The 72,089-nt window shown below is 39.4% G+C and overlaps 1 protein-coding gene across 4 annotated transcripts; it reads left to right on the forward strand.

Moving 5' to 3' along the window:
* The first annotated feature begins 5,793 nt into the window (after window positions 1-5,793).
* On the forward strand, window positions 5,794-36,119 carry BTBD3 (BTB domain containing 3). 4 transcript variants are annotated; one of them, XM_011370257.2, is made up of 6 exons: window positions 5,794-5,966; window positions 14,993-15,103; window positions 27,149-27,437; window positions 27,925-28,015; window positions 28,585-28,703; window positions 32,204-36,119. In XM_011370257.2, exons 2-6 carry the CDS (start codon window positions 15,061-15,063, stop codon window positions 33,234-33,236), a joined length of 1,575 nt encoding a protein of 524 aa, XP_011368559.1. In that variant the 5' UTR covers window positions 5,794-5,966; window positions 14,993-15,060; the 3' UTR covers window positions 33,237-36,119. The 4 variants fall into 4 exon arrangements, with proteins under 4 accessions (XP_011368559.1, XP_011368568.1, XP_011368550.1 ...); XM_011370266.2 differs by lacking the exon at window positions 14,993-15,103; XM_011370248.2 differs by lacking the exons at window positions 5,794-5,966; window positions 14,993-15,103 and having other exon boundaries at window positions 27,076-27,437.
* Window positions 36,120-72,089: the final 35,970 nt, after the last annotated feature.

Here is a 72,089-nt window from a genome sequence, read left to right on the forward strand (position 1 = left end):
TGGACAATGGACAAGCAGGAAATGAGTATTTATCGATATTGTATGCATATAAGCACTTACTTAATTTTTTTGAAATCAAAATTTAGAATTTTGACAAAACGTATAGCATTTAAAATCTTTTTGGAACTCAAGACAATGCTGTCTTTTAAACACATTGTATCTGTTTCCTGATCATTTAGTTGATCACAGATTATATTTTTATTATTTATCCATAAAATCAAAGCTAAAAAGAGGTTTTAAAAGTATAAAATGACTAAACCACGAAGAAAACAGGATACTAATAAAACTTAGATTCCCATTTATAACAGGAAGAAATATTCAACGCTAATAGTTAAGATATATAAAATCCATGGCAAAGTTAAAACAACTGGAAATGAACAGAATAAAACATGATAGGACCAGTCAAATAAAACACTGTGCATGACAGACTGAATGCACTCATGCCTACATCCATGCCCTCCTGCCCTGACTCTGGGCTTGCCTAAGTGGCTTGCTTTGGCCAATGAAACAGTGTCAACATGACGCACTCTAGAGACTTGAAAATGTGCTTTTGTATTTTTACACTGTTTCTGGGATGCCACTGCTGTTCTGAGAACAAACCTGGGCTAGCCTGCTAAAGGTTAAAAGACCACAAAGAGCAGAGCTGAGTTGTTCTTGTTGAAACCATCCTAAACCAACCAGCCTCCAGACGCCCCACCAGCTAGATGTGGATGCTTGACAGAGTTCAGGCAAGATTATCCAAGTCTGGCCCAGAAGCAAAACTACACAGCAGACTCATAGATTTGATGGAAGTAATAAAGGTTATTACTTTTAAAGCCACTAAATCTTAGAGTAGTTTGTTACTGAGCAATATTAGATATACCCAATATATTAGGTACAGATAATCAATGATCGCTGGAGTAGAAACGAGATGGGAACTATCTGTCATGAATGTAAGATACTGGACATTAGAATTAAACATACCAAATAATTGTATATATCACAGAAAGGTTTCATGACCCCATTGTTAGAGGTGATTTCTCTATTAGCAGATTTGCTAAACAAATATAAAGTAAAAAATCCAGAGACCATATACAGAAATGCCACTATTCAACAGTTCTCACCACATATCAAGATTAAATCGTCATTGTCCAAGTTACATTTGAACTCATGGCCAGATTAACTGAAGCTTTAGAATTTTATTAGCAATGATTGATTATATCAAACATACTAGTAACATAATATGCCATGTTATGCTATATATGCTACAACATTAGTATGTTTCAGCATGATTTTTAAATGCTATTGGTTTCGAGTAAAAAACAATTGACACTGATTTCATAATATTAAAGTTTTGAGAATGTTTTTCTAAAAAAATGTAAAAAAGTGAGACTAATGATTCTCAAACTTTGTTGCATATTTGAATCACCTAAAGAGTTTTTTGTTTGTTTGTTTGTTTAATCTCAATGCCCAGGTGACACCCTGAAGCAAATACACAAGAATCATAGACCATGACCCAGGCATCAAAATTTTTTCAAGTTTTTTAGATGATTCCAGTGTGCAGCCAAGTTTAAAAACCAATGACCAAGTCCGAGATCTCTACTGGCCAATATGATAGCCATTAGTCACATGTGACCACTAACTGTATTTGAAATTTGGCTAGTTCAAATTCAGATGAGCTGAAAAACACACACCAGAAGATATAGTATTAAAACAGTTGTAAAATATGTCATTAATTTTTTGTATTTACTATATGTTGCAATGATAATATTTTGGATATTTGGATTAAATAAAATCCATTATAATAATTATATGACTTTACAAAACCATGCTTAATGAAGTATGTGTTTACATTCTAGAAAACTGGATGTCATGTTCTGTAGGAGGTTCATTTTAAAAGAAAAAACTCTCTGTGACCCAACATTGGGTTTCTTGTACTATTTTCACCATTGTTTATGCAAAATAATTTATATGCATTTCTTTTTTATTATTATACTCTATTTACTATTTTAAATGTCATACCGATGTAAAGTTCATTTCGGATTCAAAAATACAGGTATAATTAAAATGTACAAAAGTCAGCTTATTGAAAAGTTGTGTCAATCAATCACATTTTATCAATGGGATTAAATATTAAAGAGAAGAGAGAAGTAGAACCTGTAAAGAATAACCAATATTGTGCCTGCTAACCATTTTATTAAATTTTCATTTTTCATTATCAAATAGTCTTATAGTAAGAAATACTTATATTGCCATTCTCTTTACTGAGTAGGCAACATTCTACTTGTGATACTGATCGTGTTGAATTCTTCAAAATAGCATTAATAATAAAAACAATGGAAAGGAGAGTGCTGTATATGAATAGTGTAGAGTAATTGTGTTGTAAATCTTATTTTAAACTATTTAATGCTAGCACATTGGTTAAATTTACAAGGCACTATTCCAAGGTTTGTAATTTAAAAAACAAACAAACCTGGTTTAAGATGTATTTTAACTTATTTCACATCTCCTATTATCATTATTATTCATCAGATGATAATTAACATCCATGGCTGGAGGCCATTCCTTTCGATTTTATTAAAACTCTTCCTTTTCCACTATAGGGTTTCCTTTAACCCCAGATTAATTTATTTCCTATTCACTGTGGCAAAGCTCCTGAAATGAATATCTTCACAAATTCTCATAATAAAAAAATATCCTGATTATTTAAAGATTACTAAAGAGCTGTGTATTTTCCCAAATCACTTGCTTTTGTCAATGCTGGAAATGTACTCCCAATCACGGTAAAATATTTCGTTCTCAGCCAAAAGATAAAAGGAAGTTACCTTATGACACAGATGGTTATAGAGCAAACATGATGGTCATCTTTGTTCGCCTGGTTAATGGTTTCCTACGCAATCATTCCTTGTCCTTTTATACACCTAACTCCCACCTTTTGTTATTTTCATGTTAGTTTTTATGTATTTTCCTCATAAACCTCCATTAGGTCAGGAAATTTTTCTTTAACTCTCAAGTTAAATTTTCATTAAAAAACAAAAATAAAAACAAAAACAAAAACAAAAAACAAAAAACAGCCAGGATAATAAAGAAAGAGAAAACAAAGAAAAAGAGCTTTTACATCTAAATAGGTTGTAAATGCCTCTCCTGCCCATCTCACTATAACCTCTGCAGCAAGTGAGTCAGTGGAATGAAAATGTTATTTTCTTTGATATTTATCAACTCTGCTCAAAACATTTTTAAAAGATGCTGCTCAGCCTCGCTGTCTTGTACTATATGAAACTGTGCAAAGCTGGAGTCACAATGGAGGCCGAATTAGGAGAGCGAGCCCCCAGCATCAACTTCCTGAACAACGTACAACTGGTCCAATCATTTATGTGCCTCCTAAGGCACTTGCCACATTCTGCCTTAAATTATAGTTATGGTTATTCATTTTTTTCCAAGCCATTTGATAAATTCCCAGAGGTCAGGGATTTTGCCTAGGACATAATAAATGGCAATATTTGAACATTAAATGGAATATTTTACCCATTTTTACATGCTCCCAATAGCTACATGCGTGCCCCAGAAGGAATTCAATAAACACACTGAGGGCTATACATGTACCTACTCTGAAAGTGGGAATTATTACAAAAGTAAGCTCTTCTTAGGTATTTCTTAGTAACAAGTAGAATGAATTGAATTGGAATCTGAATTGGAGTAAAATGCTCAGGTGTGAATACATATCTCTGCTTTGCATGTTTGTTGTTTTAAGAATACAGCTACAGCCTGTCTTTCTTTACTTAATAGCTAGCTCATTTGGCATTGATTTGTAAATACTTAAAATGTTAACACATATCACCTTTTTAGCATATCAGACCTAGGGATACCAAAATTTTCTGTTATCTCTTAAATCTGTCTTCTCAAATTTAATACTATTACCCACTGAACTGAGAAAATGCTCTCACAGTGCTAATGTCTACTTTCTCTCCTCTTCTGTTTTTGCCTCTGGTATTCATTCGCACATAATAGTAGTTGTCATTTATTCACACCCTAGTACATGCTGGGTTCTTTACCCACTTCTATTTAATTTTTCATAACCTCCCATATTAAAGATTATAATCCCCATTTTCAGATTCAGATGATAATTAACTTATATAATCTTCATAACCTTGCAAGGTATATTAGTCTGGGTTCTCCATAGAAATGGAACCAGCATTCAGCCACCTATCCATCCATCCATTTATCCAACCATCGGTATATAGAGAGAGACACTTATTTTAAGGAATTGACTCACATGATTATGGAAGCTGGCAAATCCAAAATATGCAAGATGGGCAGACAGGCTGGAAACTCTGGGAAGAGTTGCAGTTCAAGTGCAAAGAATTCCTTTTTACTCACAGTTAGTCAGACTTTTTATATTAGGGCCTTCAAATGACTGGATGAGACTCACCTACATTATGGAGGGCAATCTGCTTCACTCAAAGTCTACTGATTTAAATGTTAATTTCACCTTAAAAAAATACCTTCACAGTAACATCCAAAATATATTTGACCAAATATCTTGAGTACTATGGCTGGCCAAATTGACTCATAAAATTAACCATCAGCAAGGTAAATATGAGTCCATGTTACAGATGAACACAGTAAGATTCAGAGATATTAAGTAATTTGCACAATATCAAAGTTTGTTTTGGAGCATCTGGACTTTATAAAAGGGGTTTTCCAAAGCCCATGTGTCTTTTACTATATATACTGCCTTTCAAATTAAGTTTTTTTATTGAGAAGAAATAAGTTCCTCCAGGTCCAAATTCATGTTAAAAGGATCATTTAGTGACTATAGTTGTATATTTTAGAGGTCTAATTTATCCACAAATAAATATTTTCCAAGGATGATGATCTAATCTAATGAAGTAGGTGTCTGTTATAAAGCTAAGAAATTCTGTCCTTCACAACTACTGAAAAATTTTCCATGCTTTCCATTCCTAGTGCCAACACTTGAATTTAGGACCCTTCTACTTCTGATCTAGAGTATATACTACACATTTCATGTCTCTAGTCTTTATATTCATAAATTCTGCATTTAATCATACCGTCACCAGCCCCTCTCCACTCAACTTTAGTATTTCTAAAATTTGTAGGTTAAACAATAAAAAATAATTTCCAGATGAGCTTCAACTACACTGCTAGCCGTCATTTTGCCCTTCACTATGAACAATATACTCAGATTAAACTTGTCCCCAATAGGGTTCATAAGCTCACATATTATTTGATTTTTCTGCCACTTATGCTTTTGTATGCACCTTTCTCGTCGGGTTAACTCATTTTCTGACTGTAACTCTTATTCTTCCAGACTTCTCAAAGTTTTTTTCTTCACCCCCGCCAGCAGCAACGCCCCTTCTCTAAATTAAGAGTGTAGTTACGGTTTGTAGTTTTAGGTAATAGGCAATCTCTATTTATACACTCTCCTTATCGGTTCAGAGAGGGCTGGAATCAATTCCAGAAATGGGATCCGAAACCCAAATATCTGTTTCCTATTATCAGAGGATGTCCTGTATCTTGCACAGAGGCACTGCCAAAGTAGGTGCTCAGTAAATGTTTAACATGTTAATTTATAAATGAACCATACTAGAAAACTTCAGTTTGTTGGATAAGGGCAAACTTGCCTCTCAGCGAGGGAAACTCCTGGCTCTCTTCCACCTTCCTCCCTCTCACCCGTCCAGGGTCACCGCCCACTCTGCAAGCAGACTCTAGAAAGGGCCCGCAGTGCGCATGCCCTGTATCGGAGCCGCCTCGGGCGCACCGCCCGCTTGGCCCCGCCCCCCGGCGCCCGGCCGCGCGCGCGCGGCCCCGTGGAGCGTGCCCTGCGTGCGGGTGCCCGCCGAGCCCGCCGGGCACAAGATCCCGGAGTGCCCGGGCTGGGGCCTCAGGAGTGGGCACCGGGCCGTGTGGTGAGCAGCGAGCAGAGCAGGCGGCGGCGGCGGCGCCGGAGGCGACGAGGAGCGCGGGCGGTGAGTGAGGGCGCCGCGAGCGAGAGAGCGAGCACCTCCGCGCGTGCGCAGCGCCGGACCGCCCTGGCCAGGGGCGCGCTCCCGGCCGCGGGTCGAAGGGATCGAGCGTTACTGGGCCAGCATGGGGCCGCGGGCGGGCATCGGGTCCAAGGATGCAGAGGGTTCTCGGGACCCTGGCCCGAGCTTGATAGGTGCTGGCCGCGCGGGCGGGATCCCGAGGGCTTCCAGGCGGGACAGTACCGGGCCCGCGGGAGAGTCCTGGTGCCCAACCCCAGGGGCCGCGCCAGCTCAGCCGAGGGACCCCGGGGAGGGAAGAGGCGAGCCCCCCGCCCCCCGCCCCCCGCCCCGCCGTCCAGCCGGCCGTACCGGGACCCGCGGAGTGCACGATCTCCAGAGATGGCGGAGGTCCAGCGAGGGGGCGCGGCCGGGGAGCCTTGGCGCGGAGCAGGTGGGGGGCGGGGGGCGCTCTCCTCCCCTGGGGAGGCGCACGGTTGGAAACCGGAGCAAACTTCCCTCAAGTAACTTTATTGAGGAGGCTCCAGAGACTGACAAGCCGGCCTTGCTCATCCCTGGTTGCTTCAAGACCCCAGCGAATGGTGGACTCCTGGGGGCTTCAGTTTCCTTCTGGTTTTGGAGCTCGTCTGCCAGGTTCTCAGTGGCATTCGTTGCCCAGTAGCTGTTGAAATAGATATATAAGTTTGACATTTTGGTAAGAAGGACGTTTGCTGTCTTGAGAAGAAAAGACTTAAGTGCCTGTTCTTTTAATCTCAAAGAAAGTATTGTTAGGGTATGCTGGGGATTCCTATTTATGAATCAACCTATTGTCCTGTGTGTGCTTGGAAAAAGCTAGTTAATTCTATTATTAGCCTTAAAAAGACAACGGGGTAATTGTGCATTTTTTTTCTTTTTTAAAATACTCTCCGACACCTCTCCAAGTCGTGGAATACAGTAGTTGCAATACTGGCTGCACAGGAGAATCACTAGGGAGTTTTAAAACACTGCTCAAATCACACACCCCGGATTTAAAACTCAATGTGTATTTTGAACAGTCCAAAGTGATTCCAATGTGCTGTAGAATTTGGGAACCACTGGTTTAATATAAGAAAGTCAAAATTATAGTTTTTCGAATTATCATTCAGTTTATAATTGATGAGATGAAACTGTAGCTTCATTTTTCCATACACAGGAACTCACAAAGGGTGGTTTGTTTCCTACCAGGGACAGAGGGAAGAGTCCCTAATGATTCAAACTTTAGCGGAACTATAACGTGACCCCAGAGTCCCGAACATTGTTCTAACTGGTGTTTTGAATTTCTCTTGGAGTTACTAAACCCACTTCCTCTGACCCCTACCAAAGCCCAGGGATTGCATCCTCTTTTAACCCGCTCCCCAACCCCTTTGTCTCTTCACATTCCCCTCACTCCCCTCTTAACCGTCCCCCAGCCTCTGGGTGGATCCTCCTGGCCCTGATAGTACTGGTTAAAGGGTTACTATCGGTTCCCATAGCAACCGGCCCTCCAGGGGCAGTGGGTGGGTCCGTACGTTTGAGTTTCTGAATAGTACGTTCCTTTCTGAAGATTTTGAATCGTACTTTTCAGTTCTTGGCTTCAGCGCAGGTAAGGGTGAGCTCTTACCATACAATTCTAGTTTAGTGCTAAGTAATTACAAAACTATTTATTACTACTGTTGTATGGGGATGATACTGCTAGCGGCTGTGTTGTTCCCTAAATATTTATTCTTTCTCATTCTTTGCTCTGAAAACTTGTTTAACAAAGTTCCAAAATGTGGAAGCAATTTTTCTTTAAGAGCACTTTTCCTTCCGGGCACACAAACTTAAGATTATATGCATTATTTCTCTAAAGTCCTAAGACCTTATATTTAAGAAATTTTAAAAGTGAAATATAATCCTATAGCCATGCAAAAAGCCTTTGATAACTCGTGGCCAAAAAGAAAAAAAATAAAGTCATCAGCTTTCAAGTTGTTTTGTTCCTAGAAAGTACTTTGCCATGATTCTTCACAAAAAGTTAAACCGGTTGTAATGTTCCATTTTAAAGTAACAAAAGGAAGGGCACAGTTTGTCTACAAATTCGCCCACTCCTTCCCTTCCCCAACACACACATTCAAACAAAGATACTTTTTTAAAATGTTAATTCTTTTATGCTCAAAACATTCAGTGGCTATCTAATTCCAGTTTGCCTTGCAAGGAATTGTTAAAACTGTTCTGAACAAAATAGTACAGAAATAAATTGTCTCAGACTTGTTTTTTGAAACCTTTCAAACTTTGCTGGGTAAATAATAATAGGAATTCAATCAGTTAATTCCAAAATGCTTTTTAGTAGTCCAGTGATTAAGAGCATGTATTGCGTGTTAAAGGTTTTCTCTTGCTAATTTTACCCATTTCACTCTGTGAAAAGAATAATAATGGGAAACCCTCTAATTTGATAGACCCTCTAGTAGTTCAGCAGTAATGCCATGTTGCTAAAATAGTAACCTCTCACCTAATCTTTCCTGTTTTGTTGTATAAAAATTGAGGCCTTCTAAGTGACTACAGCTTAGAAGAATTCCTATTGTTTCTATGGTTTTTAAACATTTTAAAATAAAAAGCAATTATTACTATTGTAGGCATTTTCAAAATTACCCCCAAAAAAAGAAAAAAGAAAGAAAAATCACAGTCACATCAATCATCCAGAAATAAACAACTGTTCATGTAATGAAGTTCTTCCATTTGTCCCTTTTTGTCTGCATAGACTTGTTTTTAAACAAAATTGGCATTTTCATCTGTAGTTTTAAATACTGCCTTTTCACTTAATATATCACGGACATTTCCTATGCCCTTAAGTATTCCTTGGAAATAAGATCTTTAATGTTGGATATGCCCAAGTTTAATAGTTTTCTATTTGACATATTTCTGTTTTTAGTGGTTGAGAATATGGTTTTAAATGCTGGTTGGAAATCCTGGTTTCGCAACTTCTCCATCTAAGTAATCTTAATTTTTTCAGTGTGTTTCCTTATGATAGTGTAGAATAAGGATAATAATGGTGGCTGCAAGGTAGAGTTTTGGAGATATAGAATGGACCAAGTAAAGGAAGGTCCTCAACAGAGTATGTCAAAAAAGTCAGAAAGTAATGGGCATGCAGGCAGAGCTGGGGTGAATGCCCTTGTCCGAAAGTCGCAGTATCTGACTGACTTGGGCTAGCTTTATAGAAGAATTCCTGGAGCAGAGGTGAACTCTTTTATGACTCTTGAGGCATATTGTCAGATTGCTTATACCAAGACATTCCTTTAAGCACTGAATGGTCTCTGCATGGTGTCAGCACTCCAGTGTTTAATCTTTCCTAAACTATAAAAATGTGTCCTTAATTTGTTTTGTTTTGTTTTTTTGGTAGCTAGCGAAATTAGTAACCAGCTTTTTGTTTACCTTTTGTTAGTTTATTCAGGTATTTTGCTCACTTTACTCTTAATTGATAGTTTAAAAAGAATGATTTTAAATACTTGTGTTATATAAAGAATATTGTGCCTGTAGTGATATTCCTGCCACAGCTCATTATTTGTCTTTTAATTTACTTTATGATGTTTTCCAAACAAAATATTTTCACTTTTATATAGTCAGCTCTCTCTATCTCTTGTTATTTATGATTTTTCCTTGTAAGCATTTATATTTAGAAAGCCTAGAGGTGAAGTAAATGAAACAAAAACTGAAAATATGTTAGATTTTTACATTTAATTATATATTAGTGTATAGATATGAATTGTCTTACACTACCTTCTCCTTCCCAACTAGCCAATTCTGCTAGCCCCATTTGTTAAATAGTCCATCCTGTCCTCATTGGTTAGTGGTTTTTCCTTTATTGTATTTTAAGATCTTAACTAGTTTTGGGGTCTATTAACTAGTTTTGGTTCTATTTTAGGTCTCACTCATCTATGAATTGATCTCTAATCTTAATCAATGCCACATCTTTTTAATTGTAGATTTAGAGAAAATAGAAATAACCTGGTAGAGCAAGTCACACTGTTCTCTTAAAAAATCGTAATTACATACATCTGTCCTTTCAGATAAAGATTATCTTTAATACATGCACATAATTTAATAGTACTGAAAAGCTTATTGTAAAATATGTGGTCCCCTACTCTCCCCGTCCTCCACCCACCCCAGTCCTCTTAGTCTCCCTCCCCAGTGGCAGCCTTATGATTGTTACTGTTTGTTCTGAGTTTTTCACTGGGGCCATTTGTAGGATCTTTCCTCTTGGGCTGGTCAGAGAGTGGCCTTCCAGAGCCCTCCAGAGAGCACAAGGTATAGCTGCCAGTGTTGGAGGAGGCATCTGGCTGGAGTCTTAGTATCTTCTTTTGTATGGTCACCTTGGTGAAGGTCCCTTTGCCCTTACAGTTAAAGACTTTCTCTCCCAAGAATCAGTCTCCAATCTTGCTGGGCTCTGGGGATTGTCAGAGCTCTACGTGAGGAGGTGGGAAGGACATTCAGGGGTGTAGGGCTTCTCAAACAGCTTTTACTGACTATATTAGGGCGCTACGCTTTCACCTCCAAGTTTTTATTAAACGGGAGTGCTTCTCTCTGCTTTCCTCACTGACAGTGTAGCATCTCACTCTTTTAGCTCTGCTAAGTTTCTGCTTGTCTTTCTTCTTTCTAATTACATGATTTTGTTGTAGTTCCCACTCTAGTTCTTTAAGTCCTTGTGTCTGTGTCTTCTAGAAAGATCTCTTTACTGCCATTTTAGTGGAGTTTAGAGATGGGATGTACTTGAATTTTTTGTCAAACTTGTCATCTTCATCTGGAATACTCTGCAGATGGATCCTTGGAAGTAAGAAATATCCAATTATGTTGCATTTTATTCTTTGGCAAGGATTGTCATCTACATGTAGTCGATGTTTAAGGGAAATGAAAAGTTTTTTCAGACCTCTCCTAGCAGAGGTTTGTCTTTTTTGTTTGTTTTTAATCTTCATGTAAGTCCTAATATTTCTCATTAAGGTTCTTAGGTATTTATGTTTTTGTTGTTGGTGTTATGGGTTCTTCAAATTGGCTCTTGCTGGTGTAAGATGGTTGTTGATTGTTGTAGATTTATTATATTGCTGGTTCTCATTCTAAGAGCTTTTCAGTTTATTCTCTTGGGTTTCCTAGTTATATCATCAATTGCAGATAATGACTCTTCGTGTCTACTTCTCTTAATTATACCTTTTGTTTTGGTTTTATGGCAGGCTGTACTAGTGTTAGCATTTTGGAACCTTATCAAATAATAATGGCAATAATGTGCAAAATTGTGTTCTTTATTTTTATAGGAGAAACAGTGGTATGATATTGGCATTTGGTTTACCATAATTCCTCATGAGGATAAAAGAAATCTACCCTTTTGTTTCCAATTTACCTAGAAGTCTTTTTCCTTTTTTAAGGGATAGGAATCGAATATTAGCAAATTACTGTTGGCATCTGAAGTTTATCACTGGTATTTCTTAACAAACTGCTGATTTGTATCCCAGATATTAAACTGGACTAAATCCTTCCTTTTGGATAGGAAACAGGCTTCAAAAGAAAACATTCCAAGTTGCTAAATCCAATAGTCAGTTCTTTATCGGTACCTGTTAGCGGCATTGGGTATAATTCATCATTCCCTCTTTTTTTGACAGGCTTTCTTGATTTAATTTTGAGGACACCATGCTCCTGCTTTTCCTCCTATACCACTGGCCCACTGGTTTCTTCTTTTTAGTCGTTTTTTAAAATTTGTACTGTTTTTTTTTCTCACCAGCCTATTAATTGGGAATGCTTCAGGGGTTCAATTTTTGTAGGGCTCTTGTCACTATTGTAATACTTTCATAAAATGCACATAGCTGCTTAAGACTCCCAAATGTATATTTCCAGCTGGGGTAGCTCTCTTAAAAACTGCACACATACCCAGCTACTTTTATTTTCGACTTCTGCGCTTGAGTATGTAAAAGATACCTCAATTTTAACAAGACTAAAACTGAATTTCTTATCTTCCTATGCAAATCTGCTCTCCCTGCAACCTGCTCTGTTCTGGCTCCATTTTTTTTCAGTTTATTCAGCCCAAAACCTTAGGATCATCCTGATTCTTTGCTTTCTCTTCTACTCTACATCCAGGCTGTCAGCAAATCCTGTTTCTTTATCTAGAATCCTGTCTTCCAAATAAATCCAAGAGTTTCACCCCTTTTCCCACCTCTTCTGCTACCACCTTTGTCCAGGTCTCCAGGACCTCTTATCTGGATTACTGCAGTGGCTTCTCCTTTCTTCTTCCCTGACTTTCCTTTAATTTCTTATCAACATAACAACCAGAGTGGTCTTTTTTTCTTTTCTTTTCTTTTTCTTTTTTTTTTTTAACATAAGTCAGATCACTTACATTCCTCTACTGGCTTTCCCTCTCACTCAGACTAAAAGTCAGATTCCTTCTAAAGGTTCACAAAGCCCTACACAATCTGGTTACCATTAACTGACCTCTTTCCCACTTTTAGGTCTTTGTGCTGTGTTTTTCCTTTGCCTGTAATATTTTCTCCTCAGATACATTCATGGCCAACTCCCTCACCTGCTTTGAGCATTCACTAAAATGTCACATTGTCATTGAGGTATATCCTGTTTAAAATTGCAAGCTTTACCCTGTATCCCTCTTACAATACTGTACTTTTCCCATAGCATCTATTACCTTCTTAATGACTGTATGAGTTGTTTGTTTGCTTTTGGTAAAGTATCTCTTTCTCACACTTCTCCTAGATTGTAAATTCCATGTTGTCAAGTATTTTATGTCTGCTCATTAAAGTGTCCCAAGTGTCTGGTATATAGAATGTTCTCAATAAGTACTTTTTGAATAAATAAATGTAGTCTGCCTTCTTCCCCCACCTCCAGTGCATAGGCCTTTGGTATCTGTGGATCCACCATTGATTATTTATCATCCCACCAGCAAGGGAAAAGTTCCAGAACATGTAAAATTTAAAATTTATAATGAATACAATACATAGAGTGGTTATAAGGATTAAATAAGATACTGTCTATAAAGTGCTAAACTGTGCCAATGTGTACTTAACTATCAAAAAAGCCTAACCAGTTGCCTTCATTCACATCTAAATGCTGTGAATTGTGTTCTAGAACTTGCTCTCTTTGGATTCCAGTTTTTTAACCAAGGGTGGTCAGTGGCCTCACCTTGGGAAATTTTCTGATTCATGCCTGAGCTTCCTGGTAAATATCAGTGATGTACTGTTACTGTATTTATTTAACCAATCTGTTAAAGAATATAATTTGTTTTCTCTTGTGCTTTCTTGATGTTCAGGACATCTCTCCATTTCTAATGTCCCCTATAAACCTTTTTTCCCTGAGGTTCTAGCTGAAATAAGTTTTTTTATAAAGTGATTTTCAAACCCTTCAGAGCCACACAGAAGCGTATAATTGAACATGATACTAAATCCACAAAATTAAAAGCTCCCATTCCTTTACCTTCAGTTTCACAGACAGGAGTACATTGCATGATCCCTATAGCAATCGTTTATAGCAGTCATTTTACAGTTTTGCTTACAATGTTTCTAGAGTCTCCTTTTGTGTCCTTCAAATCTGAGAATATCTTAAAAACATCAGACTTTCTTTTCTTCTCTATTATATTTGTATGGTTTGTTTTGTTGCAGTTGCTGTGCAAATAAGTGGTGGCACATGCAAGGAAAAGATGATTATTAGAAATCGTGTAAGCAAAGAATAGACAATAAACCAAAAGCTTGATGTATCTATCTCTAGAAATGCATAAACCCAACAGCTGTTACCTAAGCACAACAATGTGAAAATTTCCTCAATTTCTACTTTTTTTCCTCAAGTCATATCTAGTTTCTTATTTTTTAAATCTACTTAATTTTTGTGTAATAGTGTATGAGCAAGAGCAGTCTCCACATTCATTTAGTCATGATTACCATACATGTTAGAAATAAAATTTTCACAAGCACCACTGTTCTGAATGCATTTACACCGTGAGTTTGCCTTGCCTTTGAAACTGATGAGCATTATATCTGGGTTTTGTTATTGTTGAGACAAATTCTTTAGCAAATATCACTGTTACAATCTATTTTATTTTGAATGCTAAACAGTACTATTGGCCAAGGCTGAATGGAAAGCACTGACCTAACCTTTCCACAGCACTTAATTTGGCAAATTGTGTATTTGTTTTCTGTGTAGATTAATTTTTTTTAATTGCCACCTTTTCTCATGTTCATCTTGGTTTTTGGTAATGGTGATCTTGCCAATCCAGCACCAGTGAACATACTCTATAATGAAGGACTAATTTTGGCCTTCATATTATACCTTAGGTCTCTGGATAGACCAGGGTTACATATAGATTGCCACATATTTTCATACCTTCGTTCATGGGAAATGTAGTAAGCAGTCAAGTGTAATAGTCAAATGACATTTAGACATGTTATTGGGAGGCTTATTCAGGAATGATCTACATTCTTCAGACATCTAGAAAATGATAAAATTCTTAACTAAGATTACAGCAGGCATCTCTTCCTAAATAATATTTTTATTATCAACATTAAAAATGGTGAGAAGCTACTCAGACGTACCTTCTGCTCAAGATGCAGTTCAGGCTCCAAACTGCTGTTGATAGCTGCATACACCCCCCTTTCTCTTGCACAGTCTTCCATCCATCCTCTATGTAAGACACCCATTCTAGCAGGGGTACATCCCATAGTGCTCCCTCCCTCACCCTCTCCTATGGGCTTAGGAGATAGAGTAAGTGCTGTAAGCTGGCACACATCTGTTGGAGAGGGGCAGCAGCAGTGGAGACAGAGTGTTTCAAGTACAGTCAGTTCTGATGTCTGCATAGTCTCTCATGGCAGACTTCCCACCCCTCCTTCAAATGCTTTAAGCACATTTTAATAATATTGTAGAACTTCTTTATGTGAATTAGTAGATTTAATAGTATAATAGTAGTTTTAATACTATTAACGAGTATTCTTGGGGGACCTATGGGATTAGTGTATGCTTACCTGAAATTCTGGGTTACTTTACTATTTACTTTCTCTTGTCAGTGCCTATGAAAGACTCCTCAAGGTGCCAAAATTAATCCTGAACTCTTGGCTAGCACATAGCTCCTGGCATGTATTCAGAATCATCATCAGGAAGTGATATACTCTTACCAGGTGGGTGTTGGTTAGGCATGTCAGTATATAATGGTGTTTGGGTTGGGTTATAGGAAAATCAGATGCTCGAGATCAGAACTACCTATATTTTTATTTTACAGTCTTTCTATAATTTACAATTATCGAGTGTAAAGTAATGTTGAGGATGATGATCCTACTAACATGCCCAGCCTCTAAATTCTTTTTTAAAATGAAACGGAATGTGTTTGGACACCAGCTCTTTAGTAACAGGCTATTTTTAAAAAGTTACTGCTGGTAAATTAAATATTTATTTTGTCTGGACTTCAGCAAAGTCCTAATCTGAACTTTATTTCCACCAAACTGTTTTCTACTAGTAAGATTTAATATCAGATGCTGTACTGTATAGAAATAATATATAAGGAGGTATTAAAATGGTGCAGAGGAAGGCAGGCTCTACCTAATGTATCTCTTAAATGAAGGAAAAAAGTGAACAACAAATTCTCTTAGATGTTGGCAGCCATGTTTGGAGGAATAGCAGAAGTTGCTATGGGAATGTGATACAAGAAAAAGTAAACTATCAGAGAGAGATTTACTTCTTTTTTGCTGGTTTTTTGAAGTTTCTAGGAACAATTGTCTACTCAAAAAGCCCATTTAAATTTTTCTTTTAAGGTCTTTAAAGAAGGTGTCATCAATTGATATATCTTATGCCTTGCATTCTGTGAATTTTCTGAGGTTAGGGCAAAGCTAAGATATTAATGTCATAGAACAAATAAAATTAAATTTTTGAGGCAGAGATTATCATATTTTTCTTGTGTTCTCCATTCTGTCTACATAGTGTACAAAAAGTGTTTTCTGAAGTGAATGAAAATTATGAGAATTATGCTTTGAGAATTAGTGTTTTCTAGATGAATAAAACCAAAAAGCCAGGTATGTGTAGAAACTTGACCCTGATTACACACTTTTTTTAAAGGCTCTTTGTCGAAAACCTTTCATGGCTTACCACCAATCACACAATAAAGTTCAAACTTAAGTCCGTAGTTCTCATACTTTTTGGTCTCAGGGCTCTTAAATATTTTGAGAAGTCTAGAGAGCTTTTGTTTATATGGATTATATCTATTAATATTTACTGGATTGGAAATGAAAACAGAAAAACTCTAAATATTTATATATTGTTTAAAAATAAATAAATATTTTGGTTGAAGCATATGAAGAAAATCCAGCCTCAGACAGATATGTAGCTGGAAAAGGAAGGAGTATTTTGTAGCTTTTTCAGTTAATTGTGGATATTATTTGATACCTTATCAAAACTTGAAAGGTGGTTTCTTAAAGGTTAATCGCCATGTGGATTCTAAAACCATCAGTGAACTTTTGGTGCTCATGTTTACTAAAATCCATTGGTCTGTCTTGAACTTTGAATGGACTTTTTACCCATGCATGATTCTGTAATGTAATTGCATTGTTATTAGAAAACATTGGTTCATTGAGTTATGCAACTCTTTCAAATGTTGATATGTTTCATTATACAATATCAAAGAATTACATTTACTTCACATCATCACCAGTCTCACCAGAAACAGTCTATTGGGGAGCCGTCAAGCTCATTGTGGCATAATCAAGATTTTCAGCGTTCTGATTTTTACTTGAAGGTTTGAATGTTATCATTGGCAATAGTTTTCCTTGAACTGACAGGCTTACTTCATTCATTTTTTAAGAAAATGCCTGCTAAATACCTGAGTGTGAAAAAGCACACTTTGTATGTTTTTCTCAAGTACAATGATATTCCATGAAAAAAATGACTGGTTCATCTCTAACACAAACAATTGCACAAATATATTTTCTCAAGGCAATCATTCTATTTCACTTTCACCAGATGTGCTTTAAGTATACATACCATTTCATCACACAGAATGTTAACAAGATTTGTACTCAAGGGTCAAGGTTTAATAAAATCCACAATTTTTACTGCTGCATGACCCAGAGATTCTTCAAGAAACAGTACATTGATTATGGCAGAGGAATGCACAGTAGCTATTCTGCATTTACCCATGCTATTTCACTACTGTTCCTAAACCCCCAACCCCTCAGGTATGGGGAAGGAAAGGCAACTTGACCAGCCCCTTCATTGCCTATTCCATTTGGCTGCTCAGGGTCCACTGGAGTGACTGTCAAGTGGCTTAGGAACCAGTAGTATCAATAGTGAAAAGAAAACACAGACATATAGCCAGGCTATGGACCAGTCCTTAGATTTTGGGGCTCCTGAAGAAAACCCATCCTTTTCTGTTTGGAGTGGATGGCTCCTCCCATGAGGCTTTTCGGTTATGCTTTACCACTACCAGATGTCACTGGGAGGTTTCAGAGGACTTTAGTTGCTTGTACCAGCTTCAAATACTTAACCAGTGCTATTCAAAACTGCTTAAAATGTCTAATACGTAAAAATCATTCACACTTTAAAAACACAAAGCAATGTATTTACCTCATCCCGCCTTCCAAAAAATACACTTTTATTAAAAAAAAAAAGTTGAAATTACTTGAAAGTTCAAGTTATCTTTTATTTTCTGCCACCACACAGTTGAAGCCATTACTTTACGACAGTTTGCTTACATTATCAACCGTACTAAAAATTTTTAAAGTCATTGCTCCTGGTACAAGTTTCCTTTCATAAGCATGCCAAGCCCAGCAAGAGACTTTTTAGCCATGGTTAGGGGTATTCAGCTCTTCCACTATTGATGTTACCATATCCACTTATTCTCACTCTAATATTGGAAGAGAATACATAGAAGTTGAGAATTCCTTGTTTAGGGAAAAAGCATACTTGATGACACTCTGATTCTTAGTAAAGTGGGACTCGGAGACGCACACGTGGAAGTGTGCTTTTCTACTTGTGCTCGTTCTTTGCAGTAATTCTGAAATGCGACATTGCCCATCCCTTCAGTGTGGTTTGTTTTGGGGTAGGCGTGAGTTTTCTAGACTGTTTATATACTCAGCACTGTACACACAAGCCTGTTTTATTACTTTGTTTGAAGATTGGGTGTGTCTAATGTAGTGGAAATTCATCCATTCAGTATTAAGTGCAGACGAAACACATTTCAAAGCCACATATAAAAGTCTCTTTAATTATCCATTTTTTAAAGATTATTCATATGACTACTTTCCTCCTTTTATGTGAATTGCTGAGAATTGATTATACTTTCCAGTTCATTAAATCACTAAAATTCTCTACTGGTATTATAAATAAATATGCCAGACCATGAATAGAGACTAGTTGATAAAAGCAGCTTTGTCCTGGTAACTGAATCTTGCTCCTCGTTAACCCACACTGCTCTTTGAGTATGTGAATGTATTACATTAAATTTTAGACTTAATAAAGCATAGCCTTGCTTTGAGCACATGTGGGGACTTGCTTTACGTCGAGCTTTAGTATTTTCAGTTAGCCTAGTAGCTGCAGAATGAGTGCAATATTATAAAACCACATTTGTGTTTAAACATGTTCAGGAGAGCCTCGGGACACATTTAATAGATGTCTGGGTTCTTTACCACTGTACCTTGTATAGACCTGCATCTCAGACAGCTGGAAACATCATAGACCTGATTGCACACCATTTTAGCCCAGGATCAGTTGCACTCCACAAATGAAATCTTTGGTTCTAGATGGACTTGGAGTTGTCAGAGTTGATCCTTTCTGTTATATAATTATTGAAAGCTAGGTGAGGGTGGTGCTGTTAGCTCTAGTTGGGAGATATGGAAATGCAGCCCTTAGAGAACTCTGAAATAATTAAGAACTAGGCAAGATGGATTGTGAGAAAGTGCTGCAGGAAGAGTGGGGTGTCTATGGGATGCATTGTGAAGGATGGTTAGGCTTCTGATAGGATCTGTAGGGAAGAAAGGGCAGTGAGGATGGCAGAAAGCAATGGACTCACTTTCACTACGGGAATACAGTTGACTCTTGAGGTTAGGGATGCCAACTCCTGTCCAGTGAATTTGCTGTATTTATTGAAAAAAATCCATGGGTAAGTGGACCGACACCATTCAAAGCTGTGTTGTTCAAAGGTCACTTCTTGTCTTGTTTGCACTGTGAGTGAATGAAGAGGGCTAGTTAAAGAGCTCAACGCCAGATCTTGGAGATCCAAAATGCATAGCTTCCTCTTACTGAGAAAGGTGAGGCAGAATTTCTTCTTCCTGGGTAGAAGCTTGATCTGCGGTTCTAACATGCTGTTGACACAATAAGAGAATGCCATCCTCACTTCACATGGTAACCTCTTCAGGAAGAGCAGCACAGAGTAGTTGGTTAAGGTTTGGCCACATGCCACTTTATAAATATCCTTTTTGATGTGATATTTTAAATTTTATGAAAGAGTGTTACCTTAACGAATACTGATGTCAACCAGGTCACCTATATGAACTTTTTTAGTGGGTCGTGGCATCCCTATTGCTGGCTTGTAAAATGCTAATGGAGACCTGACTGGTGCACATTTTGATCACCGTTTTGAGAGACTCCCCTTCTTGTATGAGTCTACGTAGCTCTTATTTATGGTGAAATGGTTGTTTTTCTGTGATTAAAAAATAAAGTACTAACAGTTGAGTTGCCCCTTTTGGAGATATATTTTGACTTGGATGTTTTTAATCTCATTATAGTTAAAGTATACATGTAAATACTATAAACCTATTATGTGATGTAGAGGTTGGAGAAACCCAAATTTAAGGACATATTTCTATGAATAATCTTGACTTGCTAAGTGAGGCTTATTTGAGCATTATTTTATAAGCAATTAAATTATTCTATACCTCTGGGCAGTTCAATTGCTGACCTACTTATAATATAGTAGCTCTTAATTAAAAAATCTTGCCGGATATAGTATTAGAATTGACTTTTTGTTTGAAATACCTGATTTTCTTAGTTTGGACACATGAATGAAACTAGGTATAGAACCCTCCTCCCCCCCTCAACTTTTATTCTGATAACACCAGCAGGAGAGATGGAAGCCACAAGGGAGTACTTTATCAGTGCCAAATTATTTGCTGCAGCAAATGGAGGCAGTTTCTGAATGTTACTTGGTGTTGATATATTTAAGGTTATATCAACACGGGACAGTGTGCCTTTACATTGTGTCCTTCACGACAGTCATGAGGCTTATATACTTTAAAGCTAATTAAAAGTAGCATAAAACATAGTTTTTAATTTGGACTTAGAACAGATTTTGAGTTTTTGCCAGAAGCTGGTTTCTATAATAACCCTCTATCACAGGCTTTCAATTCTTGTTGAATTTTTTGGTAGACAATATATTTGTGACTCAGTTTAGAAATAAATGCATGTACCTATTTCATTTTCATTTGGTGGTCTCTATTCGAGAAAAAGATGTTAAAAATTGGGTGTAAAGGTGCCTTGTATAACTTCGTATGTGTTTGTGTTTTCCTATAGCACAATTTTTCTGAATGTAGCAGAGCTCTTTATTTTTAGATCTCGTATTGTTTGCTTAAAATAGCTATATTTTATTCTAGTCACATACATTATAAAAATGAAGGAAGGCTTTTCATTAAATAATAATTAATTAAGGCCCTGTGTGCATGTGTGTATTATGATGGTCAAATTGTAAAATATGTGGTTTTGCTAAATAAAAAATTTAAGTGTTTTTTTCCTGACCTTACCTTTTCCAAACCTATTCTGTTTTTCTACAGTGATAAAAAATTTTAATTGAAAATAATTTATATCAATTCTTCAGGTGTTTTAGGGTAGTGGTCCTCAACCTTTTTGGCACCAGGGACCGGTGCTCCTATGAGAATCTAATGCCTGATGATCTGAGGTGGAACTGAGGTGGTGATTCTGGCTCTGGGGAGCGGCTACAAATATAGAGGAAGCTTAGCTCTCTTGCCTGCTGCTCACCTCCTGCTGTGCGGCTCAGTTCCTAACATGCTGCAGACTGGTATCAGTCAGTGGCCCAGGAGTTGGGAACTCTGTTTTAGGGGGTGGTAGTAAATTAAATGATAAGAGAGTAGTAGTCATTTCTAAGGAGTGATTAAGGGCACAATACACATTTAGATGACATATTTAGGAATTGTTTTTTATCTTGTTGAGCTTTGTTCACTAAGGGTTGTAGATATTGGGCGAATTGGGCTGACATCCCATAAATAACCAGGATTGATATGGAATATCTGGTGGTTTGAGGGTTGTCTGAATTTTTTCTTCCCATTCTGTGTGCTCATTGGAGAAGGGTGACTTTCCCAAAGCTAAATATTTTTTGGGTAAGTATGTAAGTCAAGAGGGGCTTTGAATTTTAATGATCTGATTATGGAGATGTTTTTGGGTCTGATCTTACCATTATCAGAAAAAAATATCACTGGCTAAAGTAAAAGATACCTATGAAAAATTTTTTTTTTTGACTGAAACACATTATTTCCCTCTTGTCAGCTAAAACCAACAACGTGGAGAAACCCACAGTGGTAGGGTGAGGTTCCAGTCTAGCATTTCCAATAGGAAGAATGTCCCTTGTTGGATCAGAACAGTGTCCCTTCAGGCCTTCTCAAAACAGACCTCCTGAGGCCTGATTTTACTTTTCTTTGAATAGTTTTTAAGTATCTAGAAGAAAATCATGATTATAACGGGATCATTGTAACATGATGATAATGTTTCTCTCTTTTAAACTAACGTTTTAGTAATGATTCTGTTTGTTTGAAAATAATAATTTCTAAGGAGTCATTTAGCTCCAGGTTTAACTTATGTATAATGTTTTAAGTTAATACATCTTAGATTGGTTGATAAAATATCTTTAGCAAATATTACCTACAGAGTTAATAGGCTTCCATTAATCAGTTTTACTACGTGTGTATTGTATTTTTGCTAGAACTCTTTACCAGTCCTGGCAATGGAAATTCTCATTTTGGAATTTCCACCTAGATTTTCTACCGTATCATCTGTTGTCATAGTAGCAGTCTCAATTGAGAATTGTGATTATATACTTTATCAAATGACTACTTGATGAAAGCACAATTATTTTAATGGAGTTCATTCAGAATTCTGAGCCATCATTTTGCCTGGTTAGAGGAATAATTAACCAATCTATCTGTTGGATTATATATATTTTACTTTATTTCATTGACAACTGACTGTGAGGAGTCATCGGTTGTAAGACATGCCATTATTTTATGTACCAACAGGAAAGGAAAAAAGGCCTACTAGTTATAAGATGCCATCAATTGTAAGGTACAACCTAATTTCAGAGATGTTAAAATAGGGGGTGAGGGGGGTGGCAAGTCTTAAAATCAATAAAATATGGCACATATATACATATAAGAGTTTTAGTTGGGTATTGGTCATAATCATAATATTGAAGTGTAAAGAAAACCATTAGTTATTTCTGTCAAACATTATACAGCTTCATTAATCCTAGAGATCTAAAGTTGGAAAATATCAGGGATTATGTAGTCAGTTCTTTTACATATGAGGGAATTTACTATGAGAGCCTCTAGAACAGTGGTCCCCAACCTTTTTGGCACCAAAGACCAATGCTCCTATGAGAATCTAATGCCCAATGATCTGAGGTGGAGCTGAGGTGGTCATGCTAGCGCTGGAGAGTGGCTGCAAATACAGATGAAGCTTCACTTGCTAGCTTACTGCTCACCTCCTACTATGTGGCCCAGTTCTTAACAGGCCAGAGACCGATACTGGTCTGAGACCCGGGATTAGGGACCCCTGCTCTAGAGTATATAAAAGTTTGCAATTAATTACCTTGTTTATGAGTGTATATTAAACTTTACAAAAGAATTCATAGTAGCATTCCTTTAAATCTATATCTTTAGAGTTTCTCTGATAAATTTTATATATTCTTTTTCAAGATTACCTCATTTAACATATGATAGAGAATGATTTGGGATTTAGATGAGTTGCTTGGTATTCTAAACAAGGTACACACACAGCTGTGATAATCAAATATCACCTTAAATAGCATATAGAATTTTAAAAAGAATTGTTCCTGCTCTCAAAAAATTGTCACATTCTACCTTTGGGCATTTCTGCCCCCCAGATTTAAATTACAGTTGAAGGTTAACTGGAGCTCTGTATGGTAAAAAGGAAATGACCTAGTGGAACTGTCATGAGCGTCATCCAGCCAGCCAGCACTGGGGTATGCTTTGGCCAAATGCTTCTTAGTTATCAGTCTTGGTGCTAAAATTCAAACTGGTTCATCGTTGAGAGAGACCAAATTGAGTTGCTAGTGTAGACATTGCTGGGTGGCTAGATCAACTACTCAGAGCTTGGAGTTCCCTGAGGAGTTGGGTACAGGTACAGCAGAGCATCTGCCAACAGGTGATCTCATGGAGGTTTGAAGTCCAGTGGTCACCCAGCCTCTAGAGTGTGAGTTCAGGTGCAGATTCAGGCATTGGGTGGAGACTTGATTATGTACAACACGAATCTTGATTATTGAGCCTCACCTGCAAAATCCTAGCAACCTGGGACCTACTTGGCCCGTGGGTAGGGCTGGAACAAGCCTGCAAATGGGATGAAATGTCAGTAGCTGTGAAGCTTGGAAAGATTACAAGGGCAGGGAGCCAGATTAATCTTTGGGTTTTTGTGTTTTGGAAGATTGTATCACAAATGTTTCCTGCTGTGAGTACAATTGTTACTAATAGTGAATGATTACCTTTGTAGAGTGTTTTCAACTTTTATCAAAGTGTTTTCACAGACATGTAATCTTGCTTTCACAGTAAACCTGAGAGGAATGAACTGGGTACAGTTACCCCATTTGGCAGATGAGGAAAATGAGGCTCACAGATATTAAGTAACTAACCTTAAGGTCTCTTGTTATTGGTTCTTGCTTTTTTTCACTATACTTACTATGCTGCCAGTACTTAACTCCATGTTTATTTCCAAATTTAGAAAGCATATAGTCTGTTTTCCAGCAGCTGCTGCTATCTTTAGGGGCTGCCAACATTTCGTCGCTTATCTTTTTTATTTCCCAAGTCACAGGCATAACTTTCGCTCAGTACTGAAGGGCAAAATAAGCAAAAACAAAACATGATTCTATCATGACTTAGGTTAAATTACTTTCCTCTGTTATGTTCTGTTAATAATTTGTGGCTACTCATTTCTTCAGTCTACCTTATTTTGTTTAAATCTCAGTTAATGACACTGCTGTAGCTGTGTAGGTGTCTTGTACTAAACCAAATACAAGTCCAGACAAGGAGTCCCAAATTAAAGCAGTTTAAACAAGAGTTGCCAGCATTGTTACTTGTTGACATAGCATTTGTTGGTGTCAACCATGAATGGCTGGGTTTTTAACTTTCATTAGTACCTAGAGAGCCCCTTCTGTTTTGGGGCAGCTTCCTCATATGCCTTTATGTTCCTTCTTGTCATAGTTCTCCATTTCTTTACAGAAAATGTCTTTCTAGAATTCTTCCTATGGTATGCCTCCCGCAGGGTATGGATATGTATGTTCATGGTTTTCATGTCTGTAGATTTCGCACATATATTTTTCTTCTAAAGATAAAGCATTATATAAAGAAGTAGAGTAATTATTGTTAGTGAACATTAGAATGAGTGGAATGGATAAAATTAGGCAAGCAGTCAGGAAATCTGCATTCTAGTCCAGACATTGCCCCATTACTTAACTGTGGACTTTTCACAAATCTTTTAATCATTTGGACACCTACTTACCTTATCTGTGGGGCAGAGTTGGATTAAATGATTTCTAGAGTCCCTTTTAGTTCCAAACCTCATTCAAGTTCCCAAACTGAACATAAAAGATTCTGGATAAAGGTAGGATATCTGGTAAAGCTTCCAGTGGTGAAGAGGATGATCTAAGCTTAAATTCTGTTGATAATTTTGTTATTATTGGGAATCGAATGAAAAGAGGTAAAGGCGATTAAATTTTCTGACAATTATAAAAGTCATCTGAAACCCACTCTTATTAGCTAATAACCTTTTAAGCTTGTTCCTAGTTTTGCTCACCATTGTATGCCCAACACTGAATACACTGCATGATCAGCATGCTGTATTTTGAGAATACTTTCATAAAACATTGATGGGCTTCTTGACCTATTTAGTTCATTAGGGCAGATTAACCATGTCTCATAACAACTTTAAAATTCAGGAAGTGGGAGTGGCTCTATAGTGTAGTGGTTAGCTCATCTGCTTTACACGCGGAAGGTCCTGGGTTTGCGCCCCAGGTGGAGCCACAGACCATACCCCAGGTGCGCCAGGCCCCCTGAGTGCGCAGGGAGAGGGAGGGCGGCAGGCCCGGGGATGAATGCCTGAGCGTGTGGGAGGAGATGCCCCCCCTTCAGAGATCCAGTTCTTAAGGTGAAATGGCGGCATCCATAGGTCAGGGGTGGGAGCAGGGGGGCGGAGGGATTAAAGAGGGAAAAAAATTTCAGGAGGTGTAGGAACAGAAAACAAGCTCATGTTTTTTGAGCCCACACTCCGCTGTGCACTCGTTATTCAGATGAATGTTGTACAACAAGCAGGGTTGTGGTCATGAAGGGTGCATTAGCTTGGGAGTAGCAATTGGCTGCTGCACTGGGAACAAATAGAGTAATCCAAATGGGGGTGAAATTAAATGTCCTCATTAGTCCCTCTTTAGAAGAAAAAAAAGCAAGTGTGGAAACCTTCAGCAGGTGTTTTTTTTTTATTTTTTTCTTACTAAAGCTAGAATTTGTTAGAGGATTCACATCTGTAAAAACCATATAGAGGTTTATATTCTGATTCAAAGCAGAGGGAACCTGTTTGCATTTTAATTAGGTAGCATAAGAACATTTATCATTTTAGATAGCATTATTATTGGTTTTGTGTTAGAAGTTGTGGATTATATTCTTTAAAATTATGACAAGGGTAAATGTAGCCCTAATTTTTAGGTTGGATTTTGATCCTAAACAAGGCCCCATCTGACGTATTTTTAGGGAATTAACAACCTTTAAACACTAATTACCAGGTTTAGATTTGTCTCATTTAAATCTTATTTTTACATTTAGAATTTGTCTTATGTTTCAGTGCATCTCAGCCTACTGGTATAATCTTAGTTAAATTAAACAGTATTTTGTGATCTGGGACTCCTGTCAAAAATCATTATAGGAGCTAGAAAACACTGGGAGGTAAAATGAGTACATGACCTCATCTCTTATTTTGCACTAGACTATAACTTGCATTCAAGGAGACTGAAAAAAGAAAAAGAACATTTTTTTTTCCATTAAGCTGTGATAAATGCGTTTAGTATGCTTTTGCTATTAATTCTTCTTAGCTGTTAGAATGGAGGATTTTGTTTGAAGTTTCTAAAACTAAATGCTGCCAGGATAAAGATTTCACTAGAAATATAGAGTAGAGACCAGTTTCTACCCTTTGTTATTTGATCCTGCTTGTTTAACCAGAGGAATAAAAAATGTACATCTACTGAAGAGAAATTTGTGGGCATAAATTCTTTTCTTCCTGTTTTCAAACGTATTTCATAGGTCGTTTATCTTATTTAAATATACAATAATACAGTAGACAGAATGCAACTGCTGTTCCTTTAATATGAGAACTGTGCACGTTACAATAGGTGTCACTGTTTTGCTTGGTCCAATCATGATTGGTGACTTCAGCTATTGGCTCTGAGCACTGGCTGTCTGACTCCATCTGCAGGGCTGTAATACCTACTCTCCTCCGATCCATTCACCACACACAACTTCAGCCGGCTGAACAGACTCGCGCGGCTCCAGCACATCTTGCTAACCTAATTCAGAAAACAAGTGCTGCGACTCTCTGCCTGTCATCTTTGCTCACTGTAGCATTTTCAGGTGATCTAGGAAACTGGGTTATTTTTACGAGCACGTCAGAGAAACAGGAATCATGATGGGGATGTATTTAACAGACCCAGTACTGGATAAAACTTAAAGCCAGTTTCTATTCAATATAGTGAAAAGGTCACCTTGCCTGACTGAGAAAAGAAGCAAAATATCAGCTTGTTCATTTCTGTTAACATCTTAGCTCGTGCTAGCGTCTTTTCTTTGATGTTTGTATCAATTTGGGAGCAATATCTAGCTCTAAAGAGAGACATACTGTACTCATGGTAGATGACAAGGAAAAGAACATGAAATGTCTCACCTTCTTCTTGATGCTTCCAGAGACAGTAAAGAACAGGTCCAAGAAAAACTCGAAGAAAACAAATACCAGCAGTAGCAGCAGCAGCAGTAGCAGCAGCAGCAACAGCAGCAAGTTGCCCCCAGTTTGTTATGAAATAATTACCTTGAAAACTAAAAAGAAGAAGAAGATGGCTGCTGATATATTCCCCCGCAAAAAACCAGCCAACTCCAGCAGCACCACTGTCCAGCAGTACCACCAGCAGAACCTCAGCAACAACAACCTTATTCCGGCCCCGAATTGGCAGGGTCTTTATCCTACCATCAGAGAAAGGTAAGTGCCCAGCCAGCATATTTACTTTAAAAGTTTTCCTGTGTTGAAGTTTCTGCTTTTATAAAATCCATACTGTATTTGAACATAAATCTGTGTTTCCTCTTTTCCCAGCAGCTTTATTGGTAATGGAAAACTGCCTTGTACCTTTTCCAAAACAGTACAGCTGTTTTCCTCTTAGATAAAAATGTTTTTGCAAGCTGTAACATTTAAGTGACAGGGGTGTGTCTATGGGCCATAGAAGATAGAAACCTTTTATTTGTCCTTAGTCTCATGAAAAGTTTGGATAACTTTTTTTAACTTTAATTACTTCTCATGTGTTTGTAATGATTACACACAGTTGTTTAGTTGGAACCTTTATTTGTAGTTTTACACTGAAGTTATTAAACTGTTGCTTAGCTTGAGAATCTTTTGTGGATTTTATATGTTGGTGGGGGTGCGTATTAAAAACGCTAGCTGATGTGAATTAATGAATTGCCTCTGTTTATAGAAATGCGGTGATGTTCAATAATGATTTGATGGCAGATGTACATTTTGTGGTTGGGCCACCAGGTGGGACTCAGCGGTTGCCAGGACACAAAGTAAGCAACAGCTGCAATACTGTTTTAGTCCTGAGGTTTACAAAGAGGGACCCTCTCCATAAGCCTGGAACTTTGGGTGGGCAGCTTGCTGATGGCAGACAGTGCATGTTTCACCCAGTCACGAAGAAGGCGTAGCCTCTCCAAAGGGCTTTGGCCACGCTTAATTTTTTTCTTTGTTCCTTCTGCCCTGCTTTATATCCCGCACAAAAACATGCCCTCTTAACTCTCCAGTCATGGGAAGTTGTTGTGACTGGTTGGGAAAGTCATAATGTTTACTTTTCTCCTAGAAATCAAGTAGATAAGCTTTTTTGTTGATTTATTTCATAATGAGGAAACTTGAGTGTTATTCCGTTAAATCCTTTAGATAATTGGCAGCATAGAGATTGATTTGCATGAACATCTATTTTATGCTTTCACAGCAAGATACATTGTACTCTGGCTTTGACAAAAAAGCTGGTATAGGTGCTCTGTGTCCACTAAAGCTTATTGTTTAGAGTTGTTTCTCTGGATTGTTTTGCTAAAAAATGCTTCAATTTAGAGCATGAAATAAGATTTCTCTTTCTCCACAGTATGTTTTAGCTGTTGGGAGCTCTGTGTTCCATGCAATGTTTTACGGAGAACTTGCCGAGGACAAAGATGAAATCCGTATACCAGATGTCGAACCTGCTGCTTTTCTCGCTATGCTGAAGTAAGCATCATTCGTATGTTTGGAAAGAGTTTGTTTATGCTGTATTTTTACTCTGCTGGTTTCACAGTTAAGTATAAGTTCTGTGTAACAGAAAAGGGAGACTGATGAAGAAAGAGAGTGCTGCTTACCTTGGAAATGTTTTTGGAGAAAACCGTCTTTCAGTGGAAAGCATATGGAATGATGCAGGCATTTATAATCATACCTTGACATGGGATTTTGGGGGCAAGTGGTATATATAGTGACTTGATTTTTAACAACTTAGAATTAAAGAAAAATAACTTTCTGGTGTAGGCATAGCTAATAGAGGATGTTCTTTCTGAAAGCGTTGTGTGGGAAGGAGTCTTTAAAGATATGTTATATTTTTGCTTCACAGTTCTGGAAATTATATACCTTGTTTAAGTACCACCAGTTAGGAGATTTCTAAGTTTTCTAGGAGTTGTTTTGTTTCCTGTCAGCAAATATAAAACTTATTATCTGTCGAAATAATCTGATTTTTGTGTACCCACGCATACACATAATTAATTAGAAACCGTCACTCAAGAATAAGAAGCATTTGCATTTGATAGTAGAGGAGAAATTTTTGAGAGCTGTGAAGTTTCCTATAACTTTATATGGATTTATACAGGAAAACTTTGGTAATATAGAAATGTAAAGCTGTAAGATACATATTTATCAAAAAATATTTTCTATCTCATGGTTCTTCCAGAATTAATACATGTTAACAAGGTAAATATAACCTATTTATTTGACATGTACTAGTACTAGACAGTGATAGTTTACCATGTGGTTAAAATCCGACGATTATTCCAAATCATTTATGTAATTTTTGTTAAATCCTTATTCTAGCACACCGCGTCTATCAGAGTTCAGGGTTATCTGCTGCTGTAAGAATTTTGGTTCACTATAATAAATACGATGTTTGTTGAAAAAAATCATTCATTGGGCCAGTAAGTTGTACAATAATCCCACAAATGGTTAATGTGTTGCTATATATTGTCTGCTGCCTAATGAAAAATAGGTGGTATGGTTAGTTCTGTAACCAGGTCTAAGCTCGTACCACTCACTACACAACAGCCAATGAGTTGAGTGACAAGGTATTGAGGCAAGGAAAGCCAGCAAGCCGAGAAGATGGTGGACTAGTGTCTTAAAGAACCATCTTAAAGTATGGAACTCAGGCTTCTTTTATGTCAAGGGAAGAGGGAAACGGGAGGGCCAAGAGGTGATTGATGACTACAGACATCTGGGCACCAGCAGGGGTTGGAGGAAGATTGTGAAACTTTTTTATTCTTGGTTGACTCCAGTTGGTGTGAGTCCAGTCACAAGGTTCCCGTAAATCTGTAATAAACAATCGTTATTTTGTACGTGCTCTTTATCTCCTCAGATGAGGTAGTTTCTAGTAAGGGGCTGTTTTTGTAAAACTCAAGTTGCAAGCAGAATTCCTCTAATGATTAGCCTGTCCATATGCAAGACTAAGCAGAAGCTATTAACCTAAAAGTAATGGGAATAAAGCAAGCTTGAACAAGATGGAGTCAGAGAGGCTGAGCATTTCACTGTTATAATTCTAGAACTTAAAAGTATATAATTCTTTGCTTGCATTACAATTTTGAAATCTAATTGCTGCTGAATTAAACTTTCACAGTGGAAAATAGAGAAATTAAAGGCAAGTGAGCGTGTGAAGTACCAAGATGTCAACTAATCCACCACTTTTTAACCAACCAATACGTCATGACCTTTGTCATCTTTTAGAAACCAATATAATGGCAAGGCTTTTTTTTTTTTAATCCCAGTCAAGCCAGCTTTGTATATTTCACATTATCTATTGAGGAGGAGAATGCTAACCCTAGTTCAGCATTTTGACTTCACTGCAGTCGAGTAGAATATTGTGTCATTCCAGATATTATTTAAGAGTCACAGAGTTACATTCACCTGAGTCATTTGATTGGTCATTTGACAACCATCTTTTCTCTCAAATGTATTGCCTAGAATATATATTGGTACAGCAAATTAGACGTGTCATCTATGTAAAGTGGTAAGAATCAAAAACGTACTAAAGTGCCATTTGCTGTCATGCTACAGTTGATCAGTACCTTGTTATAGCCAGGGATAGGCCAGGTTTTCCTCACACCTGCATTGTGTGTGAGTAGCCAGTATTCTGGATAGGGGGTTGTCAAGAAAAAGGAAAGACTGCCCATTTGACAGTTCCAGAGTAAGAGCTAGAGTGCTGACTGTGCTTCAGAATCCTCCCCACAGTCCTGGTTCTCTGGTTAGAGCATCACTAAGCTGCAAATGTTTTGTCAAGCAGTCTTGCCCCACTAGTAGATGGCTTAGAGAAGAGAAAGGGCTTCCTGGGAGCAAAAATGCAAGTTCCATTGTGATTGTGGACACTTTCCTACTGCCATCATTGTGAGTTTTTTAAAATTTTTACTTTCTTACAGAAACCATTACTAATTTCTTCTTATGTGTACTTCACTAAGTTGAAATTTAATAACTAAAGTTTCACCCAAGTAGCCAAATACCTTAGCTAGAAAGATTAAAAAATTAAATGTTATCAGCATGTATTTTTCACTATATGTAGTTCTCACTGACTCTTGGTGAACCATAGAGTGAACCATAAAAGAACCATAGAGTGAACCATAAAAGAAGCAGATGATTGCTACATTTACATATCATTCTGAAAGACTGCCAGCGTCCCCCAAAACACCAAGAAGTGTTTTATCTCCTGACAAAGGGTTGTTTTATAGAATCGTAGAAATAATGCATATTTAGGCTTTCTTATTTTGTCATTTAATTAAATAAACCTGAAAACAATATATTCTTCAATTCTGAAATGGAAAAAATGTGTGAAGGAGAAGAGAGAGTTTAGAGTTTTTTTAAAACCAGACACAAAGCCAATATTGGATTCTATGTAAAGGTAACTGGAAGGTAGCATTCTAGGCCATTTTTGATAACCCATTAAACTTGGAAGTACTTGAAAAATATCTTATTCAGTTTCAGATTTTATTCTGTGTTTAGGAGAAATTTAAATCCTACTTAGTTAAAAGTATCAAGATGCAATTATTGCTAACATTGTAGTATTAAAGACATTTGTTTCTAACTGTATGGAAAAATTTTAAAGTAACACATCTGTACATATATTGCATCTAAAACACAGGGGAGTTATTTTTTCATTAAATGTAAAATAGTACATGTGATAGAATTCTGATAGGCAGTTCTTAAAGAGTTCTAGTATCTTTTTTCTTTTGAGAAGGCATTATGCCCCTTGTAGAGGCTACAATGGTAACACAAAGTTAATGTCTTTAATTATACAAACTCACTGCTGAGTTGAAATATTAATTTATGATCATATTTCAGATGTTTCTTTAATCTCTAATCATTTTTGTAATAAGTGTCACCTAAGATGCTTTTCTTGGAACTAACTTGAAAAGTAGTTGCATCTTGCTGAACACACTTATTTTTCGTTTCGTGAAAATTCCTTTTACATGCTGTGTACTTTCTTTCAGATATATCTATTGTGATGAAATTGACTTGGCTGCTGACACAGTGCTGGCTACTCTTTATGCTGCCAAAAAGTACATTGTCCCTCACCTCGCTAGAGCCTGTGTTAATTTCCTGGAGACCAGCTTGAGTGCCAAGAACGCCTGTGTGCTCCTCTCCCAGAGCTGCCTGTTTGAGGAGCCAGACCTGACCCAGCGTTGCTGGGAGGTGATCGATGCCCAGGCTGAGTTAGCTCTCAAGTCTGAGGGATTCTGCGATATCGACTTCCAGACACTAGAAAGTATCCTCCGCAGGGAAACTCTGAATGCCAAAGAAATTGTGGTTTTTGAGGCAGCTCTCAACTGGGCTGAAGTAGAATGCCAGCGACAAGATTTAGCTCTGAGCATTGAAAATAAACGCAAGGTCCTCGGAAAGGCACTTTACTTGATCCGCATACCTACAATGGCCCTGGATGATTTTGCAAATGGTGCTGCACAGTCCGGAGTTCTAACTCTCAATGAGACCAACGACATCTTCCTCTGGTACACTGCGGCCAAAAAGCCTGAGCTGCAGTTTGTGAGTAAAGCCCGCAAGGGCCTTGTCCCCCAGCGCTGTCACCGTTTCCAGTCGTGTGCCTATCGGAGCAACCAGTGGCGCTATCGGGGCCGCTGTGACAGCATCCAGTTTGCAGTGGATAAAAGAGTGTTCATTGCTGGCTTTGGGCTGTATGGCTCCAGCTGTGGCTCTGCGGAGTACAGTGCCAAGATTGAACTCAAGCGGCAGGGCGTTGTCCTGGGGCAGAACTTGAGCAAATACTTCTCAGATGGTTCCAGCAATACCTTTCCTGTGTGGTTTGAGTACCCAGTGCAGATTGAGCCAGATACCTTCTACACAGCCAGCGTGATCCTGGACGGCAATGAACTCAGTTACTTTGGACAGGAAGGCATGACAGAGGTTCAGTGTGGCAAAGTGACCGTCCAGTTTCAGTGCTCCTCAGATAGCACCAATGGCACTGGGGTACAGGGAGGGCAGATCCCTGAACTTATATTCTATGCTTGAAAACATTTCCTGAAGCAGTGTGAGCTCTCAGATGCACATCTGGTTCCTACTTGCTTGATGCTTAGCTCATCTGCAGATATGTGATCAGCGCAGGTAATTTGTAATGAACGAAGCTGTAGGCAGTTTCTAATTTCTTTCAACCTTTTAATTATGTACAGGCAAAAACGCAGCATTCCGCTTTTAACTATATGCTTAAAAGAGCCAATTTCTTATTAGGGCTTTGTGGTTTTTAGAATTGCGTCTATCTATACAGCTGGGGAGGATTTGTGTTCTTTTCCAACTGCCCCATTGACTTCTCAGTTTTGTCCCTCTTAAGAAAATTTTTGGATCACCTCAAATTTCTTTTAGGGCTTTATTTTGACAAATAGAAATAAATAATTTAAAAGAATAATGACGAGTTATTTTTAAACAGAACCTTCCCCCCCCCCAAAAAAAATAACAGATAAATCTCAGTGTACAATTTTGAAAGAAGTTTTGCTTCATAATAAGTAATAATTTAGAAAGTAGGCAGTAGTCATGTTTAGCTCTTATTTCCTTTTAAATATTTTCTTCTGGGCATTGCTTTTTCTTAAATCCTCAATTCATAAGATTGTTAAATATCGAACACTGCAAAGTATCAGTGTAAAACGGGAAAATAAGAAATTGGATGTTGGTTTAGGCCATGACTTCTGCTACAAGCAGATTTATATTTTAGTTTAGGAGACAAAATATTACAGTACAGACACTTCTTTTAGAAGTAACTAAATTTAAAAATTTTATTGTCATTAGAAAAAAGTTTAGGCCTATTATTCAAACTAAAACAATTTTAAAAAGAAAACTGAAAAAAGTCCTATACTACAAATGGGTTAATTGATGGCACAATAGAATGCACAGTTTGAAAAAGCCCAAGTCTTTTTCTCCTCACTTAGCTTCTGATCCCCACCATTTGCTTGTTTTCATTAGTCATGTTGTATAGAATTTCTATGCCCTTTTTCCTATGAAAAGAGGACCAAACAGTTCTTTAGATGAATGGAAAAATAGTTTTTTAGCACTACATGTTAATGTAATATACTTTTATTCATTGATTTCTTTTTTAATCTGAAAAATACTTTACCTGTTCTACCTTGATCACATACTATTTTCTTAGTTATTTATAATTCTTTTTCCTGGGCTGCTAGAATCTGGCCTCTGGCTATCTTAAAGTGCCAACATATGCCTGCAGGGTTTTTTAAAAAATGATCTGAAGTGATATACACCTCATTATACCTAATATTTATTGCATCAGCACATCCAGCTCTCTTATTAATTTGTCCATGGATAATATAAACAAAGGAGGGAAAAGCTCATCAAAAAATTCTCCTTCACTGATGGCTGGTGATGGTTTAGTGCCTGTGACCCTGGTAGTGTCGAGTGTGTTCACTTCCAGTTGAAGTATCCATGTGTTTCTGGGCAGCTTTTCTGCTCAGTGTGATCCTGAGATGGCTTTCCTTGCCACCCAGAGTGTGGTCCCTGGCCGCCTCCTTCTCCTGCTCTGCAAGCCTGAAGCTGGCTTGTCTGGAGCCAGGGGTTAGTCCTGGGGTGGGTGTGTGTATGTGGGCACCCATGTGCACACAGGTGTGTTTGCCGACTCAGGAATTGTCTCCTCCCTGCCTGGCCAGTGAGATGTGGGACAGAAATGTATCCCCCACTGGCCCCAGTAAGGCCCCATGAGTGACTGCCCTTAATCATGTTCGCTGTGCTTCTGGGCCACTTCTTCCCTGGAGACAAGGGCTTGTTGCTTTTGGCTGGCTTCCTTGATAGAGGAGAACACTGGATTATGGGAAATGTTTTAATCATCTTTGCCATTACCTATGTCTATTAGCATAGATGATCAAAAGCTGTTACTGGTGATTATAAATGACTACTCCCAGGACAACTTTCCAAAATTATCTCACATTTATTTATTAGGGAGATGACAGATAGTAGTTTTGGCAAAGCATCTGTAAAATAAAAATACATTTCAATTTAAAAATTTCAACAAAGGGTTTTGTTTTTAAATTATGGTTAAGCATTTCAGTAATTCATAGCTACCATACAAATTGGTAGACTATATACCTGATTAGAAGGCACTCATTTTTAAGCCAGAGGAGAAGAAACTTTAGCGTGCTTCTGTTAGCCAGCTGCCCTCCATGTGGCCAGGGACCTGCTGGGTGAAAACTGCATGAGATCTTGTGCCCTGGTGTAGAAGAACTCAATTTTATGTTAATTACTATTACTTTAAAAAAAAAAAAAAGACATCTACCACCTGATTGGCTGGTGCCAAGAGCTGTGGGTTAAATTTGAAATTGTACTTAGAATAAGAAATTTTGGATTTTAAATCCTGTTCTCCCTTCTGTATTTTCAACATGGAATAAAGGCTAATGTGCTTGCTTTATTTTCTTTGGTAATCTCAAATTTTATAGCTTTTAAAACTAGAAACTACTGTTCTGACAAGGCAGGTATCTAGTGTATAAACACAACTTTATTAAACAATACTCTGTAGATGCTTTTCCCAATGTAGCTGGCAGTCTTTGTCGCCATTCATACTGGAACTAGGCTAGCAGTCCTAATGTTACATTCTTTAAGCATATCTTAATATAGTATTTAAATGATCTAATTTCTATATAATTATTGCACTGAACTGTCTTTTTTGTTCTTTAAGGTGTTGAAATAAGTCCAGCTAATTCAAGACACTAGCCACTTGTGCATCAGAGTGCTTGAATTTAGTAGCTTACAGCATTATTTATGAAGGAAAAATATATAAATATGAAGTACCTCATGTTGAATGTTATTGTACTGTATTTTTAATGTAACAGTGCAGATCTTGTTAGACACATGAATGTGTATAATCATGTTAAATGCCAATAAAAAGAAAATTGATTCATAGATTTGTTTTCCTTAGCATTTTCCGTAGGTCCTTGAAATAGTAAGAAACTCATTCTGGCACTTTTGGTGCCACACATTTTAGAGATGGTTTTGCAGGAGCATTTGTTTGCTAAGTATTCAGATATCTCTGATCCCTAAAGAAATAAAAATTTGAGGCAGAAGCATAAGAGAACAATGAATATGTTAATCAATTGCATTGTTCAAAACCCGACTGTTAAGTTAATGAGAGGGAATGAATAGATGCATTGATATTCCCTTTATGGAATTTGTAATTGGCTGGCATTCTGATGCTATAGTTTCTCAAATGTCTGAATCTGGCTATACTAAGGCGAGGTAATAGTGAATCACTTCTAGCTTTAGATGTAACCAGAGCTGCTTGTTCCTGCTGGGTTATAATAGTCTAAGTCTAGGAATAAAAAATAAATGTCATATGAGGATTTTCAGTATAATCGTTAATGCGCTCAACTAGTTTCCCATTATATTTCCCTATATCAAGTACATATATATACACACGTTTATACACGATATATACACACAAACATGTATTTCTCTGCAGCTCTCTGTTGCTTTTGTGGTAGAGTTTATTATGAAATCCTGTATAAATGCTTAACCATTTCATCTACTCAGGATTTATTTTATAGTATATTTCAAAAGATTTTTGGAATTTTTCCAAAGAGTAAGGCAACTAGAGGTTCACATTCTCATCAGCTTAATTACAGATACAACCCGAATTGCAAAAATCTTTAATCCAGGAAAGTCTTAGCCATTCTTTCTTTAATGTTGCTGTTTAAATTAAATCCACATATATTTGTTTTCAAAATCCCAAGACAATTGGAAATTCTCTTTCTCTTTTTTTGGCACTTAGGGTCAACCTGTCATTGAAATAACACTTTCTTCCCAGTTGACTCTATGGCTAACCTACAAAAGCTGTGGACTTAAACTTGGGGAAAAAATCAAAGGAGGGAAGGTATTCTTGGGGAACTAAACAGTTAAGAAACCCAAAGGCTGAAACAAGCAAGTAGCCCTGAAGTCCTATGGTTGTGAGTGTCTGTTAGAGTAGGCCCTTGTCTGCCTTTGAAATGCTTCAGTAGAAGATGACTACACTTTGGAATTCTAATTAATACACTTCAACATTTTTCGGAGTCATTTATATTTATTGACCTTTGCTCAACACTTCTTTTTTAGAATATATTTTTTCACAAAACTAAAACGGGCAAACTTTCAAAAATCGAATTTTCTCATTTAACCATAACCAACATAAGCAAAACAACTTTTTACAACCAAGACATTGTCAGGTCAATGAGATGAAAATATTTGTGAGGAAGAGATAAATATAATGGTTGACCCTGTCATATACCAAGCAGTCAATGTAAGTCACTAGCAACTGCAGACCCATCTCTGAAGAATCTTTGGGCACATTTTCCCAACTTGGGCACAGCATCTCTATTGTATCTTCTGAACCTTTTTTTTGAGGGAGGGCGGCGGGGACGGTATAATTCTATTTATGCAGACCTTAGCTATACTTAAAACCGTCATTTTCTATTTGCCTGTTTACTTGAATGTCCATTGGCCAGCAATTTCACTAGGAGATGATGACATTTCATATTCTGAGATCTAAAAAATTCCTAACCTCAAGATACATACTTCAACAAAACACCCACTCTTGACTTTGTCAAATCTGTACTTGAATCTGTGTACAGGATGTAATTAAAGTTACCTATTAGAGTACTAGTACTTAAACATTAGTTTATTCCTACTGCCTTCTCCTTAAGCTGTTCTTGTTCTTGGTAATAACCAGCCTAAGTGATAACGGAGGAAAGTGTGTGTTAGACCTCCAAGGATGATGTCCTTTTTTACTTCAGAATTAAGGCATACTTTTTTTTTGTTTTTATGACTTTGGTGACTAGTTTTACAGACTATCTCTTATATTAGTTTGTTTTAGAGGAGTGAAATACCTGAAGAAAAATTTAAATAGGCCATACTAGTGGCCTGGTTAATTTTAACTTGAAGTGCTGCAAAAAATTTTTATGAGCAGCATATAGCATAAAGACTTACGTGAGAAACCAGGAAAGTCTTTGAGATAATATTTTGATATGTAGCAGTCTTTACTGTGGCTATACAATTTGCATTTTCCTCCATAAACTACTATATTCAAAATATAGTCAAAAGAAAATGACTATTTTAAAGAAACTAAATAATCTTTCAAAGCCTGAAGCAAAGGTATCACTTTTTTCTGTATAGTAGAATACATAAAAATGTACTTTCGAGAGACATTCTGTGTATCTTAACGGAATGTTCATACATGTGCTTGTCTTATAAATATATCTAAACTTTATTCCAGCATTCCTTGTAATAGCACTGAAACAAACAGTATACCTGCGTCTTAACCAATTCAAAATGAAAATTCCAGTTATGAGAATATTTGGAGGCATTAATAACCTAAAGAATATTTAATTGTTTTTTGAGTAATTTAGCTCCCCAGAAAGGGGGGAAAAAAAAGTGGTCTACTGAATCATTCAAAGGCTTAACCTAATGTTTATTCATTGATCACTTATTGATCTTTGCTTCATCCAGGTCATAAGAGACATGCTCCAGGGAGTCAGACCAATAAGACATGGTGTGCGCTTCCAGAAGCTTCGGGTTCAGTGCAGTGCTGCTCTGCTTTTAGCATACAGGGTTATGGATTTCTAGCCTCCACCCCCAGAAATTCTGATTTGGTAGGTCTTGGATGATGCCTGAGAAATTATCTACCATATGAGCTTCCACGTGATGCTGATGCTGCCATCCACAGATTGTACTTTGAGTAGCGCCGATCTGAGTGGTGTGTAGGGGAGGAGCCTGTACAGAAATAGGTCAGTATTGCTAAGGGATAATAAGAAATGCCTTGGCTACTACAGGAGCTCGGATAAGGGACTTCTAGATCAGTCTTGGGGTGGAAGTCTTGAGCTGGGTTTCGAAGGATGCATTGGAATTATTGAGTGAAGATTGGTAATGCAAGTTGGAGGGAGGGGGCAGGGATGAAGGGAGTTCCAGAGGAGAGAGCAGTGGAGATAGAATGGCAAACAGCTTGATATGGCTCAAATAAAGGGTAAATGTGGAAGAACAAGGCCATCTACTGTGTGCCAGGTATGGAGTGAGATAATGAACTGGACAGGAACATGAAGTGCTTCATCTGTTAGGCTAAATTATCTGGCTTTTATCCATAGAATAAAACAGTGACATTAAAGAGATTTGAGATAGACAAGACAACAGTTTCATGTATTCGAATTATCTTTCCAAACTCCGAGAAGGATAGACTAGATCAGACTAGAGGCAGGAGGGGAGAGGTTAGGGCTGTGAGTAATGCAAACAAAGACCAAAGGGACCAGGGAATGGAGAATGATTCTAGAAACAAGGAGGAGAGATACCCAGGGTGCAATGGCTGTAGCATCCAGTTAAAAGGGGGCTTGGTAAAGTTGGAATGAAGCCTCTTGCCTTACATTTATCCTTATAGAGAGGGAAAGAAACAGTTTTTACTCTACATTTCTCTATAGATGATTATTGGTTTAGAGGTATCCACCCTTGATTCCAAGATTCTTTTAGGAAGAAGGAAAAGTGAGAGTTGACATAGTGTACTGGTTAATAACAGACTCTGGAGCAAGACTGCTCTTTGAAGCTCAGCGTAGCTACAGTGACTTCAGGCAAGTTACTTAATCTCTGAGCCTCAGTTCCCTCAAGAAAGCAGTAATAACTGCCTTCTTCACAGGGCTATTATGACAATTCAATGAATTAATATTTCTAAAGCACTCGTCTCAGCACCTGACAAACAGGAAGTGTCATATAAGTGTTGATTAAATGAAACAAAATATGAAAGGCCACAAATTAAATGCACTTTCCTCATATCTGTCCTCATGGAAAACCAGTTTACTTTTAGTTTACACATACTTTTAACAAGTTGTTAATGCGGACAATTAAAGAGGCGTTTTGTTGCTATTTTAAATCACTATGGTTGATAGCTAGGGAGGATATAAAGCTACTAAGAGCTGTATTGTTGAGAAATTCTCATATTTTAAACAAATTTCTAGGAAGTATTCAATACTGTCATGTTAATGAGAGACAAATGATGTAAATGGAGTCTAGCATATCAGTGCCTTCTATGCCAGGAAATTAATCTAGAACAGGGGTCCCCAATGTCCGGGCCACTGACCAATACCTGTCTGTGGCCCATTAGGAACTGGGCCGCATAGCAGGAGGTGAACAGCAGCAAGCCACAGAGCGAAGCTTCATCTTCATTAGCATTTGCAGCCTCTCCCCAGCGCTAGCTAGCATCGCTGCCTCAGCTCCACCTCAGATCATCAGGCTTTAGATTCTCATAGGAGCATGGGTCCCTAGTGCCAAAAAAGGATGGCAACTACCGATCTAGAATTCCTTAGAAAATTACTCTGTAAAAGCTGACCAAGAAAGCACCTAAGTGTTTGAGAGACAGTTTGAAGACATTTTCTAAGAAGAGTCTACTAGTTCTGCTGGTGTCAAAATAAACTTTTTCCCAGCCTATGGTCTTGGACTATTTTGAATATAACCCTCTCTCCAAAACATTTAGAGTTTAAAATCAGTTTGGGAATGAACAGTAAGTTTGACCTTTATTACAAGTGATTTGATTATTACGGAAAATATTTGAATAGCTAATTTTTTTTATTCAGGTAAACACAGGTGTGCCAAAAGTGTGGCAACTCTGTGAGTTCGTGTGCCCCCACTCTTTTTGGCACTTCACCTCCCCTCAACTGTCCTCCATCTGCAGACCTACCTTATCCTGAGGTCCTGAGCCAGTGCTGGGGCCTCCTTTGAGGAGGGCCCTGATTTCCTGGAAGTTAATTTCTATTTTGCAAAATAAGCTTTCAGAAGCCTTGTCCCCCGTAGATTCTCATTCAGGGACCTGTCGCCTTCACATGAAGCTCAAATAACACATAACAAACACATAAACATCAGTAGCACACAGCAGTACATTTAAGCTCTCAAGCTATGGGTTGTCTTGGCAGCTCTGTGAACTTGACTGAGCTCACTTGCATGGGGGTTGGTTGCTTTCAGCTGGGGTGACTGCTCTGATGGTCTCTCAATCTCCACCAAGCTAGCCTGGGCATGGTGTCATGGTGATGACCAAGACAAGAAAATCACCTGGAACAGGAAGAAATAAGTAAGTCCTGAGGTTTGGGCTTAGAAGTTACACACTACCACTCATGCTGTGTTCTGTTGGCCAAAACAGAAGTCACAGGCCACCCAGATGCAAGGAATCAGGAATTAGACTCAGCCTCTTTACTGAGAAGTACTGCAAAGCCGCATGGCAAGGGCTGTGGATAGGGTTGTCGTACTGGGCCACAGCGTTTAACCTGAGTTTGGAGGCATCTACATATAGACACTGTGCTCCTTCCAAACCTGGACCCCAGACTCAAGTTCCCCACAGGGATCTACTTGCCCCAAAAGCATAGTGAGCATGAAAATTTTACTGAAGATTTTATGGGGAGAGGAGGAGGAATCTCATACTCAAGAGCATTAACTACTCAAATATCCTTTAGGTGGGTCTCCTCCCCACGTAAGTAGTTGGTTCTGCTAACAAGAGTTGCTTTTTGGCCCCAAACCCCCAGGCACAGGGGTGTTTATCTTCTGAAAAGACCACGTATTATCCCTTAGCTCCAGCTCCTCAAACTGGAGCCTTCACCTGCAGTTAGTAAATACCTTGTTAGTGTAGTATTTGTCTTGTTATTTACATCACTTTCATTCTTGTGTACGTGTTAGCATTGCTGTACAGTTTTACTCAGGAAACTAGGCCCTAGTTAAGCAAGAAAAGATTGTGGATGTGGATAGAAAGGAGCCTTTCTCCTCTGTTTTTCTTCATCATCATTAAAGGCAACAGTCCTAGGAAACCTAAGGTGGTTCACGAGCTTCTTCCAGGTAAGGAAAGTAGGGAGAGAATAAGTGTTGGCCCTCAGAACATCAGGAGGGAAAAAGACAATTGGACTTTGATGTAACCGCTCAGCCAGCCTTTGAAGCCAGAGGGAACTGAAGAAATGGCCGAAGCAGTGAGAAACGATGGGGTCTCAGGTTAGCAGGAAACCTCACACAGCTGCTCTGTTGGGAGCTTCCCTCCCATGTTTTCATCTCTTCAGGAATTCCTAACCTGGGACCTGCCAATTAGTGTTGTTACCCCTTGACTTGAGGAAGCTCAGCAGGTGGAAAACTTTAGGGTGAGTCCACCAGCTGGTGGCCCAGGCACATCAGCTGCACTCCTAAGGTCCACTTGGCAAGGACGTGCTTCATCTGCTCTATATTTTGTGACCACGTCACCAAGGCTGCATCAACAGAACAGATTTCTCACGTGGCCTTTCCAGCACTGCTTTGTCGCCTCTCACATGCATTTGTAAGTCGGCTCTTTACCTTCTGGTCTTTTGGGAAATATGACAATCCCTTTGATCCCGCTTTTCTCTCTGTCCCTCTCCCACAGCACAGAAAGTTTTAATGGGTGAAGTGTCCCAAATTCCTGAATTCCTTACTGAGGAATCATACTTGCTTCCAGTTAGTAACCAGCCAGGATCCTGACTGCTGAAAGAGTTGCTTAATCACTCCATTCCTTCCCCAAATTTCAAGTTTATTTGCCACATGGGTTTATGAGAAATCAAGAGAGAAGCAGTTCAAGCCATTTCATATGTTTAGGCTTCCAAAATTTATTTTCCTTAAGTAAAGAAATTCCAAAATAGAACAACTGTGATATACTTTAAATATTTCCATATTCACCAATTAGTGTTGTTACCCCTTAGAAAAATTCCATGATGGTAAATATAGTTTGGGTTGGAGGTAACATCCAGGGCGAATGGGAGCCATGTGACATGGTGACTTTCCAGATATTGGCTCTGTCATCCACCCCAATCAGAAAACCGGGGTCGAATGTAAGTATCTCCCAGGCCAAACTTCTTATCAGCTGCAAAATGTTAAAGCTTCTCATCCCCCTTTCCCCCACCTCCCACTGCAGTCTGGAGGAAGGCACTTCCCTATAAATACGACTCCCCAGGAGAGCATAATCAAACACAGTGAATGGCATCTCTAATGAGAGTCCACTGTACAGAATGACTATATGTGCAAGAAAACTGTATTTGGTGTGTTGTTTGGATGTGTGTGGTGGGTGTTATTGCCATTCTTTAATGTTTTATTTATTCAGATACAGTTCCAAAGTCAGAAAGGAAATGAACTGAGTTCTTGCCTATAATTGCAAAGAAACACCCATGTTGTTTTCATGTTCAGTTATTAGACTGATAAAACCAAATTTCCATATATGCAAGTCACGTTGGCCTCAAATTCAAGAAGACTTCAGAAATGAGCATGGAGGTGACTAGAAACAGGACGATGCAGACAAAATAAATCAGAGAAGGAAAGGGGGAAAGAGAGAGTGAGCATGCAAGAGGGAGGATGGAGAGAGAGAGCGCACTCCTGCCTCACCATTTCCCCTGATGGGCAAAGTCTAAAAGAAGGACGAAGGAAAGGAGTAGACTTCCTTTGGGTAAGGAAGTGATGTTCAATAGTGACAAGCCATGGGAGGGGTGGTGGCTCTCTCAGACTTCCCTGGTCTGCCACCCACACTCTTTAAGGAGCCTTTGTAGGTTTGTCAAGCATTTTGCTTGAGTCCCATGAATGACCTCCTCAGGTCTCTTCCTTAAAGGTTTTTTAGCTGCTGAGCCTCTACATAGATCCCAGAGTGCAGGCCAGACCTACCAGCCATTCAGGGTTGAGAAGTGATGTGGGGAACCAGGCCATCCTAGACTCCTCTCTCTGAAGTACTGCCCTTAGGCCTTATAGCAACTGAAAAGATGAATGGGCTTTGTCCTTTGCCGGAAAGACAAGTCACACTCATGGTGGCCTCAGAAATACCTGGTGTCCTGAGAATGGTGTCGAAGTTCCCTTACTGCTCTGCTAGGTCACCTCTCAGGCTGAGTAAAGCCAGCTTCACATGGAGAGCCAGAAATTTTCTTGGCTTATACGCATCCCTCTTTATTCCATGGAGTCATTCCACTGCTGCTTGCTAGCCTCCAGGTATAGCCCGTGAACTTGGGCAATCCATTTATTTCCTGCCCAACATCCATCCCTACATTCATCAGCAAAGATGTTGAAAGCAAGAAGGCTTTCCTCTCACAGACTGCATTCACCTCACAACTCAAAGACCACTTCACAACAGGTGGGAAAATAGGGAGGGACAAAGCAGGTGGAAGAGCCTGTGGACACCATGTTGTCACAGTGATGAAAGTAGGTGGGAACAAACTGGTGAATATAACCAGGTACCTGATTCTTGACCTGTAGACAAGAAAAGAAAGTGGCTTCTTAAGCCTAAGTATATAAAATGAGCCATTTGAGGGCTTTTCCATGTGACTGCCACTTACGCAGGGGTCATGCAGTCTTTCCAAACTCCTGCTAAGACATCCTGGTTAGAAAAACAAATGACCGTGTGTGGCCAGAATGTAGTCTTTCCTAGGTCATTATCAGAGCTGGTCTCTCTTCAATACCATGTTTGATTGGGAGCAGCTCTCAGAATCACTTAGTTTCTCTTGTCAGGGAAGCTTTTTAACTGCTTCCCGCTGTCCTGTCATTTTGTGCTAACCCCAAAAGGCAGTGTTAAATGGATGTCATCTTTCCAATTTTTTCCCAGAAACATTTTCCTTTCTGGTTAACAATGGAAACATTTGCACGATAATTGAAGTAGAAGAGTGGCCAAATATTAATGCTGTGAAAACCCCTAACTGGGATGAATGCATTCATTTACCTGCAGGTCCCCATCATTCTGGATGACACAAGGAAGAAGGAGGAATCTCATTCTGGTATCAAGATAAATAAAAATAAAATAAAAGAATAAAAGCAAGCCCAAAACAAGAAGAAACCCATTGCCTTTAGTGAAGAAAAGGATTTGATTTGACACCATTGTAGAATTACCACCAAACACAAAATTGAGAATGTTGATAATTATTCAACAGGATGAGGAATACATGGGTCTCCTTGTACAACCCACATTTGTGTATATTTGATAATTTTCATAATAAAAAATTATTTTATTTCGTGGTAGGAATTGGATCAAAGAGCTCATCCATGTCATGCAGTTTCTAGGCAGAGACCATTTCCCCCCTAAATTTAATGTTCAGTGCTAGCAGGACCCATTCCAGTAACTTACAGCTAAAAGCATGTTTGAAAATAAACTTGGCTTGTTTTAGACACACATGTGGACAAAGGGTTCTCTGGCATCATATAACATAGACTAAGGTTTTCACAAAGTCTGGACTTCTGTGTTTTAAACCTTAAATTATGCATCCTGTTAAATGTAGAGATTGACATTTATGCTTAGCTGCTTAAATGAAGACTCTTACTTCATAAAATTCCTAATTAAATGGGAAAAACACTCTAAATTCTTAATCTTTGTTAATTATATCTGGGAGAAGCCTGGATGTTTAGATCATGATTTCATTAGGACATTCTTGCAGTTCCCCTGGTGGCAACATAATCTAATTTTAGCACATTTTAATTGCCAGTGCAGCAAGAGTGTATGTGGACTAGAGTTGAGTCTCAGATATTCTGGCTTCTGGAAGTAGCACCACCATCCCCTCCACCTAAGACCCTTCATGCAGACATGCCTGACCCTAACAGTTACAGGGCCCCAGGCAATTGTATAAATGGCTTTCTACATATTATATGTCTGAATGTGAAAAGTTATAAAGCGAGTTAAAAAACTGCTACGTAAAATATGTCGTAGCATTCTACCTTGACAAAGATGACTTTGTAGCGACCGAGTACACATTTCAAATTCTTGGCTCCGAGAGTTCTGCACCCAGGGAATGTGGTGGCTGAGAAGAAGTAAAGCCTGGCTCCTGGGCCCTTGTCCATAGCTTGTACCCTTTTCTCTTATAATCCATGATTTTATGTCTCCTTATCCCATGCATCCCACTCTGTTCTTCCAAAACCACCTAGGGGTGCACACACTGTTGGTGTGGTGAGGAAGTAGGCTTGAGGCCATGAGGACAGAGAATCTCAGTATCTCAGGAACTACATGATGCAGAGATTGAGGCATGGGTTCTAGATAGGCATGTCCCCTTGACTGATGCAAAGGGGTCAAGGGGATCTATGGGAAAGAACTTTGTCCTCTCCTCCTCTATCAGGCCCTAAATGTTGAAGTTTCACCTAGGGCTCCATACTGAACCTGTAATCTTCCCTTACTACTTTCATCCTAAGTGATCTCAACTGGTTCTGTGATTTTATATCCCTCATTCAATCATTGAACAACTCTGACCCTCAAAAACTACATGGGATGATAAATGTTTATCATATTTAAGAGCCTATATTTAGGGTAATTTGTTATGTCTCAAGAGATAAGTAATATATATTTTGGCACCAGAAACGAGGTCAGACTAAAGATGCTTAAAAGATTTTAAGAATGTGTCTTCTCACAGATTCTATGGATACAATATTCTCATGGGTTCAAACCCTACTAGTCTGAGAGGACTCACTCTGCTTCATGTGACTCCAGCAAGCTAGTCTGGGCTTGTAAACAAGAGGGTAATGGGAATCCAAGAGATAAAGAGAAAACACACTAGCACTTTTTAAGCTTCTATTTGTGTCACATTTGCTACTGCCCCATTGGCCAAATAGAATCACATGTCCAAGCAAAAAGTCACCTTATAGGGTAATACTCAGAGGCATCTATATGGGCAATTGTGATAAATTGGGGCTATTAATACAGTTTACATACCACAGCAATCTACTAATGTCACTTTAAATGTGTCTAGTTATAGGAAAATTTTCAGGATGACAAACCCCTTATTCACATGTCCCTGTTTTCCACCACTATTTTATCTAATCCAATTTTCCTTGTTTTAATGAATGATTCCTTAAATGTACACAGAATTTTTCATGTTAAATCCTAAATCGATTTGGCCAGTTTTCATACCAGAATTCCTTAGTTACCTTCTTACGTTGGTTGCCAGCAGCTTCCCCTAAGCTTTGATATGCCGTCTAGTAATAAATCCTGACTGCTTACAAATACTATTTTAAAAATGCCATTAAATTGTTTACTTAGGACTGCAAATCACTTCTCCCAGCACATACATTTCTTATCTCTCTCTCTCTCTCTTTGTTTTTTTTTTTTAAAGCAGAAGGGATATTCAAAAAAGAAAATGCAGAATGTTTGCTAGCAGAAACACCATGATTATCTTTTCCCTCCATTGGAAAGAAATAGTATTCCCTTGATGGTAGCTTTTTGCCCTTTGAAGTCCAACTGCCTATTTTGTACTAGATGATTCTTTTGAAACATTTATACCTGTCAGGTTGGCTTATATTTCATAGGCTTTCTTTTTTCTTTTTCCTTTTTTTTAAATTAAGGATAATTTTAAGCCCTTCCAGTTGCATTTCAGAAAAACTTAGAACATAAAATCTGAAAAGCATATTTAAGCAAAACTTGGTAGTGTTTTAACTGAACTCCAGAGTTATGAAGTTGTTTTATTACACTCATAGGTACTGGGGAAGGAATTCCTTGTTATAGGAGCACCTGGAGAAAACAAGTTACAGGTGAGTCACAGGCCTTGAAAGTCTGCAGTGGACAGTAGCTGACTCTCTTCTCTGAAGGCTTTCTGAGCTTAAACAGCGTGGGATTTGGTCTATCAATGTTTTTTATGTGGAGTTTGAGAAATCATGAGTACTTAAAACATTGACATTGGTGGATTTGACATTGTGGTATCAAGAATCTTCAAGCAACTTGAAACTCCAGAGCACTTAGTAATTTGTAATTTTGTTGAGGCAGGACAGTTCATCTGAATGTGTTGTGAAGCTGACTTTTGGGTAACATTTACTCAACCCAGCGGGGCCACCTCATCATTCTTATCTCATTCCATCATCACCCACTTGGAAGCTCTTTTGAGGTTATGGTAGTAGATAGGTTGTTTGCCCACAATGGTTGCATCCATCCCCACTCCCCACCATTCTCCTATACCCTTCATAATAATTATTGAAGTTCTTTTAGGGTTCCAGTTCTACTCCCCATTACAGCTTAAGATGGCCTTGATTAATTAGATCCAAACACAGTGATTGGGTTAGGGTGACCTGTGACTTAAAACAATGCAATCAAGGCAAACTTAGAAGATCTGTGTATCATTTAGCTATTGTTATGTAAAGAGCCACCCCCAAACTCGGTTGCTTTAAATAATAAGCATTTGTTACAACTCTACAAGTCAGTTGTGTGGTTCTTCTAGCTGGGCTTACCTATGTGTCTGTAGCCCATGGCAAGTCAGGAAGTAGCTCTGCTACTCCAAGCCAGACTCTGTCATGTGTATGGAGAGTGCTTGGCTACAGCTTGATCTAGGTTGGGCTCAACTGAGATGGCTTGTCTCTGCTCCCTGTGGTCTCGCATTGCCTATCAGACTAGCCAAGGCTTGTCATTATAGTAGAGACAGGATTCCAAGTTAGAATGAAAATGTGTAATTCTCTCGAAGCCTAGGCTCAAAACTAGCACCCTGTCACTTCCACCATATCCTGTTGGCTAAAGCAAGTCATGAGGCCAGCCCAAATTCAAGGAGTGGAGAAACAGACTCTACTTCATGATGAGAGGAATTACAAGCTCACATCACAAAGGGCATGGTTTCAGGGAGAAGTGGAGAATTAGGGGTGTTTTTACAATCAGTCTACCAGAGTCAGAGTGAAATGTCATGATCAAGAGTGACTCTTTCTCTCCCTGCTCCCCCTTCCTCCCCTCTTTTTTCTCTCTGTCTCATGTCTGGATTTCAAGTAGGAAGTACATGGAAGCCCTCAGAGCTGCTTGCAGCCTAATTGGTATCATGAAGGAAGCTAGCCTGAGGACAAGGACAACCCACAGGGGAAGACAGACCCAAAGAATTGCAGAAGAAAAATGCCACAGCCCTCTTGATCATGTGGACATCTGGATCAAGCCAACACTTCCCCTGGGATTTACAGATACTTGTGCCAGTAAATTCTGATATCATTCCAGCCTGTGTGATTGGAATTTTCTCTTTGAAACAAAGAGACACCTAAGTGATACTGCCATTTAACAAAACAATAGCTATTTCTTCTCCCTTAAAATTGCCTTCCCCTAAGGAATTCAGCTGCTGGTGCTTCTACAGAAGCAAGGAGAATGCCCATCTGCAAAGGACAGCTCTTAGTCAGAAAGTCAAAGTTTCCTATAAAGACTGAAATATCTTTTTCAACAGAAATTCACATCTGTGACTTTAATCCTATATTTATGGAATATTCAAGAGTCTGAAAGGGTCACTTAAAATTTTTAGTTATAATTTACTGTCTCTTATGGAAAAAATTACATGTTTCAGTAGACAGTTACTCAAGCTTTTTTAAAAAAATATGTCTTTTGAAAGTTTCTCAGTTTATTTTCTTTCTAGTCCCACTAGTCAAGATTTTGTTGACCTTTGCAGTCTATGGCTTATATTAAAAATACTATTGGTATGTTGAATATGCTTTTTAAAACTGTACACAATCCTTCATGATGCCAACAATAATTTCTAGGGGACATTGAACTCACACTCTCCTCACCCAGTTTGAGAATTATAACTTTAGTAGTATTTAAAAATTTATGGATTCACAAAGGACCTGGAGACTTATCTTTATCCAGTGTTGAGTGTCTATTCACCATTTATTTAAACAATGAATTGACATATAACACTTAGTGCAGTCACCATTGTCCAAATAATATATTAATAGTTTCAAGTTCCAGTAGAAAGAACCCTGGGAAGGAGCCCAGGCATAGATAGCTTCTAAATCCAGTTGTGGTACTGAATGGCTGTGAAGCATTAAGCAAGTCATATAAGGAAGGACTCCCTAGGACAGTTCCCTTGCTAATTAAGTCGGAATCACTCTTCACCTTAATTTATTCACAGACCTTCAAGTGAAAAGTAGAAAGTTCAAATAAAAAGTAGGAAGAAGCACTTTTGGTCTACTTGAACTCAAGACACAAGTTTAGAGTACAGCCTTAACATCAACAGTTGCAGTAAAGACATCTGAAACAACTCTGAAGACATGGTGTCATTTTCACTCCACTGTGATCGGAAATCAGACATGAATGGAAACACTCTAAAAGAGCATCAGAAATCATACATAATCTCACATCTGCCTTAATTTTCAGGAAAAAAAATTAGTTTGCCAGAAAAACTACCCCAAATTTTGTGTGTGTTAGGCCTAGTTTAGAGAAGATTGTCACTGTTTCAAAGACAAAGAGCTAATAGCAAAGGATGTCTGAGGATTTCTACATTAGCTTAATAATTTACAGGTTTCCATCATGCAGGGCTGCCATGTACAGCTGTGCAGTTTGTATACTGCACAACATCAGCGAGTACTGTTTACATAGTCTGTGATGTGAATGGCTCTCACAAGGCGTACGCGGGCACAACATATCCACATGTATGTGGCATCCCTGCACTCGAGCCCCCTGTGTCATTTGTTAATTCGGTTGACACAAGTTCTATCCAATTTCAGAAGCTGCGTATCTACTTGCTCTGGCTATCCAACTTGCAGCGTAAGTTTTTCCACATTAAGGAAAAAGTGGGCCTAGAACATCATTATTCCTTAGCTGCTCCAAGGCTAAGCACCCAATCCTGAGGTCTTTTTTTCATCAAGCCTCACTCAGGAGGCATGACAACAGAGAGTGGAAAATGGGAGGCGCAGCATCCATCTCAAATCAACCAATCTCCTCTTCCTTTCTTGGGCTGTCATCAGCCAAATGCATACAATTCCTCTCCTTCCTGAGAGAATCATTTCTCCATCCCAGTAAAGTTTGTTTTCTTAAATGCTCATCAAGCCTTTCCCACTATCAATAAATCAGCGCCACTAATAACTGTCACTGCTAATGGAGTCTCTTTACCCTGCTCTTTATATTCCATCCACTCATAAGGAACACTGATTACAATAAGTGCTCACACTGGCTCCACACCCAGCCAGGCAATCTGTTTTAGCCAATGGGACGGTAGCAAATGGTACACCAGCAGAGACTCGAAAAGCATGTGTACATGTCTACACCTCTTCTCAATCCTTACTACAGCTCAGAGAACAAGCCTAGGCTGCCCTCCTGGAGTCATCTGAAAAACACACGGGATCAATGCAAGTTGTCCTAGCTGAGGCCATCTTAGAGCCACCAGCCCCCAGCTAACCAGTTAGCCAACTGGAAACACATGAGCAGGCCATGCTGAGATCAGCTGAACCCAGATTGATAGAACCACCCATAAACTTGTGAAAAATAATAAGTATCTATTTTAATCCATAGGTTTTCAGGTTGGTTATATAGTGATATACAACTGTTACTGTGATAGAGTGACCATGGGTTAAAATGGACTACAGGTATCTAAGTATTTTCCCCAAGTGGCTATTGGATACACAGATATTTTACGGGAACAAGCTACATGGAACCTTTAGCTTTCGTCAACGGCCACTCATGCAGCCCATGCCTTTACTGAGGCTTCTCCTTGCTTAGGCCAAGATAGTATTTGCTTCTCAGGCCTCTGACCATTGATTGATGCTCGTGGTCCATACAATGTTAAGATTTTGCCTCAGAGCAAAGGTCAGCAACTTTGTTGAAGCGCTCATGTTTGCTCACAGCCTTGCCTCCACAGACACATCTATTCATCTGTGGACAAAGCCTCCACTAACGTGAAAGCCTTGTGAAGCTGGCACCTTATCCTTAAAGCTACCTGCCTGGATAGTAGCACTGAAAGATCCAACTGCAAAATGATAAAACCAGCCTAGACATTTGTAACTTGCTATGTTCACAAGCCCATGCCTATGTCACAGACCCATTCTAAACTTCTCCATTTGTTACTTGACCTACCAATTACACTCTGTCAATGATCCTCAGGTTTCTGGGCCAGTTCTCCAGTTGCTGCTGTTTTTTAAGGGGGACCAATAAAGAGTATCCCTCCTCCTCACCCAAATTCTAAACCAACAGAGAAGTAAGATTCTGAAAAGTGGCAGATAAAAGTGGAGTTCTTAAAATAAACCTAATTTCGGAGAATGTGGCTTATATCCGTGGGGAGAAAGTGGGTTTCTGAATACTGAACCTCAGACCTAGGCAGACTTAATCACGCAGAGGTGGTGGAATACACTGGGGAGGCTCACGTTTGCTCACAGCCCTTGAGAGACTGAACAAAATGCTTGCTTCTCGTAAGCAGCATTTCCTGTCTCTGGAAAGCATATTCTCAATATTGTTGTATGGATGGCTTTCTTGTGACTTAGCTCAAATTGACCTTCTGAGAGTGGTCTTTTCTGAGTTCCCGGTCACCGTCCATCATGTTACTCTGTGGCAGTTTTAAACACATCTATAAATTCTTTGACACTCTTCTCATCCTGAGATGGGGCCTAACCTCCCACTCCTTGAAATATGGGCCAACCTCGAAGACTCTTTTCAAAGGAACAGAATGCAGGGGAAATGACACTGCACAACTCATATAACTTCTGAGGTCCAGTTATTAAAGGTGATAGAGTTTCTGCATTGCCTGCTGGGATACTTGCTTCGGGAGCCCTGAGCCAGTATGACAGCTGGCTACCCTGAGACTGCCATGCAAAGAGGAAGCCCAAACCACATAGAAAGGCCACAGGCAGGTGCTCCAGTTGGCACTCACAGCCTATGTACCAGGTGACAACCAGCATCAGCCACCAGACATGCACATGAGACGCTTTCAGATGATTTCAGCCTGCAGCCATCAAGCACCCCAGTCTTAGAATCTTTCCAAGTGAGGCCTAGGTATCGTAACAGAGATAATCTTCACTGTCAAATTCTATGAGCATAATTAAATGCTTTGTTTAATGCCATTAGATTTGGGGGTTTGTTATGATGCGATAGAAATTGGAACACCCTGTTTATAATGTTTTTCATAGTACCACTTATCACTGTCACTGTCACAAACTATACTGTTTATTTGTTGACTTATTTATTCGTAGCCTACCATCCCTACTCACATGTAGGTTAGCTCTGCAAGTGCAGGGACTTGTCTGTCCCAGACCTAGAACAGTGTTGGCATATTGCAGGTGGTCAATAAATATTTGTTGAATGAAGGAAAAAACAAATGTCTTTCCCCTTGTAGAACAGAAATAAGAGTTTCTGAGAGAGTATTTCAATTCTTTTATTCTTCATCTCCAGGCAATAAAACTCAGGCTGCTTGCGTGAAATATAAAGTAGACTGTTTCCTTTATAGTATCCACGCGAACTATCCGGTCAAACATTCAGTTATTCATTTAAAGATATGAGCTGAGCTCACCCCACGAGCCAGGCACTATAATTCTCACTGGAGACATTGAAGGAGAGAAGACTTAGGCAGTCCTCAAGGAGACATTGTTTGGGAGGGGCATGCACGAATTAGAGGATGGGGAAATGCCTTTACCAGAACATGGCCCCTTAAAAAGCAAGGACAGCGACTGCTATCCGCACACCACCACGTCCCCAGAGCCCTGCTCAGAGCCTGGCACAAAACAGGTGGTCGGTAAATATTTGTTGCCTCTCAAGTAGAGGAAACAGATATTGTTCTGAGATGGGCAAAAAGCCAAGGTGTGTGTCAGAAGAGAAGGGTAAGTAACTATGTGAAAGAGAACTCTTGCTAAATGTCTAAGTAACATTTGGTTCTCACTTGGCATATTCTGCCATCATAAAAAGTCATTACAGAAGCCAATTTAAAACACCAAGGACTCTGGCACAAACATGCCACTGTTTTTTTTTTTTTTAAGTAAGCCCATTAAAATGACACGAAAAAATAATGGCATCTGCCTCAGGTTTCTGTTTGGAGACGAATTCATGCGATCTCAGCATTTTATCCTGGGCTGCTCCCCTGAGAAGATGCACTGGGGAAGCAATTTGTATCTCTTTTAACGAAAGCAGGAAGCCTTGAAGTCTACGGGCTGTCCTCTTCCACAGACCCCAAACCAACTGTGGGGAAAGGTGTCGGATCTGAAGATTCTGTGTGCTGTTAACTGCATGTGTTTTTTTCCCCCTGATATTTACATCTAAGGCAATTCAAAGCCTCTGTTTTTACTGTGAACTTAGGATTCTGAGACTATTCCTGAGAATGTGCCTCAAATTAATTACAGTAGGGAGAAAATTGGGGCCTATCACCAGGAACAGAGGAGGTATTGAATTACTATTTGTCAAAAGAATAAGAACAACTCATAAGATTGCTTTATGCTTTTCATGGTTTTACATATTTCAAATGCAGTCTCATCCAGCCATACTTTACCAAGATGATTTCACAGAGGGAGAGAGGGCGTTTTTAAAAAGCAACACAGAAAGCAGTCACTCAGTGCAGCAGGCACTGATTTACTGAATCTTTATACATGCTGCTTTTTGGCCGAATTGCACTTTGGTGACTACATGGACTTTTCTGGATCTTTCTAGCCCCAAAAGTATTACCAGCAGAGAAGTCAAAGACGGGGCTCAGCCAGAACACAGACAGAAGTAGGCGTATCGTGGGCAACATTACCTGGGGAAAGTGTGAATATCAAAATAGTGATCTCTGAACATCTTCAGCATTTCAACATTGCTCTCTTGTGCCATTTAATCCTCAATAGCACGCCTAACAGTTCTTGTGTGTACATCTTATCTCCCTTCTAGGAAGCAGTATGGTATCTGAGGGAAGACATGGGTGTTTAAGTCAGAAAGTTCTGTATCCCAGATTTTGTAAGCCTCGTGTTCCTCATTTATAAGTTAGGAACTATCACACTTATATTGTAGAGTAAGTGTGAAATCACATGTTATAATGTCTGTAAAGGAGTTTGTACGTGGTCTGCCACAGAGTAAGGTAAACAAACATTAGTAGCCTGTCCTGATTTTTAAGCCAGCATATAAGATCCTTGAAGACAGAAAGCTGGCACTGTGCCTTGCATATGAGATTTTATGAATATTTATTGAATGAGTGAATACATGAATAACCATGGGATGAAATAGCCTATTAATCAAGGTAGTTCTAGCAACAGAAACAAATATATTTCAATGGCTTACCAGAATAAAATGTTATTGCTTACTTACCTAAGAGTCCATTTTGGCTGTTCCAATCAGCAGATGGCTTTTGCCACATGTTGATTCATGGACCCAGGCTATGTCCAGCCAATATAACTTGGGCCTTGGTATTTTTGTAGCTCAGGCCCAACTGCTTTTTAATCCTTGGCCTGGAAGGAAAGGGACACTCACCACTTCCAGTCATATTCCCCTAGAGAGACTTAGTCATATTACCACACTCTGAGTGCAAGGGAGGCTGAGAAATAAGACCCCTCATTAGGCATCTGCCTTTCAACTGCTCACTAAGATAGAGGGAGCTGAATGTTACTGCCAAAATAGTTTTAAAAAGGAAGGAGCCAAAAAAAAAAAAAAAAGGAAGGAGCCAGAAACTTAGAGAAGGTTGAATAGATGATAATTTGAGTAGCAGGTTCTTCCATACTATGCTTTAACAGGAGACCTCTTTTAATAATTGGCAAACTCAGATGCCTATAGGAAACAGGTGACTAAATATAATGAGTCATGTGTAGGTCAATGGGGATAAAAGGAGAACTGCAGTGAGTTGGTGAGTGCTTAACTCTCTATCTCAGGATTCTTAAGCAGGGAGTTAGTTAAATTCATCTTAACCCTCGATTCATGTCATAGGTCCAGAGTGAACAAAAGCCCTATTTTAACTAATTTTGTTTTCTTTTTTCTTTTAATTCAATTATAATATATCTACAAAAAGGGGTAAAATCTTAAGTGTACAGCGTGAAGAATTTTTATAACTAAACAGACTTAGTGCAGCCAGTACTCACATCAAGAAAGAGAGCATCCTCAGTATCCCAGAAGACTTCCCAATGCTCCCTCCCAGTCAGATCTTCTAATATTTCAAAATAAGCTAGAAGTCTGAAATTTAAAGTATTTCTCCCTGATTTTTAATATATTGTGTTGTAGACATGTAAGACACATTTGTAGACTAGCCCTGGTTTAAGGCAACCAAGCTGCCCAGTAGTCCCTCCACTGGGGGAGGGTGTATCTGTTAACCACTGTGTCTAACAAACCACTCCCAAATGCAGTGGCTTAATATAATAGACATTTGTTATTTTCCAGAGATCCAGCTAGGCTCCCATAAGCCTTTGTAGACATTTAAAAGGTCATCTGGGAGCTAATTGGTCTAGGATGACCTTAGCTGGATGGCTCATCTCTGCACCATGTGGTGTCTCATCCTCCAGCAAGTTAGACCAGGCTTGTTCACATGGTACATGGCAAAATTTGAAGCCTATGCTTAGAGGCAGGAGGGAGAAAGGAGGGTCAGAGTCAGAGATGGAGACATGATGATGGAAGCAGAGGTCAGATTTATGTAGCCAAGAGCCAAGAAATGTGGACAGCCTCTAGAATCTGGAAAAAGCAAGGATTAGATTCTCCCCTAGAGTCTCCAGAAAGAATAAATATAGTCTTTGACTTTAGCTTCAAAAGACCCCTTTCAGACTTGGGACTTCCAGGACTATAATATAAGTTTGTGCTACTTTAAGCTGCTGTTTGTGGTACTTTGCTACAGCAGCAACAGTAAGCTGACATACCATGTTCTTGCCATGTTGCAGATTCTGCCTTTCATAAGTCCCTGGGATGGCTGTGGATATTCTTGCATGGCCGAGAGCATCACCACCCAAGAGCCAGGCAGGTAGGTCCTGCTTTGGACCTGCACCTCAGAAACAGTCTCTCTCTGGCCCCTCTCCAGCTATACTCCTCTGCATAGAGCCAGGGGTCTTCAGACCCATGCTACTCCAATTTGGTCTGCACAACAGCAGTGGTAGCATCACCTAGGTTTTTGTTAGGTGTGTCAAGTTATGAGTCTCGCCTCACACCTAGTGAATTAGAACCCCTGAGAATGAGGCCCAAGAATTCATGTTTTAACAAGGCTCTCCAAGGATTCTTAAGTAGGCTTACGACTGAGAACCATTGCTACCCAGAGTCTATAGGGTTTGTCCTTCTAATGATGGACTATGCTAAAATGTAACAGCCTGGAGCCCAGGAGATGGCTGTTTGGAAGAGGGTTGGGAGATGATCAAGTTTAGTTATAAACTTGGATTGATGCATCTGTCTCATTGAACAAGAGGTTGTGGTTGTGCTGGAAGGGGTGAGGAAAGGGAGAGAAGGGAGATTGGACTCAATTTTGTATTTAATATCTTGTTTCCAGGAGCAACTTGTCATAACAGTGAAATAAATAGGGAAAAGGGAAGGTGCTTTGAAAAGGCTGAATTCTGTAAACTTGGAAATTATGATCGTCATCTCATTCAGGAATCAAATGAGTGCAATAATACAAATAGTTATAATAATAGTTGTATTATAATTATAATAGTTATCTTCTTCCGTCTGGGTTTGCAGAAGCAGAGCCTGAGATAAGGATTTATGTGCCATGGTTTATTAAGCATCTACTCTCAGGGGGAACTTGAGAGGAAGGGAAGCAGGACAGAAAAGGGGAGGAAGCCAAGCAAGGTGGCAATTACAGGCAAAGTCCCTGGCGTCACTCTGCTCCTAAGGGCAAGGAAACCAGGCTTTCTGACTGCTGACCCCAAATTGTCTGTTTGGGATTAACACCTGGCAGGTGGGCTCCCTGCCTGTGCAGGTAAAGTGGCTTCAGTAGCCCAGGGACAGGCCTCTGAAGAAGGTTTCAGGTACAAGCTATTAGCCCCAAAGCACACACAAGCTGGAGGGTGGGCACCCAGAACCAGTACCCTGGGACTCAGAGGACCTGGATGGGGCACTGAAAAGTCCCCTTTGGCTACCATGAGCCCTTGTTCCATGCCAGGCACTGTTCCCAGGGCTTCCTTTGTATTTATTCATCAGATCCTTACCAGATAAGAACAGTTGCCATCCTCAGTTTATGAATGTGATACCTAAGGCACAGGAAGATTAAGTAATTAGACCAGGAGCCACCAGAGGTAAGAGGTGGCTGAACTGAGATTCAAACCCAGGCACTGAAGTCCCCAGCCATCTCTGTTAATGGTCCCCTCTTGCCTCTGCTGTCCCATGGGCCCCACTTACTTTCCCAACCTTGGGCTCCTTCCAGGAACAACACTTCTTTTAGGGGCAGCAGGAAGGCGGTTCTCTAAGTTTTCTTCACCCAAGAAATCAGAATGAGGCTTGTGAAGAAAAGGGAATTTTTTATCAACCAAGAGAGAAAAATCATCTCAATCTATATGCTTAATTAGGTCGGATACCCATTTTCCTCTGAGTCTTTTCTAGTTCTTTGAAGTCAGTGAAAGCCCTGGGCATTGGAGAGGGGAAAAAAGTGGAAAGAGATTTGAGAGGAAACCGCCTACATACACACACAGAAAAAAAAAAAAAAAAATCAATCGTCAATCCTCTTTAAGAGTTGAATGCAGATAAAGTCAGCTATCAACCTTATCAACATGGAAAAAAGATTCTTAAAATTAAAACTAGGGCAATCCCCTGAAGGAGGGAAATCTTCCATCCGTCTGAAGACTTTCCTACCTTGTTAAGAGCCTCCCTTCCGCTCTCTTACTAAAATACTGATTTTGTTTGCGGTCAATTCAAAGACTCCTTGATGATTTAGATATTGTAGGTAAAGCAGAAGACTTAAAATATAGATTGAAAATTTCAAGGAGATATGAGGGCAGTCGCCATGGAGCAGGATGTGCTGGAAGGGTGAGTGTAGACGTGGTAGGTCAGGAGGTTTGGTTTCCTCATAGGCTCAGCCCTGACACTCGCTCCCATGGCAGCTCCAGGCCAGCACCATCCAGGGCACCTTTCTGCGGCTACAGAAATATTCTGTACCTCTGCCATTCTATACAGCGGCCTTTGTGACTACTGAGCACTTGAGATGTGGTGAGTGCAGCTAAGGAGCTGAATTTCTACTTTTATTTAATTTCATTTAAGTTAAAATTTAAATTGCCACATGTGGCTAGTGGATACCCTATTGGCCAGCTCAGTTTTAGGCCTTCACCTTTTGGGACTTGGTATTTCAAAAAGCACCTAAAAAAATGAGCTCTTTATGTCCCACCCTTTTTTGTGCAGATGAAGAAACCAGGTATGTCAGTTAAATTTTGCTGTATAACAACCATCCCCAGATAGTGGCTTTAAATAACCATCATTTATTTAGTTCATGACACCATGGGTCACAAATTTGGGATGGGCATAGCTTGGTAGTTTTTTTGTTTGTTTGTTTCTTTGTCTCCTGGTCTAAATTTATGCATTTATGGGCAGCTCCTGCTCAGCTGGGAACTGGCCCATCTAGGATGCCTCAGCTGGGATGGCTTGTCCCAGCTCTATGTGGTCCCTCATCCTCTCAAAGGCTTGCCTGAGCTTTTGCTCATAATGGCTGGATAGGATTCCAAGAAAGGGAGCCATAGTGTACAAGGCCCTGGAGGCTTAGTCTCAGAACTGGCACACTTCTGCATGCTACTGGCCAAAGCAAATGACAAGACTAGCCTAGACTAAGACTCTCTCTCTTGATGAGATGCAGCAGAATCACGTGTAAATGGGAAAGCTACAACAAATATGGCCATTTTTATAATCAGTCACACTGAGGCCACATGGATACAGTGATGGCCTGAGGTCACAAAGGAAACTTTTAGCAAAGGTGGGTCTTACAATGGGCACTCTTGACTCTCAGATCTGGACTGGCCCTTAGTTTATTTCTTGGATTCTCTATATAACTCTTGCCCTTGTGCGCCTTAGTTTACCTACAGAAAGATGGAGAGACACAATGATTGCTCTGACTTCTTCCAGCTCTCAATTAGTGTAAGAGTTGAACTTGGCAGTTGCCCTTAGGTGGAGTCCCACGTGGAATTCCTAAAAGCTGCCTTATTGACAAAGGGCTATTTGGAAGCCCTTAAGGCATACTTAACAAATGAAGGAATTTACAGTTGAGCTCAGCCTTTGGAAAGAAGTTTATCAAAGATTGAGTTTGGAAAGATCAAGTTTTTTCTTCCCAGTTTTTCTAATTTTTAATCCACCTATTTCCTTTTTCTTTCATAAATATGATGTATGTGAATGGAGTGATCTAAATATCTTCCTAGTTCCGGAGGCTTGGCAGTATTTTTACACCTATCTCCCATTCGATAAATCAAGCCCTGCAGGTCTGTGAACTGCAACACTAATAGGATTCCTATGGTGGAGAGAGGCTGCTTCTGCATTTCCAATTCCTGTGAATCTCTGTGATGGCATTCCAGCTGACGTCAATGCCTTGCAGCAGCTACCCCACAACTGTCAGTCCAAGTTTGTGTGTTGTGCCAAGTTCCTGGTTCATAAGTCTTTACTTGTGAAATTAAACAGAAATTAGTAGCAGAGAAATTCTTCAGAGGGAAGGGAACTTGGAGAAGATAATCATGAGGATGATGATGAAGATGATGAGCTGGAGAGAGAGAGGGAGAAAGAGAAAGGAAAAGTAAGAAGTGGAAGGGAGTGAGAAAGAAGTACAAGGGAAAGAGAAGGAAGATAGAGAGGGGAGAAGAGGTGAGGAGGGAGGAGAAAGGGTGGAGGGCAACAAAAGCAAGAGGAAGAGGACAAGGAGAAAGAGGGAGAGGGAAAGGAGGAGGGGGGAGGAGGGGAAAATAGGAGGGTGGAGGAGGGGAAGGGAAGGAGGGCACGATGGGGAGTGAAAGAGAAGGAGAAGGAAGGGTGAGTGGAGAAGAGTCAGGGCCTTGGGTAAGAGAGGGCCGTTCCGAAGCCCAAGTTCCCCAGGATGCACACCATTGCTCATTCCTCTGCACAACCATCTTGCATCTCTCAGGGGCGTGGACTCGGGGGGATCCAGTGGGAATCCCCAGTTTAGTGACAGAATTGAATCTGACTCAGATCGAAGGAACCCTGAATTTGTTCTGTCCCCGAGGGCTGTGTGACTTCCAGTGAGTCACTTCACTTCTTTCTGTATTTGTCCTTTCACCTCCAGAAAAAGGCTGGGCTATATCACAGGTGGGGTTTTTGATTTTTGTTTCTGTTTTTGTCTTGTTTTGTTTTTTGGCTCGGAAATTCTACCTTCATGTGAACTTTTATGAAGAAACCTGTCCCACAGATGAATAAGGCTACACCGTGCTCAGTGTGAAGATGTTTGGGTCAGACCATATTTCTTAGGTTGTGACCCTGGAAACAGACCCCGAGAGGAGGGTATATGAGCCAATGATCTCTTAGGGAGGTGCGCTCAGTGAGGAGTTAGGAAAGCAAGATGGGGTTGGGAAGAATCCAAGCACACGTGCCATTTCATACAAAGTCCCAGCTTCTGCCTGATCCTGAGGATGTTGGAGCATTAATTGTGTCCCAGAGTTTATCTCCATTAAAGTAAAGAAGCTGGTTTTTATACTCTTGGCTAGAGGCCAGCCAGGAGGATATAACTTCTTCCAGCTTCCCTTGCTGATAAGGAAGCTCCAGGAGTCTAAGAAAAACCCTCTGAAAAGGTTCACAGGGGCCACTTCTTAGCAGCAAAGCACTGCTAACCTAGGAAAAAGACACAGCAACCAGCAGAAGGGATCCTTGGCAATTTGGTCAGGGCACCAGTGATGGCACTCATACATCTTAATCAGTCTCCCCAAAACCTAAGATCTGTGTGGGCAGCCGTGGTCCTCAGAAAGTGAGGCCTTTTTAGACCCATGAGTCCCTAGGTAACCCACACTCCAAACACATGGTGGACTTGCATGGTGGAGCCCTGCCTGAATCAGTAAAACCATGAGGTAGGCCCGCAGAATTGTTAGCTAAACAAATAGTTGTTTAAACCATTAAGCATTGGCATGCTTTATATACGGCAATAGTTATCTGATACAGGGGGAAGGAAATTATCTAATCCCTCAGTCTAATTGCTATTCCAACAAACATCTGTAAGTAGAATCTGAATGTGAGGTCAGTCAGTATTGGAGTCAGAATTAGCCTTTATCCAATTTTCATTTTACTCTCCCTTGCAATGGCACTGAACTTCATGAGACGCCAGAGAGTTCTGCCTGGAAGGAGGCAATGAGAATAATGTCTCTCTAGTTACTATTGAATTAATACTAGACAATTGACCCTTTCTTTCAAATCATCCTTGGCATTTTATGCTACTACTGGGTTTTAATCTACTGCCTTATCATCCTCGAGGTCACTGCTACAATGGAATTTGTTCTTAAAAGATAACTCAGCTTTTTAAAAAAGAAGGCAGCAAATAATATGAAGAAGGAACGAATAAAATAAAATTACATGGCCGAGCCAAAAAATGAAGGGGAATAAAAGAAGAAAGGAGAAATTAATTGAACTGTGCTTTCAATGATTAGCTTTGTGGCCAGCTTCTCATCCAGTTAAGATTATAGTAAGGAAGTTAGGTCAATATCATATATATATCTAGGACATCTCTGATGACTTTAATTGAAGTTATTTTAAAGCTTCAGAAAAGCTGAAATACAAAAGGTTAGTTCAACATGACCTTTCTGGAGATTTTGTAGATTGTGTGTGCATTGAGGATTTATCCTATTCTGGTTTAAGCGAGGTATCTAACACTCTGCTTAACATCGTTGCTCCCCAGAATCACCACATTTGCATAAAAAATTAATATGAAAAGTGAGGTGAGCCTCTAGGCAGATGGAAGCCTTTGACTGATTGAGAATGGTGACAACTTTGGAGACATGCTTCAGAACAGATTTGACACTGACGATGCTTTGCAAATACGGGAACATGGTGTCACTCTCCTGGTAGTTGGGAGGGGAGGAAGTACTAGTCTCAGAGAGTATGGTATCTTGGCTTTAGAGGAAGAGCAGATGAGAATCTGTGCAAGGCACTTTGGGGCTCCATGGCTGACGGTCCTGTTTGCAGAGCTTACAGAATGCCTTCTCAGGTCCTGTCAGCACCATTCTTTTTCCTCTCTGTGACCTTGAGGACTGGAGACTTTCCATCCCGTCAGCCACAGAGCCTGTCCTCAACTCCTTGCATGTACTATATACATATCTGGTTTTTGTTGCATCTGAACCACTCCTATCTCGGTGTGTAAAAGAATAACCTAAGGGTCTGTTAAACCTAGAAACTTGGGTCATACTTCCAGAAATTTGGATTCAGGACATCTGGGATGCAGCCCAAGATCTTGCATTTCTAATCAACTCCCAGGTGATGCTGATGTCCCTGGTTCAGGGACTATGCTTGGAGTAAGGAAGTGATACGTAGATCTAAGCGCAGGGTTTCAAACTGGCCTCCTACAGTCCAATTCCAGCACACAGATCAGTCCACCCACCCCACCCCGGTAATATTTTAAAGGGAAATTACCCAAAAATATCTAGATGTTTTGTCTTCTTTTATAAAATAAAAACATTTGTCGTTGTCAATGGTACCAATTGCCTTGACATTAGTATAAACATCCTCATTTAGAGGGAAATGTAGTCTTCGATGTGCCACAGCTTCCACCAACCCCTCCCCTACTACACCAGGACCATTTTCATCTTTTCCTTTATATGTTGGTTGCTGTCCACCCCTAAGTTTGTGTACCTTAATATTTAAGTTTGCATAATATTAACCTTCACAGGTAACACACTTGCATTCTCATAAGTGCTTTCTGGCTTAATTCAGAGATGTGATACTACCGATGGTGAAAATCTCAGGCCACAGTGGCCAGCTCCTGTATAGAATTGTGGGGCTTCACCAAGGACCTCGCAGGAGGTTAACCTGGTTTTCTAAAAGTTGATGTGTAACAATGTGGAGACAGATGAGAAAAGGCTATGTATGTCCTCTTGGGAAAGAAGAGCCTTTATAAAACTAAGGTTTTTTACTACAATGAATCTGAGGTAATAGAGAAGTTCAGAAATGCAAAACATTTACTAGGATTCTGCTAATAAAAAACTTGATTTTCTCCTTTCATTTCTCTTTCCTCGGTTCTTTAAAAGGTGCCTCCTATAGCTGACTACAGTTTTTGGAGCATTGCCTGGGTTCAAATTCTGGTCTGGCAATTTACTTTCTGTATTACTTTGGTTAATTACTGAACCTTGGAGTACTTTGGCTTCCCCTAGCATAAATCACACTAACCTCAGGGGGTTATATGTGATGATTAAATGAGATAAGGCATGTAAAGTTCTTAGAACAGCCTGATGCCTAGTGAATACTTTATAAATATCATTACTGTCTGTTTCCTACTGTAGAAAGTATGTTGGCAGAGGGATCAAGCCAATCTAAGCTCAAATTCCTGTCCTACCAAGTATTGGACAATGTAAAAAAGTTGTCCTTTTTTAAATTGATTCCTTCAGCGGACATTTATGGACTCTGTATTTCCTCATTGGTAAAGTGCAGATGGTAATATCTATCACATAGAGTGGTTGTAAAGATTAAGTGAGATAATCCATATAAAACACCGCCTAACATGTGAGAAGTACTTACTAAAGTTGGGTTGGTCGATATGAAATTGCTATTTTTGTAAGTCAACAATGTCTGAACTAACAGTTTTCTTCAGTTCAAACTGTATGAGTAGTACTATTTCAGTATGGTTGTTATTGATGTTTTATTCCTACCAATTCCACAGGGGGTACATGGGCTAGCTACTGCTTTGAAAAAAAAAAAAAACCCTAAAAAAATCAGAGGAATAAAACAATAAACCTTATTATTTCTCATAAGTCTGTGGATCAGCTGGGTGCTTTGCTATTCTAGACTGACCTGAATGATCTTGACTAGGCTCGCTCATGAGTCTGTAATCATCTGATAGAACGGATGGGGGCTGGCTGGCCTTACATGGCCATACTCACTTGTCTGGGGCAATGAGGATGACTGGGCCGTGTGTCTCATCCTCCAGCTGGCTAGCCTGGGCTTGTTCATGAGTTGATGATCAAGTTCCAAGAAGAATGCAAAACCTCTTGAACTCAGGCTTGGTACTGGCATAGTACCACTTCTCCTGAAGCCTTTTAGCCAAAACAAATTACATGGCCATACGCAGATTTAAGAGTCGAGGAAATAGATTCTACCCTTTGATGGGAGGGGCTGAAAAGCCACATTCCCAAGGGTAAGCATACAGGGAAAGGAGGGGAATTCAGGCCATTTGTTTTTTGTTTTTTGTTTTTTTTCCCCCAATCTAAAGCAGGAAGTATAAATAATATTTGTGTTCTTTTGCCTCATCATTTCTATTATTTCTTTAACTTCAAAATGATTTTTGAGAAGCACTAAAACTCTCTAGCCTTTGAGGGCTAGGTATTTTTATCTTGCCCTCTTTTGGCTCTCCTGCAGTTTTAGGACACTCTGGCTGAGACATGCATGAGCAGTCTCCTTTAACACCTTGAAAACCCCATCTCTCTACCTTAATATATAAGAAGCAGAATTGCCTCTGCAAGAAAACAAAGTAACTACATAGCAACTTGGTTGGTTTAACTAAGGGGCACCTTGCTGATGAAATGCACACCTGCTCTCAATATTCTTTTTATCTAGCACCTCTAATCACCAGCAAGGACTTTAAAGAAGACACTGCTAAACGCACCATAATCGTATCATAAGCAGGAGAAAAAAGTCTGGTTTCTCTAATTTTTAAGACCTCTATTCCAAAGGACGTTATGAAGACTTTACAAAGGCTTTAGGGATTGCAGTAACAAAGCTAAAATTGCCGTGTAACTCTGTACGTATATTAAACTGTTTTCTTTGCTCAACATTCTGATGAAGGTACTAATACTATTCCCATGCTACAGATTTAAAGAAAATAGAGGCACAGAGAAGTTAGAAACTTGCTCATAGTTATATAGCTAAGAGTAAGAGTCAGGATTTATCAAATTATCAAATTTGCAATAAAGTAAACGATTGTCCTCTCCCTACCCAAATGTTAAGTCTTTTTCAATTCTACTGAAGATACAGAAACCATAACTAAAACCAGTAAATCAACATAAGCAGATTTCAGTTCAAAAACATATTCTAACTTTTAACAGTTGTCCAATAATTAAACGTGGTGTGAGGTAGGGGCTCCTAGACACGAGTGAACATCATTGACACAAGAACTCTGGTCTCTCAGACCAGTTTCGAATCCTGACTCTTCAATTTCTTACTGTGTGAAAGTGTTAAGGCACCTAAGTTATCTTTAGCCTCAGTTTTAGCAACCTAAAAAAAAAAAAAAAAGAAGAAAACAAAACAAAATAACAACAGCAGCAGCAACAAAAACCAACTATAAGTAACTCCATAAATTATTGTGAGAATAAAGTAATATATTTAAAGCCCATGATTCTTTATAAATCACCAGCGAGGATTCATTTCCTTCCTTCCACCATCATAAGAGTTGCCCAACAGAGATTATAAGACATTTTTACAGGAATAGGAGAAGAGGGCCTAGGAATTTTTGTCAGAAAATGAGTTAGTTTAGCTACTTGGTACTAAAAGCCTGACCTAGGAGCTTGTTAGATATGCAAATTATGGGCTTTACCCTTGACCTACTGAATCCAATCATCTTGGGGTGGAGCCCAGCAATCTGTGCTCTTCAGGTGATTCTCATTCTCTGTAAACCTTGCAATACACTGGCCTAGGTGACCTCCAGGGATGCTTTCAGCTTTAATTTTATGTGCCTGTTTAACCCTTCCTCACCACCACCCATCTACTAATTGCTACTCTTAGTTGAATGCCTCCTCTGCTCAAACATGCGAGTAAACACTTTGTATGCATCCGTTTAATCCTTGCACCAGCAGAGCTGGTACTATTGTCACCCACATGAGGAAACAAGGTAAGGAGCCAGCAGACTAGGATGTTGACCCAGGTCAGTTTGGAGCCTGCTAAATTAATCACCACCCAGATCTCTCACAAACCCAAGAAGGACCCAGTAGGGAGTTATTTGTCTTCAAATCTATTCATCTGGTAATGGAATGGGATAAAGACATTAATCTAATGATCTCAGACAAGTCATAGATAACCTGAGAACTCTCAGGACTAGAAAATGCTGGGAGGTCACAGGGCTCTGGAGAAAGAGACCTGGCGATGCCTCCCAGGAGAGTACTCAGGGAGGAGCGACCTGGTGGGCGGAAGTGCCTTAAGCGCCCCACAACTGAGAAACACAGCTGTAGGTAATTATTTTTTTTCCTAGCTATAAATAAAATAATCCTAAGAACAAGGGAGAAAGAGCTGTTGGGGGAGCTTCGCTCCTGCTACACCCCCCATCAGCTGCTCTGGATGATAATGTAGTTGGTTTTAACCACTTCTCTCCCACCTACTGCCTTTTCTGCTGCTGATGTCTCTACAGGAAATATGTCTTTAAGCAGAATTTATGGTCAGCTGAGCCTGTGGAAGAGATGGCTATGTTTGTCTTCCTGCTCTGTGGTGCTGGTGTAGAAGAAACTAGCAGCACAGATCCAGATAGTTGATCGAGTGGAGGAAGAGAGACCTTGCACCCCAGCATGCCTGGGTCCTTACATATCTGTAGTGGCTGCCTTAGCCACACAGATGTATGTGTGGCACTGGCTTCATACCTAGCCCTGCCCAGGGCCTCACAATATAGGAGAACCTCGTTTTATTGCATTTTTCTTATTGAGCTTCACAGATGTGGTGTTTTTTGCAAATTGAAGGCAAGACCCTCCACCAGGAGAAAAATTACAACTCATCGTATTATGACATTTGCTTATTGTGGAGATCTGCAACCGAACCTGCAATATTTCCGAGGTATGCCTAAATCGACAATGGTCAGATTTCAGATGATTTGAGGAGGATGTCCCTTGGGCCCAACTCAAACCACTCCCAGCACTAGAACTCCACAAGAACACCACCACTCCTTTGGCAAAACATTCTTAGTCTTGTAAAATGACAAATATTTATGAAGATGGACACATACCAAGCCTCCCTTCTCAGTGGAAACTTCATGGTCAAAACTCACTTTCAACAATTGTATTTCAACAATTTTATGGCTTTGATGAGGGAGAATAGAGAAACTCTAGACTTTTGCTGTTCTGTGTGTGGTTCCGGGTCTGCAGCATTGAACCCCCTGGGCACCCGTTAGAAATACAGAGGCTTGGGCACTGTCTCAGACCTACTAAATCAGAATGGGCATTTTAAAACATCCCCATGTGATTTGTGTGCATATTAACATTTGAGAAGCACTGATCTAGGTGTCCGAGACTGAAATGGGGCCATATAGCAGCCAAGTAGGGAAAGAGAAGAGGGCCAAAGAGAGATAATGTAGCCTGGTGAGTGAAGCACACGTAATCGGGAAATATAGGCAAAGTCCTTAAAATGTACATAGAGCAGAAAGCAGCTTGAAAGATCAAAGCCTAATCCTTAACCATGGGTCGGTCAGCTTTTAGATCAATAGCAGTATCACTTGGTGGCCTCAATGGGACAGAACTCTGGACCTCCAATAGACAGTAATGAAGGTAAGTGTGATATTGCCTGGATGACATCTGCTAGGCAATCTTTATCAGCAAAATGCTGGTTAGTGGAAAACTTCAAACTGTGATGCTCTGACAAATTGTCAGCCATTATGGCATCCACCCAGAACACATTTTGGTTTTCAGCCCCTGTTGAATGTTGTTCATGAGGAGCTTGACTTAGATAGAAGCAACTTGTGGGCCTTGCCAGAGCCTTGCCTTGATGGCTGAGGGTCCGAAGGTGGAGAAGGACAATTGTTCTGGGCACCATAGGTGGAGGAGGTGGAGGGGAGCAGGGCAGGAAGAGCCTGTACTGAGACCTGGGGACCCTTTGTGGAGTTTCTTTTGATTAATTCCATCAAGCCTGCTGCAGACCCTTGAGAAGGGACCAATCTGTGAGGACCACATTGCCACTTGTAAGAAATCAGAGCTAACAGTTCAAATTAACTTACATTTTTGTTCCGAAAACATTACCATAAATCAATATTTTAGTAATTTCAGTGAAATCCTATAGAAACATACTGAGAGAATCTTTGTCATGTCCAGTGGACCTTCAGCTGACTTAGGTTCTTTGGTACCAACTTCATCGTCAGGAACTTTGCAACTATGATCTGAAATGTGCTGGCTTTAGTCTGCAGGGGTCCACAGTGCATCCTACTATAAAGGTAGGTGACTTTGTAATTCAAATCACTCTCATGACGACTTGGGTTAGGATTTACCATCTTCCATAAAATGGAACACAACCTACAGGATGATTAACATAAATGGAAATGTGGGATCCTAATGAGATACAGAGACTGCTCTGATACCTACAAAATCTTATTGCTCATCTCCACTATGCTATCTATATGAGATATAAATCTCTTCACCACCTTCAATATGGTCCTCCTGCATTTCATTCTGATTCAAACTCTTGAAGATTATTCTTTCATACCCACATAATGAGCAAGAGCTGGGGACCCTAGTTGGGATGGGGGCAGCATTTTATAAAAATGAAAATAGGTAAGCTTTTAACTAAATAAAATAGATATAGACTATTTACTGAAATGAAATGAGAGAATTCAAATGAGGTAATTATCTGGCGCACAATCTCATCAGGTCTAGATTTTCAGGGAGAGGCCACTTTTCTTGTTTACAGGCAAGGTTCTTATTGCACAAGGTTTAATTGAGGGTGCCTCTTTCCAGCTGTGATGGCTCACCCACGATAAACAAAAAGGTTGTATCTGAACTGTGAACATTTAGGGGCCCATGGAAGTGTCTTCGTCCAAAAGGCTGATGTCTTTCCTTTAATGCCTGCCCTTTGTGTTACCAAGGAATTACACCCTCCTGGTGTTCGCATCCCTACACTGATTTCCTCAGGTACTGTTCTAAAGATCAGGCAGGTCTTGCTCTCACTGGGTTTACGTTCTTGCATTCTAGTGAAGGAGACAACCAAAATACATTCAATAAATACACACCTAAAGACATTAGAATAAAAAAGGGTACTAAGGTAGAGTGTAACTAGGGTAGATGGGCTCCCTTTCGGCCATGACAGGGAGTGTGAAGTCCAGACAGAGAGAACAGCAAGAGCAAAGGCCCTGAGGCAAGAATGAGTTTGGCCTGTGTATTTTTCTTTTTAGCAAACTTTTATAGCTCTTAGCAAGTACCAGAAACTGATCTAAGCACTTTGCAAATAATACACCACTTAATTCTCATAGAAACACTGTGAGGTAAATACTAGTATTATTTGTAAGATACTACATTTTGCAAATGAGAAAGTCGAGGCACAAAAAGCTTAAGTAGCTTGGCCAAAGTGACACAGTTGGTAAATCATGGAGCAAGAATTCAAATCCAAGTCTGACCCCAAGGTCTGTGCTCATAACCGCTTTGCTGGTGGGATCCAAACTGCTGCATATTAGGACACTTTGGGGATCTTTATTTATTTTTTCAATTACAGTTGACTTACAGTGTTATATTAGTTTCATGTGTACAACATTGTGATAAGTTATGAAATGATCCTCCCCCCCAATTAGTCTAGTACCCACCTGGCACTATACATAGTTATTACAATATTATTGGCTATATTCCCTATGCTGTACTTTACATACCCACGACTATTTTGTAACTACCAATTTGTACTTCCTAATCCCTTCATCATTTTTCCTCAGCCCCCCAACCACCTTCCCATCTGGCAACCAGCATTTTGTTCTCTGTATCTGAGTCTGTTTCTGTTTTGTTTGTTTTGTTCATTAGTTTCCACATATAAATGAAATCATATAGTATTTGTCTTTCTCTATCTGACTAATTTTACTTAGCATAATACCCTCTAGGTCCATCCATGTTATCACAAATGATAAGATTTCATTTTTTACGGCCCATTAATATTTCGTTGTACATATGTACCCCCTCTTCTTTATCCATTCATCTATCAGTGAACACCTAGATTGCTTCCATATTTTGGCTACTGTAAATAATGCTGCAATGAACATAGGGGTGCAGACATATTTTCAAATTAGTGTTTTTGTTTTCTTCGGATAAATACCCAGAAGTGGGATTGCTAGGTCATAAGGTAGTTCTAATTTTAATTTTTTGAGGAACCTCCATACTATTTTCCACAGTGGCTCCACCAATTTACATTCCCACTAACAGTGCACAGGGTTCCCTTTTGTCCACATCCTCCCCAACACTTGTTGTTTGTTGGTTTATTGAGGACTCCATTCTGACAGGTGTGAGACGATATCTCATTGTGGTTTTAATTTGCATTTTTCTGATGACTAGTTACATTGAACATCTTTTCATATATCTATTCTCCATCTATATGTCTTTTTTGGAAAAATGTCTATTCAGGTCCTCTGCTCATTTTTAAATTGGATTGTCTTTTGGTGTTAAGTTGTATGAGTTCTTTTTAAATTTTGGATATTCATCCCTTATTGAGTGTACTTCTTAATTAATCCTTTTCACTTTTGTCTCACATCCCCCCAGTCCCCTTCACATCTGGCCACCATCAATTTTTTCTCTGTATCTATGAATTTGTTTCTGTTTTGTTTTTTTATTTTGTTTGTTTGCTTTCTAGGATCCAAGTAAAATCACATGGCTTTTTCTGCCCAACTTATTCTATTTAGCATAATACCATCTAGGTCCATTTATGTTGTAGATCTTTAAAAACTACTGATGCCTGGCTCCCTCTCTTAATCATTTGGCTATAATCGGGGTAGGCTGAGAGGTGGGATTTTTGAAAGCTCCTAGATGATTGGAATGTACAGCAAATTTGGAGAGCAAGGGCACTGTGCCATGCTGTTTAGCATTCTGAGCTTTTGAGAGCCTAGAAGAACACCAGAGAGTCTAGGCTTGATGAACAAGGTAAGGAGTTGCATTCCCTCCCTTCCTGCCCCTGACGGTTGACTTTTGACTTTTTATGCATTTGCCAAAATCAAAGGTATCCACATAAAGGAGACATGGTCTATTTTGAATCAAGGGGACCTTGATTACATCAGTGATATCATTCACACCAGCAGTACGTGATTGGCTTTTACTCCATATCAACTACACAACCACCTTTCTGCCTGACATTGGGGGATCACCTCACAAGGGCCATCAGATGCCTTAGGCAGGAGCCAGGGGTAGCAGAGCTAGTCCCTAAATACAGTGAAATCAGCCCATCATCTTTGAGTGAGCCTATTTTTATTTTCTGTAGAAGTTGATGCTCAAAGTGGACCAGGAAGTTGGGTGAAACCAATTAGTCGT

Source organism: Pteropus vampyrus, unplaced genomic scaffold (genome assembly GCF_000151845.1).
Source record: "Pteropus vampyrus isolate Shadow unplaced genomic scaffold, Pvam_2.0 Scaffold7, whole genome shotgun sequence".
NCBI lineage: Eukaryota > Metazoa > Chordata > Mammalia > Chiroptera > Pteropodidae > Pteropus > Pteropus vampyrus.

Excerpts from the sequence above, each read along its gene's own strand:
- BTBD3 (XM_011370248.2), top strand. The coding sequence starts at position 27,091 with ATGGTAGATGACAAGGAAAAGAACATGAAATGTCTCACCTTCTTCTTG. Across the intron at positions 27,438-27,924 it reads TATCCTACCATCAGAGAAAG|AAATGCGGTGATGTTCAATA; the intron begins GTAAGTGCCCAG and ends CTCTGTTTATAG. Across the intron at positions 28,704-32,203 it reads GCTTTTCTCGCTATGCTGAA|ATATATCTATTGTGATGAAA; the intron begins GTAAGCATCATT and ends ACTTTCTTTCAG.